The sequence below is a fragment of the Abrus precatorius genome, unplaced genomic scaffold (assembly GCF_003935025.1).
Source record: "Abrus precatorius isolate BTA unplaced genomic scaffold, Abrus_2018 Scaffold3, whole genome shotgun sequence".
NCBI classification, from domain to species: domain Eukaryota; kingdom Viridiplantae; phylum Streptophyta; class Magnoliopsida; order Fabales; family Fabaceae; genus Abrus; species Abrus precatorius.
The window spans coordinates 12,162,764-12,223,711 of record NW_020874373.1 but is presented as its reverse complement, the minus strand read 5'-3'; the positions used below and the strand labels follow the sequence as shown (position 1 = coordinate 12,223,711).

Sequence of the window (60,948 nt, the reverse complement as noted above, 5' to 3'; positions counted from 1 at the left end):
GAGGTGATGGAAGAACTGCTTCGTTAAAATTCAGAGGATTGGAATAATTTTTTTTTTTTTATTTCTATTTTAAGTTGATTAGGTTGTGTGATTCTTTAAATATTAAGTTCAAAAATTATGATATTCAATAAATCCTATTATAAATATTATTTTGAAGTATTTGTAATATGGGTAATTAATTATTTTAAGACAACATTATATATAATTTAAACTTATAGGTATATAATATAAATTAATAGATTATTCGGAATAAAATTTTTATTTTACTCCAATTATAAATTTAAAATTTAAAACTATTTATGCGAAAGATTTGAAATATAACTTTCATCGTTTCATTATTTTTTAAATCTATAATTTTTTAAGAAAAATATTTCTTTTATTTTCTGCTTCTCATTGTTAATCACTATACAATTTAACAAACAATAAAGATGTTACAATTACTACTAATTGTTAGGAGGGATACAATCAGACTTAAGAAGCAAAGGGGAAAGGATGAACAAGGAAAGATACCACCATGCATTTTGAAAAATTATTATAACAAGTATACTGAGTCATTTATGAAGGAGACTATTTTATATTATTCTTTGATTATTTAAAATTAATGTTAATTTAAATGTTGTAGGTGTTTTTAATTTTTTTTAAAGATTTAAAGACTGTTTTATGTTTTATTAGTTTGTCATTAATGAAGATTACTATATTTCTTAATTAGATAACTTTACGTTTTTGTTTTGAGATTACGTTAAAAAATTAAGTCTAATTTTAATGCACTATTGAAGTTAAAAAAAATATTATTAATTAATTCATTAAAATACATGGTAAGTATAATTTTTAAATTAATTATTAAAAAATTGATATTTTTTATTAAAATTATAATGTATTATTGAATGTTAATGTAAATTGATACATTCTAATTTATTTTTGTCTGTTGACGTTTTTCATTTCCAGGACTCTTCCTCAAAGTGCATGCTTGATACTTTTATCGTTGAAATATTTGGTTTTCATTAGTTTTGTTCTTATTTTATAAATTATGAGATAAATTTTTTTATATATACTTTAGAAGATGATATTTTTGAATTATAAATTTAAATTTAAAAATATGACAGTTTATTGAAAATATGAAAATTGATATTGATATTTTTTTAATTTTACCATATGTCTATTATAGTTTGATTACAGATGCAGTGACGTGCATAGGAGAGAAATCCTTGAACAGAGAGAATAGAGTACGAAACAAGTGATGGCATTCCCATGTTGTGCTGCATTTGTCAGTTTTTGCATGGCATAGAGTTGGGCTTGATTATGACCCAACAGAGAAAAGAGGCTTCCATGAGCGTTACATTTTCACGTCTTCCGCACGAAAAGCTTTTACATTCCGCAATTTAGCAATTCGTCAGAACTCGGAAGAAATGCCTTATATTCCGGCTTTTATCGCATTCTACAAATCTATCTATGGATCGGATCTCCACTCTCCATTATCTATTATCTATTATCTATTATCAAATTTCAATGCATCAATCAATGCTTCTTTGCTTCTGTCCATCACTCTAAGACGTCATGCTCATACATTATTCACACTCACCTTCAATTCCATACAACGTTGCTTTGCTTTTGCTAATTATTTTCTCTCCTTCTTTCTTCTCCATTCCCCATATTTTTCTCTCCAACGCCTCCGCGCTGTGTTATTCCATTTCAAAGTAACCTATCATTTTCTTAACTTTTCGTTTACTGTAATTATTATTATAAATCATGGCTCTTCACTTCATATCCCGCAATTTGAATTCTATCTTCCCATCTTAAGTGTAATCTCAACTTTTAATTTATAATTTAAATTGGAAATTATAGAAGAAATATGTTAATAATGTTTTAAATAAAACAAAGAAATTTCAAGGTTTGTTCAGTAACAATTGAGCTAATTCTTATAAAAAAAATCAATTAAAAAAAACTTAAAACAGAAGGTCAAAGTTTTTGTATAATATTATTCCCTATTTGAAATAGTACTTGTGAGTGAATTTATTTGTCGGTAAAAGAAGAGGCAAAAGAGTGTAACGTGTGAAGAGCAGAATTGAGAGGGTGTCTGGAGTGTGGGGGACAATGAAAGGGACAGGGCTGCGAGATGAGGGCATTTTGCGTGTGATGAAACCAAAACGAGACAATAACGCAGTCGTTTTGGAGTCGAAATGCAAATAGTAATTGCAATGCTCACACGACAAAGTTAAACAGCAGCGCCGCCTGTCACATACACTCTGCTGCACCGCTTAACAAGCCACCTAACCATTTGCAACTCAGTGGATGTGCTGTGCGCATAATTTTTTAAACCATTTTTTTAAACTGCATATATTACAAATTTATAAATAATAATTTTTTATTCAAGATTATAAATTTAATAATATTAATACATCAAATTATATTAAATTTAATATTATTTTTTAATAAAAACTTATTATATATAAATTTCTCATGCATAATATTGTATAAGTTAAAAAAATTTATAATTTATAATATTTGCATGAAATGCCTGCATATTTTTACATCTAATGTATATTTGAAATTTTATATTTAGTAAGTGGTTATGTTTTTTAATTTTATCATGTATACAAAATTTCAAGTTCAATATTAATTGCAAATTACGAGCGGAAAATAGTGCTAAACCCCTTCACTTTGGAGATATTTTATGGTCTCTACCTTTCAATTAAAAAATCTATATTCTTAAATATGAATAGTTTATTTGGTTTAAAGTTAGAGAAGTTATTTTTCTTTTTAATTAATAATATATTGTAATAAACAAATTATATTTAAATTATTTTAATTATATTTAATAATTTAAATTTTTTGTTTGACTTTAAATTTACAAACACTAAATTCTTATTTGTTTTAATATTTAAAACTAATCAACGAATATTTTAATAAAAATATATAATTGTGTTCTAATTATGATAAGAGTAATTAATACGCTATAGTGCCAAATTAAATGTGTTTTTGAGCGAATTTTTATAAACTGAAGTTTGAATAGATTTAATTTTGTAAAATTAATTTTATTTAAAAATAAAATTTCTGTTTAAATTTTTTTGTAATTATATATATATATATATATATATATATATTAATTCAAGACAAAATCTACAAATTATGACATTAGCTTAATCTCAAGTTCAAGGTAAAATCAATTATATTCGAGAGCAACCAAACATTAATTTTTTTGAAAAATCACATTACACTCAAAGGAAATATGATTACGTGATAATTTGATGTGAAACTAAACTCATCGTAAAACTTTATTAGTTAACTTAATACATAACTGATGGATATTCATATTAAAAACTATTTTCTTTACTTGTTTAATTTGTTAGAGTTTAAATTTAAACATTTTTTAAGAATTAATTTTAAATGGAACCATCTTTGCAGAAAATTTATATAATCGTCTATTTAATTTTTTTATAATTATGTGATGATTAATATAAAAGTATGGGCTTTTTTATTTAAATAATGTAAACTTAAAAACAAATTCTTAATATATAGTTTTTTTAAAACAATTTTCCTGTCTGGAGTGTGTCAGTCCACGTGACATTAGTTTCGCCAATGCGATTGACGAAAATATTAAATTTTTATTGTTTTAAAAATAAATTTTGCCACAAAAAATGCAAAGTAACCAGATTGTAACATGTGTCAACATTTGTAAAATTTCGCAATATGATTGGCCAAATTAAATATCAGTTTCACCACACAGAGTGCGAAACTCTCAGATTGTGACACGTGTCATGATTTGAGTGAGTTTTGCTATAAAAATTGCACAACTTGCAAGAATCTGACACATGACACAATTTTAAGTTATTACGCAAATTTATCTTTATTAATTTTAATAACATAATCAAACTAAATCTGATTTAAATTTAGATACAAATCATTACCACATTTAAAATAAAAATCAAATTACTAACATTCCACTAGAAATTTTTTTATTTATTTATATATAAATTCAAATTACATATTAATTAAATAAATTTAAATTACTAACATAATTAAAATTATTACATTATATAATAAAAACTAGTATTATAGTTTTATAAATGTTACCGATCTCATATAATAATAATATATTTATAAAATATTATGATTATATTATAATATAACAACATTGATTTTTTATATTAAATGAGGATGTTTGTAGAAGTATTTTTGAATAAGGGTAATTTTAAGCATTGATTTTTTATTATCATGTTAAATATTTTTTGCACATGAAATATTTTTGTATTTTATATTGATTTTAATCTTATATTTTATAATTTAATTAATATAATAAAATATTTATGGTTAATAATTGTAATATTTTTTAAAAAAATTTCTAAAATATATTAAATTTAAAAATAAATATGTAATATATTTTTATTATTGATTTAAAATAATTTAATTTAATTTAAAAATATTAATGTAATATACAAAAAATTTAATAGTAATTTGTATGTAAATATAAAAAATATTTTCTTCTATTATGTTACTATTTTTTTAAAATTTTAATGTAATCATAATTGGTATCTAAGTATAAAAATTTTAATTATGTTAGTGATTTAAATTTATTTAATTAAGATATAATTTGAATTTATATATAAATAAAAAAAATATTTTCTCATGAAATGTTAGTAATTTGATTTTTATTTTAAATGTGGTAATAATTTGCATCTAAATCTAAATCAGATTTAGTTTGATTATGTTATTAAAATTAATAAAGGTAAATTTGCGTAATAGCTTAAAATTGTGCCACGTGTCAGATTCTTGCAAGTTGTGTAATTTTTATGGTGAAACTCACTCGGACCATGACACGTGTCACAATCTGAGAGTTTCGCACTCTATTTGGCAAAACTGGTATTTAATTTCGCCAATCATATTACAAAATTTTATAAATGTTGACACATGTCACAATCTAGTTATTTCGCATTTTTTGTGGTAAAATTTATTTTAAAAAAATAAAAATTTAATATTTTCGCCAGCTGCATTAGCAAAACTAATGTCACGTCGACTGACACACCTCAGACAAAAAATTTGTTTCAAAAATATTATACATTAAGAATTTATTTTTAAGTTTACATTATTTAAATAAAAAAGCCAAAAGTACGTGTTAATATCCCGATCATTAAAATGAAACTTGTTCAACCAGTTCAACATTTAATAAATATCTTTTTCTTCTTTCTCCTTGCTTTTCCTCTTCCTGTTTATTCTCCTCCAACTCATCCTTTTGTGGTGGCATGGTTAATTGAGCAATGAGCGGCAATGGTCGTAGTTGGGAGAGACAGTGACAATCTAACATTAATATTTATTGTTGGGTTGAAGCAAGAGTGGTTACATAATACAGAGCAATGACTTAGGTGCTAATACTACTATGCATGATGGTTCTAGATGCTCTATTTGGGAATTTGATAATCTCTACTGATGTTTTTCTACTGGCTCTTAGTTGATGGTGATTGGTGACTAGTGTCACAGTTGCTGGGTCTAAGAGGAATATGATGGTGATGAAGTAGAATAGGAAGAAGAATGGCACAAAGAGTATTAACCCAAAAACTTTAGCATTTTAAAAAAATGACTTGTAGGATCCATAATTGACGATGATTTATGTACTATAGGGGTATCAATTTTACGCTCCCTTTTCCCGTCATTCATCCCACATATCTGTCAAGTTGGTAGATTATCTCAAGACTCCAATCGATTATTTTCAGCGTCAACCAATTATTTCACATCATTAATTTAGGTGTTAATGGATTATCATAGCATTCATGTGACCAGACCCACTTCGTTTATAGGAATAGCCGTGAGTCATTATTTTTGTCTTGCGAAGATGGGCATGATACCCTAACATTAACACGGGAATCAAATGGCCATGACTTCACCTTTTTCAATATTGCCCCTCCAATTATCTGTCCTTTCTATAGAGGTCAGTATTATTCCTACTATGAATCAAATGGCACATATAATGATATCATGGACATGGCAAAACCTCATTGCATTAATGAAGAAACTGCAATAATATTATTGTAGTAAGCAAATAATTAAGCATAGTTTTCCATGTGGTTTGATCGATTATTATTAAAAGTTGATCGATTGTGTTTTATTTGTATCAAGCATAATCCCATATCTATCGTAGCTCAAGTTAATCTATTAATTATGGTTATATTTAATTGATTATGATTAATTTGTTTCAGTATTCAAGTTGATCGATTAACTTTTCTATAAAATTTTATCATCATCACGTACGTTAAAGATTATTGGTAATCAATTATCAATTATCCTTATTAAAGTTGATAAAAACCTGTAATCAATTAAGAAAAAATATCTTACATAATATTTTATTTATTTATTTTTGTTGATTATTCCATTCATTTAAGTAAATAATTTTTTTTTGTATTTTCTGTCCTTTTTCTATCCTTAAACCCATAACCTTTTCATTTTTCTTAACTAAGGAAATATATAATTCCTTGTATTTTTTAAGCATTATAACAAGTTTTCATCATATTTTATAACTAACCTCATGTTCTAATCAAAATTTAGAATTTCCATTATAAACAACATTTTTGAAGATTTAATTATGAACTGAGACTTATTTAACAAGTAAAAACCTCAATGTTATGTAGTGCATCTCCGTTAAATGATAAAATGGAATAATAGGAAACAATTTTAAATTTAGAATTAAAAAATTAGATAAGATATCTACGGTTTAAAAAAAAATAGAAGGTTAAAAGTATAATTTTGTATTTCTATATAAGATTTTTTGTCTGCACCCTTACTTTTTATTTTTAAAAATTGTCATACATACAATACGTACATGCCCATTTTTATCATATACCAATTAGGGATGGAAACAAGTCAGACCACCTGATAGAGACTATAACTTAACTTAGTTTAGGTCTGATCTCTTTAATAAATAAATAAGGCTTAAACTTTTTTTAAGGTCTGTTTAAGTAAATAAGTCAGGCCTGAGCTGTTTTAAAAACCTGTTAAGCCTAACATACCCGCCTAATTGTTAATATACATTCAAAATTCAATGATTTATAAATATTTAAAAAAATATAAATAAAAAATTAAATTATTAATTAATTTATCAATTTATAATATATATATATTAATGTATTGTATCAGTAATATTTTTTATATTATATTAATGTTATAGTATAGTGAATTTTATGTATATTTATTAATTTAAAATAAAATAAATAAAATTAAATATTTTGTAATTATTTTTTAATTTAATAATTAGTATTATTGTCATTATATATATATATATATTAAGTTTTATTATATATTTTTTTATTAAGATAAAAGTTTAGAAATATAAGTTATTTTAATTTAAATATAAATTTTATTAATTCTTACTATGCACATATGTTATTTTTCTACATCATTAAACTTTATAATATAAATATTTTTTATCTATAATTTTTACAATGATTATTTATTTACTTTTTTAAATATAATAATTTATTTTAGCTAATTCAACAAATTTTGTGAGTGTTATTTTTTGTTATCAATTTATGTGTTTACTTTATGATTTTATTTGTTGAATATAAGATGTCTTTACATAAACAAAATATAATTATCATAAAAAATAATTAAAATTTTTAATACTTTAATTATAGTTATTAACATATATTTGAAATTCAATAATTTGTAAATATTCACATAAATAAAAAAATTAAATTATTAGATAATTTATCAATTTATATTTTATATATAAGTATATATTTTAATTTATTGTATCAGTAATATTTTTTTATATAACATTAATGTTATAGTGCTGTTAATTTTACGTGTATTTGTTAATTTAAAATAATAAATTAATGAAAAAAATAAAATTAAATATTTTTTAATTATTTTATTTTTTGTTTAATTTAATAGTTATTATTATTGTCATTATATATATATATTATATTGAATTTAAATTTATTTAATTTTTAAAATATAATAATTTTCTTTCAACTGATTTAACAAATTATGTGAATGTTATTTTTTGTGGTCAATTTTATGTTTTTACTATGATTTTATTTATTAAATATAAGATGTCTTTAAACAAATAAAATATGGTCCTAAAAAAATTAAAATCTTTAATACTTTAATAATTTTTAAAAATAAATCAAGAAAAATAAAAAAAAAATTTATTTAATATGAAACATGTATAATTAGCTTGCTCAAATAATATTTTAAAAATTATTTATAAAATTATATCAAAATTATTATAATTATTTAATAATTATCAATAACACAAAGGAAAAGTAGAAAAATATGTAAACTAATTTGATAATAAAATATTTATTATATTCTCATTAATATTAAAATATTTTTTTTGTAGCAGACCTTGTTAATAAGTTTCAGGTTAGGCCATGCCACCTAAACAGGCCAGATTAGACTGAAAATAAAGCCTTTAACAGGTAACATATCAAACTCAGGCCTAATAATTATGTTACAGGCCTAATTTGTTTAAAGTAAATCCTGGCCTAATCTGATATTTTTCCATCCCTAATACCAATGTCAATAGATACTTGCCTACCGTAATCATGCGTTTTTTTAATTATTTTGTTTATAATATACTAAAATATGAGATTTTGAAAAAAAATTACAAAAATATAAAAACTCAAAAATTGTTAACAGGTGCAAAAATTTAGAGATAAAATGTCTAAAAATTATAAAAAAATTTAAAATATAAAAAATGACAATTTTTTAAAAAATTATAAAAAAATTAAAATACCAAAAATTGCTATTAGCAATGTTTCAAAATTTTTCATGTTTTCGTAATCTTTCCTAATATCTCATATTGGTATTTTAATTCTTTTCATATAAAAAAAGAGTTTAATATGCAACTTATATATTAGTGATGAGTAGGGGTATTTGCGATTTGGTTGAGTTTGATTTTTACTTAAAAAATATTTAAATCACATAAAAATAACATGCAGTTCAATTGAGTTTGGTTTGAATATAATTTAAAAATTGAAACAAATTGAATTGTAAAATATCAGTTTATTTTGGATTGGTTTTATTATTATTATCAAATTACTTTTTCTTAAAATTTTTAAATTTAGAGTAAGAAGTAGTTTAAAAATTAAAATGAGTTTATTGAAAAATAAAAATAGAGAAAAAATAATAATTAAAAGGATAAAATTATTGATAAAAAATAAAAAAGTATTCAATTGAGAAAAATGAGAATCTAAAATAAATAAAAGTGATGTACTATATATTTATATAATGTTATGAAAAAATTGAGTAAAAAATAATAATTTTAAATTTATTATAAATGCAATTTAGTTCAATTTTAAGAATGAGATCTAAAAATAAACTAAACTGCAATATAAAATGTAATTTTTTAAATTTTAATTTGATCAATTTTTAATTTTTTTAATCAGTTTAGCTATTTAAAACAGCTTGGTTCGATTTTTAACGCCCCTGATGAGAAGTATCAAGAATATATTATTTAATATACTATTTATTATTAGTTAAAATTATAAAAATATGAATGAGAATAAATCATTTAATTAAGAATAAAAAACGACAAAATTTTAATAAATTTTAGTAATTAACTATCCAATGTGTTTTAACATTCCTCTTATGGATTAAGTAGCAAATTAAGGAGCCTTTGACTGTGAGATTCTCATTGGGATGCTGCATGCATTTCATAATTGAATCCACCGTTTGAGGGCTAGCTTGGTGTTGCAGCGCTATTTGACATGTTTGGGAGTGATTTGTACGTGCTTTTCAATATGGTCCTTCCTTCTTGCAGACACAAATATATAGAATTGTCTTTTTCATTGGATTCTTCCCACTCACTCGTTCCCATTGTCTCCTATCCTACTTATATTCTTCTTCTTTGTTTCTTTCCCTGTGTTCTCTCATTTTCCTATAACACATTTTATTATTTAATTGCTTATCAATTATTTTCAAGCACTTGTCTCTACATATGTTACCAACCTTGCTAGCTCCTGCATGCTATTTGATTATTTACAATCTTTTATATTTTGGACATGGTACGATATGGATGACGCAACATAAGCATTTATCATCTTTTATAATTTCAATAATTTAAACAGTGAATGTTACTGCATGGAATCTTACTTTCTCTTATTTTTGTAGAAATTCCAAACTGAACAGAGCTAGCCAGAGAGTCTTCGTTTTCTACCACTTTATGCCCCACTTCTCTTGTCTTGTTTGGAATAGCATATATATTTTCTGCTTTTGATTTGGTCTTTCTCACTTTTGTATCATGTTTCGCTACGTGACAACCAAGTATGAAAAATTAGTTGACCTACATTAATATTTGTAGCAAAACATTGACTAATTACCAAAAAAGTTACATTAGTTAATCATCATCGTCAATAATCGAATGCATTGTACACATGATTTATGAGTGACTAATTTGAGGAAATAATTTTTAAGTTCTTTTAGAAATTTGAGAAAAAAAAAACAAGTGATTATTTTAAACCAGATATACATTATATGTTGTTAAGGAAAACCCTGCTTTACATTCACGGCGACTCTTGTGCATGAATTTGTTTACATAAATTATTTTTACTACTAAAATAGCTAGTTCAGAAAATAAGAATGAAATGAAAATAAATTACGTGGTTGCTTAATCGACAATGACTTACCATCATGACATACAGGCGTTAAATATTGTTTATTCTAATATATTTAGTAAATAAATTATGCTATTTTTTAAAATTTAATTGACTAAATTTTTTTTAGAATTAACTTATAATTTTTCTTTTTTAGAATTAAATGTGAAATTTCCTAATCTCTACATGATCAAAGGTACAGAGGTTTACCTCTATAAGTTCACTGATTATTGTATCATTAATAATTTTATATAAATTATATTTTATTGATCTAACTATTAAATTGTGAATTTACATTATCTTGATTGTTTATGTTAAAATTTATTAAAATTAAATATTTATATATTTTTGTATTATAAATATAAGTCCTTATGATTGAACAAGAATTATTTTAGGAGACATTTTTTTTTCTCAAGCCATGTGACTTATCCTGTATTTCTTTTTACATTGAATAGGATAATGCACCCAATGAATGATTACAAGATTAATCCAGTAAAAGCTATCCCATATGCATCTTCCAGGAGGATAGGAATAAGTAAGGGAGGAGGGACCTCTAGAAATTGACAAAGAAAAGGACTTGGGTGGCTTAGATCAGCTAAGAACTTCACACGTTTATTTGTTTCTCTACATGGTGCATCTAACAGTCTATTATGGATAGGAAATAAGTCTCCCAATCTTCCTAATGAGAAGCATGATGAAATTGAGAGACTATTTCTCTCACCATTCTGATAGCTACCTGCTAGCCAATCCCCACAACTAGATTTCTCTCATCTAAACATTTAGCCATTCTAAAGCTCCAAAGCAGTCCCCACAGGTCTGATCTAATCAAAGATAGGCCAAGTTTGCAATAAAAACCTTTAGGAAATGGCTTGAGGTGTCTCTAAGAAGGCCCTCATAGCTAACTAGAATTTTGTTTCCTTGATCCATTTATATTGAGCTTCACTGTCTGAGATAAAGGATTTGACCAAGTAACTAACATTTCAGTCTGCAAGATTATTTGCACTCTAAAAAATTACTCGTACTGATCTCTATATACCATATTAGGTCACAGCTTTGATCCCTATTCTTATACTTGTTGGTACGTTTATCCCCACAACCATACTCGTTATTCATAGTTTGTTATCTGACATATGATTTTTTAAAATTTCTTACGAACGAATATAGTACAAATATTGTTATTTTAGAGCAATTTTTAACATCTTTCTATTTTGGTCAGAAAACTACCATTCTTAACTTTCCATAGAAAGAAGTTGATCTGGTGTTATACAATCGACAGCGGTTAAATGACTAAAAGACCCACATGGGATCACAGATAACCCACCATGAGCTGCCTAAAGACCAATAACACTGAATTAGGTATGTCAAAGCAGGCTCTCCTAAGATTTTTCTTGTCAGTCAAACGTAATTCATGTGTCCAACCTTTGATTAACTAAGAGCTTAGGCGCACACTGTGTTAGTCCCATCAAATTACTTCTATCACATGCTATTAACCCGACAACTAACGTCAGTGTAGCAATGAAAAATCAAAACACGAGATAACCAATGCCTGTATAAAGGCAGATATACCAAAGCCTCAAGTAAGTTCATTGTAGCCTTCTAAAGAACTCCCTTTGAAAATCCCCACTAACTTAACTATTTGAATGTTTCTTGCAAGAATATTTTCCTCTTTCACTGCACCTTTCCTATAGCCAAAAGAACCCCCCAAATTCAGTCCTCATCCCTACCCAAGGTTAAGGGAATGCCTCTATTACATTTCTTTATTTTTATACTATAGAATGATTCAAATTATAATATAAATCTATTTACATTATCTTATTTTGTTTAATAAAAATATTTAAAAATGAGAATAAATTTAAAAATTATTATCCTAATTTTTAAGATAAATTATTTAAAATACATAAAAATTTACTGAATTTTTAAACTCCAAGAAAATATAAAAATTTATAAAATTTCAAATCAAAGCTGAGTAATTAAAGCTTTATTCACTTGTATTCAGTATATCACACATGACATGTTAATCTTCCCTGTAGGCATTGTTTTTTATAGCATAGTTAATAACTCTCAATAATCAGGTAGGAGAATTTTATGATTTTAAGTATTAGAACAAACTTTTTATTTTACTTGTGTAAGATTCTTTCCATTAACGTTTATGACAATTTGATCATTTCAGTGGTAACTATTTTCCTTGGAATATTTCTTCTAGTTTTAGTTTGTTAGTAAGCTTTAATACATTAATTTTACTAAGAAAAATATTAGTAGCATATTCTTTTAAATACATTATTTAATACACTTTTTATAATTGATCCATATTTAAAAATATTGAAGCAAATGCCTAATAAATTAATATTTTTTTAAAAAATTATTCCAATTTTTAAAATAAATCGATCACAAATATTTTTACTATTCAAAAATTAAAGTGAATTGAATCCTAAAAATTTACCGCCAAGAGAATCATTCTGAAATATTTTATAAAAAAGTATATTAAAAAATGTTATTAGCGATATTCATTTTGCAAACACATCCTCCACGTAAGTTATTCTTAACAAAACATATTTTATTATTAATTTTTTCATCCCATTATAAAAGTAAACAAGTTGAAGCATGTTAAAGTCGTGCTTTTTTTTGCTTTGATTGGTTGGTGTAGATGAGTTTTAAGTCTAAAAGCACCACCTAAACTTTGACTACCATGCAAAAGGGATAAGTGCGAATTTTCCTCTTCAAAATTATAGGTCGAAAACAAAAGAAGTTATCATGAATTCAAAAGATAAATTTAATAGAACGTTATTTTCTAGATACGTCAAATGAAAGGATTGTTCTCTACGTAAATGAAGACAAATAAATTTTAACCATTAATTTATAAAGAAAAATTCAAATAATAAATAAAGTTAAATTTAACACTTAAAATTCTACTTGTGAAATTGAATTTGTACCGGGAAAGAACTTTAAGCTTGAACAAAAAATATTTTTACAAAATAAAAAAAGAATTTGAGTGTGTGATACTTCTTTTAAAAGATGTAATAATTTGAATTTTCTTTCATGATTAAAATTATTTAAAGGTTAAATAACGACTTTATGAGATTATTTTTAAAAGAGAGTTGAGAATAATAAATTAAAAAATAATAAATAGTTTTTTACAAAAAATATGATATAATATATTAATATTAAACAATATTTTTTTAAAAGTAATTTAGCTTCTATCATTTATATCCGTTAATATTCTCCTTAGTGTTGATCATATATTATATATACATATTTTTTGCAAATAAAATTTCTCATTTTATTCTCCGAACAGGATTACTCTTCATCACTTAGCCTCTCTTTAGATACTAGAAAAATAAAGGAATGGAATAAAATAAAATAAAATAATATGATATTTGAATTGATGAAAATAATAAAAATGAAAGAAACTGGATAATTTTTTATGTGTAAATGAATTAAAAATAAAAATTAAGAGGGCACCTTGTTTTAAAAGACCATAATATCCGTTATTTTTTGAACAAGGGCAAAAGTGAAGCGACGATAATGACTCTCGATTTGTAATCTATTTCACGACAATGGAAAAAAAAAAAAAAAAAGGCAAACATGTAGAGTTCACAAGAATTAGACAAATTTATACATCGTTGAAGTGAGCTAAAATAAAAAGAATTTATTCTCTCAAATTTGAATCATCCCATTTTATGTCAAACAAACAAAGTGAATCGTTAAAAAGGAAAATTTCCTGTTTGATATCGAATGTTATTTCTACAGAAGTTTTATTAGGAAAAAATTATAATTTTTCTATTTTTAAAAAGCTTTAGAATTTTAAAAAATAGATCATTTTTAACTAATGAAAAATATTTTATTTATTAAGATTTTTTTTAAAAGTTTACTCAAAAGAGACGAACTAGCACAACTTATAAATACTAATTGAAGTATTTTTGAATTAAAATTTTGATTTCATTAATTTGTGCAATTAAAATTAAAATTCAATACAATAAAACAAATAAAATTAAAATGATCATAATTAAAAGAAAACTCAATTATATTTATATGATTTTAAAAAAGAGTGCATTCTGGATTCTGTTTGAAACTTGTTTTTCCCTCCCGACAGAGAAAAATAAAATGAATCGATTGAAGGACAGAAGAATTTTGTTTTCCTACCGTGGCTGTGGCTGGTTTATAATTTTGCATCTCATGTGCTATAAGATGACAGCATATAAACTGCAAAAAGGCATGAGAATCTTTAGAAGCTCTTCTGCGTCTTCCCTTTTTTCCACCTTTATCTGCGATGCTCCCCCCTCCTTTCCCTCTCATAAATATCGCTTTTCATTCCCACTCACCCCACACACTCTGTCACTCTCCCAACACTGACCTGAACTTTTTTTTAAATAAAAGAAATTTTCAATATTATATGCCATTCCTCATGTACTGTTAAATTATTTTTTTAAAATTTTTTATTTTATTTTAATAAAAAATTATATTTAATATTATCGTAAGTTTTTAATTTTAGTTAATAAACAATTCTAATAAATACCCATTTCCAAGTAACATTCTTAGTAACATACTTATGAGAAGGTTTTTTTGTGTCTTTTGCTGGAGCCGAAAAGACTTATAAAAGCTTGACAAATGAGCTCATCTTTCATTTGCTTGTCTGCCTTAAAAATGCCATAAGCCAAAACCCTTCTCTTCTCTCTCAATTCCCACTCTGCCTCTGAAAATTTTTCACCTACAAAACATAACAATGATAACATTGATAGACTTGTACCACGTTCTAACAGCGGTGGTGCCACTCTACGTGGCAATGATCCTGGCATATGGTTCAGTAAAATGGTGGAAAATCTTCACCCCAGATCAATGCTCGGGCATAAACCGTTTCGTGGCACTCTTCGCAGTCCCACTTCTCTCCTTTCACTTCATCTCCACCAACAACCCTTATGCAATGAACTTTAAGTTCATAGCTGCAGACTCACTCCAAAAAGCCATAGTCTTGTTGGTTCTTTTGGTGTGGTCAAGAACAAGCTCTAGAGGCTCTTTGGAATGGTCCATTACGCTCTTCTCTCTCTCCACACTCCCCAACACGCTCGTCATGGGAATCCCATTGCTGAAGGGCATGTATGGTGATGCCTCAGGGACTCTCATGGTTCAAATCGTGGTTCTGCAGTGCATCATTTGGTACACTCTTATGTTGTTCTTGTTTGAGTATAGGGGTGCGAGGCTTCTCATTGTGGAGCAGTTCCCTGACACTGCAGGTTCAATCATTTCCTTCAAGGTTGACTCTGATATCATCTCTTTGGATGGGAAAGAGCCTCTTCAGACTGAAGCTGAGGTTGGTGAAGATGGGAAGCTTCATGTTACTGTGAGGAAGAGTGCGAGTTCGCGTTCTGAGATATTCTCTCGACGTTCTCAGGGTCCAAACTCCGGGGTTTCGTTGACCCCTCGTCCTTCAAATTTGACCAATGCCGAGATTTATTCTCTTCAGTCTTCGAGGAATCCAACTCCAAGAGGGTCTAGTTTTAATCACACTGATTTTTACTCTATGGTGAACGGGAGGAACGTAAGTCCAAGACAGTCTAATTTTGGAGGTGGTTTTGATGAAGAGAGTGGAAGAGTTAATGGTGGTGGTGGAGCGTACCCTGCTCCTCCTAATGGTGGGTTGTTTTCTCCGGTGACAAAGAATAAGAAGGGGAATGGTGAAGGTGGAAAGGATCTTCACATGTTTGTGTGGAGTTCTAGTGCTTCTCCTGTTTCTGAAGGTGGAATCCATGTCTTCAGAGGTGGTGGGGATTTTGGAAATGACCAGCTTGGTGGGGTGCCTCACCATAAAGGTTTGCTTTTTTTCATTTCAAAAAACTATCTTTTATCTTCCCCTTTTGACCTTTTTTTTTGTTTTTGTTGACTAGTGATCTTTGTTCTAATGTGACTTTTATTTTCTACTTTACTTTCCTAGTTTTGTTGTTGCAAGTATGCATATGTTATTTTTGTCTCTTTTAAATGGTCGTTGGTGTCAAGGATGGAGTGGTGTTTGTTGGACTTTTTCCTTTGCGTTGTGTTGTCCTTAAATGGTTATGTCATTTTCTTGTGTTTTGATTTCTTTGATTTTCAGAATATGATGATTTTGGTCACGATGAGTTTAGCTTCGGAAACAGAACCGTTGCTAATGGGGTGGACAAGGAAGGGCCAGTACTTTCGAAGCTTGGTTCAAGCTCCACTGCTGAGCTTCATCCAAAAGGTGGGGCACAGGGTGATTCTAAACCCACGTCCATGCCACCTGCTAGTGTTATGACCAGACTCATTTTGATTATGGTGTGGAGAAAGCTTATTAGGAACCCCAACACTTACTCAAGCCTCATTGGTCTCACGTGGTCTTTAATCTCATTCAAGTATATAACTTTCTTACAAATTTAAATATTTCACTATTGGTTTGGTTGCTTATGTAATTTTAATGGTTTTGGTTAATGTTTTATGTTGTATTTCAGGTGGAATGTTGTTATGCCTGCAATTGTTGCTAAATCAATATCAATTTTGTCCGATGCTGGCCTAGGGATGGCAATGTTTAGCCTTGGTGTGTTTGCTACTAAGGATTGATTTGGCTTTGTTGTTATAGAATTGTTCTGGTCTTGTCTTAATATTTGAATTGATTGGTGGGTTGAAGGGTTATTCATGGCATTGCAACCAAGGATAATTGCATGTGGAAACTCGGTTGCTTCCTTTGCTATGGCTGTCCGTTTCCTCACTGGTCCTGCTGTCATGGCCGTTGCTTCAATCGTTGTGGGGCTCAGGGGAGTTCTGTTGCACATTGCTATTGTACAGGTAAAAAGGACTTGACCTTTTATTTAAGGAAAATGTTTACATTATTTTTTAGACTGATTTTAAAAATTAAAAATGATAAAGTTGGAAAAAAATTATTAATAAAAAAGTGTAATTAATGTTTTTAAGAATAAATTGTTAATATAATTATTGCTCTTTGTTTTGAGGTTTTACCAATTGATGTTTTTCATGTTCAATGTATGTGTTGCGTATTTTCAGGCTGCTTTGCCACAAGGGATTGTGCCCTTTGTGTTTGCTAAGGAGTACAACGTTCATCCAGACATACTAAGCACTGGGTTAGAATCCTCTATTGTTCATTATCTTTGTGTTTGTTCCCACTATTATTATTAAAACATTAAAAAACTCTTTTTGGTGCTTTGTTTTGATGCAGGGTTATATTTGGAATGCTAATTGCTCTTCCTATTACGCTGGTTTACTACATTTTGCTGGGGCTTTGAAGCAATGTTGAGGACAAGTACCGAACCAAGTGATGCAAAAAGAAAAGACTAATTGCAGTGGATGACACCCTTTTGTTATTATTATTATTATAGGTTAATTTTTTTTGCCATCCTCTAACAATGATGTAGAAATTCGGAAGTTATTAGTGAGAGGGAGGGGAGTGAAGTTGTTTTCTCCGAACACAATGGTGAGAGTTGTAAGACAAGTTGATATATTTTAGGGCTATATAGCTGCTTGGGAACTTTGTGTTGGCGTTATTAGCCTTTTACTGTGATCCCCACTCTTTTATATTTTGCTTCGTTTAATGAAAAGAGAAAGTGAAGCTTGTTTGTAGTTGTCGACACCTTTCTCTTTCTTTTCACATGTACTTCTACTTTTCTAGGCCAAAAGGAGCATGAAGCCGATTGGGAATCTCAATCTCTAATCCTATATGCAAGTAAAGAATATATCAACCAACAAGTGCTTTTCTTGGACAAAAAAAGTGGGAAACCAAACAGAAACTTTTGTTGGGTTGTCTCTTTGGTGCTCTTTTTAGCTTTTAACAACTTGTCCTCCAAAATTTATATTTTACCGAAAATTTATTTTGAGCATTGTTGGAAATTGAAGCTAGTGTAGGGCAATGGCTAAGGTAGCTAGTATGGTCCTGCTGTTGGCAACTATTGCTTAGGACTTAGCCTAGCTGCTCTTGGTTTTATTCACATAGCTTGAGTGCTAGGGCTAAGGTTGGTTTCTTTAGCACATCACATGACACATGGTGCTTCACCCTATTTTGAGTCTTTACCTGAAAAATGGATGGTGTGACCAGCTTGCGGAACCATTGGGTATTGTTGGATTGGCTTAAGCAGGTGAGAGGACAAGAGCACTTATTGCACTGCCGTTTAGTGTTCATTAATAAATGCTGAAAGATGGGTTTCTTTTGCCTTTTTTGAGACGCTATCAATTAATATTTCCCAAGGCTGGATCCAAAGCAATCTAATGACTACTGTAATACAGGCATTTTTTCTCTTCTCGGGTTTTACTATTTTAAGCAATCTTCTTACTACAATTAATTGGAACTATACTCAAGCAAAATATCAATGATATATGTTTAGCACATTATATCTTTATAATAATTACGTAGGTTACCATGTAATCTTTTAAAAATTTGGTTATTTAAAAGGTTCGCTTTGTTGTCATTTTAGTCTTTTAAGAATTATCATCAACTCAGCTTCTTTAAGATTTAATTTTTAATTAAATTAACTTTTTTATTACCATTTTAATCTTTTTATTATAAATCATTAAGGAACTTAATTGATGATAAGTTTTTTTTTCTAAAATAGAGCAGTAATGCTTTGAATTTTTAAAAGAATAATACAGTGACTAATTTTTTTTAATAGACTTGTACGATAATATTTTTAAGAGTAACTTTTGTTCGTTGGACAGTGCAATAAAGTATGGGTTCCTTTTGTAATAACCTCGAGTCCCCACAGTAGTTTCTTAAAGGTTGGCGTTCGCACGCTCAGTTGAAAAGCAACTTATCTATATAAATTAATCAATAAGCAATTAATGAGTTTAAACTTTATAAAGCTGAATTATTATTATTGATTTATTTTAAATATATGTTTAAATACAAACAATAAAAAATGAGTTTTGTTATAAGGAAGGCCCAAATGACACGGGATTTAGTTCTTAATATTTTAAAGAGTTTTGTTGATTCTCGATTAGGTCTAACGCGGAATACTTGATTCTTATTAACAATTTTTATTATAATTTAATTAAAATTTGTTGCTTATGTGTCATGTTAACTATCACATAAGAAATATTTTGTTATAATTTAATTAAAATTTATTATTTATGTGTTATGTCAACTACTACATAAGAAATTTGAGGTGACATATATAATGTCATATTATGAATATTCATTATAATTTTTTTTTACCTTTTTTGTTCTTCATAATATCTTGTTGTTTCTCATTTTAATAATTCACATTATTTTTTATCTCATGTCAAGCAACAATAGCTATTCTAACCATGGGAGTTCAGCATTTCATTCAACAAGTATGCAATATTGAGGCTCGGGGTATTAAGATTTGCCATGTGACTTGAGAGCAATTGTTAGTGTTAATAACGTCAACAAATTTAGATAAGCTATTTTTTGGTGTCCAAATTATAGGATAAGACGTTAAACTTATTTATTTATTACTATTATCCAAATGAAGGGGTTTACACTAATGCATGAATTGAAAGTTGTAAACAGGAAATCATTGCATGTATTTTTCCGTAAGTTGAGAATATGATCGGTGTAGAAGAGAATTTTAGTATTTAGAAAGTTAATTTTGTCATTGAAAGTGTAGTATCTAAATATAATTTAATATTTTGTTTGATGATTTTTGTGGTAGTTTATTTCCAAAGCTCAAGATATAAGCTACTCATCTAAGTGTGTTTAAATTAAGCATGTTGAACTTATAAACCTATATTACTTGCCTTTGGAAGTTTGTTGTATTAATGAAAGAAAGTTGGTAATTATAATTGTAGATTTATTTACATTTGTTTTATTTCAATTAAAATATCAATGATATATTTCTTTTAATTATATTTATTTACATATAGACACTTATTCCAAAATAAGTCTATTATAAGCAATATCTGCTCAACAATGTATACTCATGTCAAACAAAAATTGCACAGTTAAATGCATTAAGAAGAGTAATTCTTTAATTATAGTAGTTGAAAGAGAAGGAAAATAACAAAAGTAGATAAATGTCACAAAAAAAGTGGGTTTTGCTCAATTATAAAATAGAAATAAGTAAGTAAGAAGGGAAGCTTTACCCAATTACAACCAAATATTCATAAAAAAAATTACAATTACAACCAATAGATAATTTTGTAACTAAAGTCCTGAGACGGGCATAAATGTCATAGGTCCTTCAGGGATGTGTTGACATTCTTATGTGGTGAGGATGAAGGTAGATTATGAACGACACTTGGAGTAGGCTTTATAACATTCTTCTATGTCTTAATACTTAACTTAAGCTTGGTAAGGACATTTTTAATAGGTTGTGAACCATTTTCATCTAGTATGAGCTAGGACTAAGAGATGTCAATGTCTTCTAAGTTGGAATTTGCCAATTGGATTATAGTTGTAATATTGAGTTAGGTCACTCTCATTAGTGGTGGTGTGTTATGCATGAATGTTTCTAGTCTTTATTTCTTTGTAATTTGATAGCCTTATGTATAATGATTTAGTTCTCCACAAACTAAACATTTGAACTCAGACAATCTCCTTTTCAATTTATTTGAGTTATGTAGATTTACTTTCTCTTTTCCATCTCTTCTCCTTTGTTTCTTTTACCTACCAACAAATTTTTTGATTTTGGGTGGGATTGATCAAATTTGGTCCTTGTGCTCCCAAATTATTGTCCTTGAGCGGGTTGAATGTTATGTTCATATGTAGATCTATATGAAGTCATCCATGACAATAGTCTTATGGTTTTTCATTCTTATAGGCAATGTTAGCAATTTAATGCATACAAGGCATTCGTACTCAGGTTTGAAACATAAGAAAAGTTAGTTGCTAGTTGCCGAAATTTACAAATGTATCAATGTGTTTCTAAATTAGTAGACTTTGGATGGCCTACATTAGATCTCAAATTTGTGTCCATCATCATCACTTGTACCGTATACTGTGTACTGATATTAGAACAAGAAAATAATAGTAGAAACAACTATTGAAATGTTGCATTTTAAAGTATTTTTTACTTGATGTTTACTTTTGACTTTGAACTTTTTCCTTTTCCAACCTGCTTTGTTGTATTGGGGGCAGATAACTCATATAACCATCTAATTTTAATTTGTTGGTACATATTGTGGTCATGATATAGCACTTGACTTCTTCTCGTATTGTGATGATAGGTTTGCACACACAATTTTTGTATTAAAAACCTCAATATCATTGTTGCAAATATTATCCACCTTTAGGAACTCACTAAAGTAAGCAAGTATTGTGGTCATTGTTTACATTTGGATGGAAAAGTCCTAGAAGACTTTAGTATCAAGAAACAACGTTTCATCTGAAGATTGTTGGAACATTCTTGTGGTTGGCCCTCTTACGTTCAATTGATAAATCACTTGACTCTGGTTCCATGAAACAAGTGGTTTTTTTTGCTGCTTAGTCATGTGATGCTGTTATTAAGGAAGCAGACTGTCAAATTTTAAGGGCAGTAAAACCAAGAATAGTGAAGAAGTATAAGTTAAATGAAAGTTTAGCTGTAGTATGAAAGTTTTTGTACGGTGATGCACCAATTTTAGGGACTTTACGTTTCTGAAATTTGTCGTTTCAAATTTTTGTTACGTGTAGAAAGAGCATCATTTAAATAATTTTGGATTTTCAAGTACCTGCACATGAAAAAGCTCGTTAGCTACTTGCTAGCACTAGAAAAGTTCCGAAACCCCTTATGTCTTTTCATGTGCTTTTTGTGTCATCGGAAACCTGGTTCCTCTCTCGAGAGTACGAATCTCATCAAAACACGTTAAAGTAGCTCCCATCGATGCTTGTTTGCTGACTAATTCAATACTTCTAATACATCGTACTCTTCTAACTCAGTCAAAGCAGCTATGCCGGATGATTACGGGAAGACGCCGAGGTTAATAGTTGTGATACTCGAGAGTTACAATAACAAATCTTTAATTGGTGGTCACATTTTTGAGACCAATTTACGACCAAAATTTCAGTGATTGGTTTGATTGGCTGTGAATTTTTCTACAACACTTTGCCACAAAATTTTTTTACAACCAATTAAATTGATGACTAATCTCAAAATTTTGTAATCGAACAATATTTTGGTCATTAAATTTATTTGCAAACAGGGTAGATATATTCTTTCACCAAGTCTATTTATGATGATCGAATTTTCAATATTCTAGTGACTGATTTTGTCAGTTGCAAAATTACAGTTTTTTAGTTGTGTCCTTTTCAGTTATCATAATTCAGAATATAATGTGAATTGTATTAATAAAATTTTATATAAAATAAATTATAATTTTATATCTTACACATGATATTTTTTTAAAATAACTTCGAAATTATGAAAGCATTAAGGTTTTTTTCCCCCTTCTTGATACAAAATACAGTGTTGCACTCAATGAGAAATGTTAACTCTAGCCATTTTAGCTCCCGTACTGAACCCAAAGTTGGGTTTAAATGTTAGTTCAAACTTGAAATTAATGATTTAAAGTATATCATAATCACGAAGTTTATTTATTTTATCAATCCTGTTCTATTCCATACTTAACTCTCCCGTGGCTAATACTTACTCTACTTTTTTTTTTTTCGAGAGAAGAGAGGCTTCAATATTTTTAATCCCTTAACATGCACTTACTTGACAAAAAAGACATGCAACTTTAACATACATCAATATTCTTTATTTACTTAACTTCACAAGCTTTTAATATAATTTTATTATTTTATAATTTATAATTTTTTATTAAATAAAATTATAAATTCTTTTATCTATAGTTTTTAAATAAACAAAATTGTAAAATATGACACACAACTACTCAAGTTTATTGTATACTTAAAAAATTGTAACATGTAAACATAAAATAAAATTTCTTATTTATAATTTTTTTCACCTTTTATCTTTAAATTTGTCAACTCAACGTCTCTTCCCCTTCACCAAGTGGATGTACAGTGGACAAAGAAAGAAAGAAGCTTGTGAATAATAAGTATAATTTTATAGAATATTTTTCAAATATATTTTTCATATGTATCTTAAGCATAATTATTGGTTGAGTGAGTTGGATTCTCTTTTTTCTTGGAAACACAATGAGTACGGTGTTTTAAGCCTTTTTCTTGGGGGTCTAGGGACAAGGGTGTCGAGTTGAGGCTTTGGATGGCAGGTCCCAATCCTCGCCCTTTTCACAGCTGACTTTACACCAAAGCTATTTGACAGGGTTTGAAACCCTAAGACTGGGGTGGTCGTTAATTTCTTTGTTTTGCCTGTTCTATCTCTGATATGTTTTACTGTATCAAAAGAATGTTCAAAGTTTGCTTTTAGTTGAAAGGAGATCGAGTTTCAATCTTAGAAAACAGCTATTTTTTGTAATCCATATTGTTTAACTAATTTATCTTTCCATTTATGGTTTTATCAAAATTAGGAAAGATTAATGTAGTTAATTAAAATTTGACTCAACAGATCAGATTATAGGTTCAAGTTGTAAAATTGTGATATAACTTTTGGCTAATGATAACTGCATTTTAGGGTCTTACGTATGAGCACATGATCGCCGGTTGAAGATCTCTTTGGACCAAAAAAATTAAGAAAAGTGAAGGGTCTCTAAATTTATCCTAATTCAGTCGGGTTTTGCTTTTAATATTTCGTGCATGCAATTCAAAAATATTATTGGCGCTAATTGTTAGAAAATGTATTGTTTTTAAGGTGTTCCTCCCCCTCCCCTCTTTTTATACATGCACTAATTGTGTATATACATCAATAAATTAAATGCACCAATGACCAAAGTATTATCAATTGATTTAAATTAAAGTTTATTTAAAATATTATAACTTCTTTTCATTTTTTTTTTGCCTTTCTCCCTTAGCTTTATTTATGATCTATTGTTTTTAATCCACTTAGATTTTGATTAAGTTTAATTAATATTTTATGTTGAAAAACAATAGTAGTAGTTTTGAGGCAGGTTAGGTAACAACTATGATACTTAAAACTGACAAGGAAGTGTGGAAGTATGAAAACTTTAGTTTTACAAGTGAGTTGAAAACTTTAGAGGTAAGATGCTCCAAAGAAGCTCAAATCTTGAGATAGAAGATACAGTAGTTATTATAGAACCATGAATAAATTATATGACATTTGAATCAAGGAATGCTCAAAAGTTGGACTAAGGTTCCCCCTTGGGTTTGACTAAGTTAAAACAATATATAAAGTTTGTATCTTCAATCGTTCTTGTTTCACTTTTTCTATGACTTTGCACGGAAATAATTTTTCTTCTTAATGTTTTCAAACTACGCTTTTCTTATTTCACCAAAATGGAATGGAAACAACAAATAATTGAGGCAATGTGCAACACTAAAAGGTGAGTTGCACTTGTCTCCCACAATTTTGACTAATGAAAGCAATCAATCCTCTATTACTTGCACTATTTGATAAAACCTTTGACCCACGTTTTTTTTACTAGCCCAAAGAATACTCTCTTCTTCACCGTTTAATTTCTTTCTTTACCATATATAATTTCTCACTCTTCAAATCCATCTGAAACACTTCTTAATATAACCATTATAATGATATATCAAGACTCATGAGTAGATTCAAGGAAATTGATGATGATTATTAGCATCTAAAAAAAGTGTTAGTTTAAAATTATCATATAATTAATAACGAGACAATATGACATTTTCAAAATTGTAAAAAACTATAATAAAAATATTGGATAAAATTCCAGTTTTAAAATATCTTATGTGAGTTAATACATAATTTTAAAATTGAATTTAAACGTTTAAGTTTTGTTTGTAAACACATTCTAATCTTTATTATTTCGCAACAATGCCCTAACATGGTTATACATGTTGTAGAAGTTTTAACAAATAGACATTTAATGATTGAATTGTAGAAGTATGAAGCGTGTTAGAAATAAATCTTTTAACATACTTTCAAATTAATTATAAATTAAAATTTATTAAAAACTATAAAATGTAAATTAAAAAAAAATCTATATAATGTGTGTGATTTTAAAAATATGTTAGTCATTAGTAAAAATATTATTAAAATTTTTTTTACAAGTAAGTCCAAAAAACGTATATCACCCCTTAAATTGTGCATCTTTCCCTAGACAGACAAAAAAGTGGAGATGCGGGGTATCGATCCCCATACCTCTCGCATGCTAAGCGAGCGCTCTACCATCTGAGCTACATCCCCATTTGCAATGTTAAGATCATTATATTTTAATGAATATAGCTTAAAGTGGAAACTTTATTTGCACATAGTTAAAGGGCTTTTGCCACCAAAGTTCTGTGCTCTGTCCATTGTATAGCCCAAGGTTCAATTTTTTTTAGGAAAATGAATCCATTAAGCTTGAGTTAGATGGAGATTAAGGGCTAAAATGGTGTCCAGTGGCAAAGGAGTAGCGGATGTATATTGGAGATCTTTGATGCTCATATGTCATTGGCGTTCTCTGACGGAAATGATCTATAGAGATAAAGATGTTTGATCACATATAAATATTAGTATAACCTAAACTTCCACGCATTGTTTTAAATATACTATTTATCATTAGTTAAAATTTGTTGAATTTTATTAAATAATTTGTTTGAACTATTTAACGAATCTCTTTTATAATTTTTAATAAATTTTAATTGATAATAATATATTTAAAAGAAAGTATTAAAAATATATTTTTAGTGTTTGTCTTTTGCTCAATTTATCCCTCATCCCAAAAGACCATAACTTTTTTACTTTTATTTTCTTGAGCTAGTTGCACTGCTATTTGCCTGCATCTCAAATTCTATTATTCAGTCATACATAAAAAAAAATGATAATTTTTTTTAAACGTGAGTACTCAATTTTATATATTGAATTCATACAAAAACCAATAATAGAAAATAAAAGAATATGTATTTTATAATATATATATATATATATATATAAAGTGAAAGGAAGCATATATATGCATGTTTAATGAGAGTAGGAAAGCATGAGAAGCGTTAATTTAACTATATATTTGTTTGTGTAGCTATATTTTTATCTATGACTTTATTATGATTAAAACATTAAATTTACGAAAGTGAATCTAAGTGATGTTTGCTTTTTTTTTTTTTTAAGTAACGTCTCAAGCTGAAATTTTATGTTTAGAAAGAAATGTTTGTTAATTGTGCTGGTCTCATCACATTATAAATGTTCTAGACTCATGCAAGATTACTTTTTGTAAAAGTGAAAAAAATTATCAGGTTCTCGTGTGACACTTTAAATTGTCATAAGTTTTAAATAATTTTTAATTTTAATTACTGTTATGTGAAAAATTAATATGATAGCATCTATTTAACTTTGTTATATTTTTAGTTCTTATATACTTAATGTATGATTTTGGTCACTTTAATTTTAATTGATTATATTTAATTCTAATAATTTTTTATTGTTTTAATTAACTCTTTCATTTAAAAAAAATATTCAATATTTTAAACAATATAATAGAGCTATGATATTACATTTTAAATATATAAAAATTTTAAATAAGAAACAAATTTCGTTACATTTTAAATATTTGAAACAAAGATCAATTTAAATAATTTTAAAAATAAAAAATGACTCGTTTACTGAACTACGATGACAAAAAATGTACAGTAACAGATATGTTTTGATATATAGGATACACACGTATGGATTATAAGTGTTGATAAAGTGGGTCCCGTAGACACATGCAAACCAAATAAAGAGGAGGGAGTATAAATATAATGAAGGACATATTTAATTTAGAAAACAATTAATACGAAAGGGTATTCTATTTTGAGAAATAATAATTTATATTAAGAAAAAGAAATGGGCACCGAAAGGCAATAGGAATAGGAGAAGAGGGTTTGATTTGAATTTCCACAAGTAACAGTAGAATCGTTGGAGCGAGTCAAAAAGCGCAATCATAAGCATCACTTCACGTTCACCACCACAAAAACTCAAACTGTACCACACTCGCTCCTTCTCTTCTTATTACCCCACAAAACCACACCACACCCCGCCACACGCACTTCACTCTCTCTCTCTCTCTCTCTCTCTCTCTCTGCCTCATCTATCATGCACCACTTTGACATGGATAACTCTCACCTCTTCCAATTCCTTTCCCCCAACAACAACGCTTCCTTCTTCCACGCTTCTTCACCTCACATCATGCACCACACCTTCTCTACTAATTCCTCCAATAACTATTACCCCTTCCATGTGTCCGAAATTACCGAGCCACCCTCCCACCAAGATAGAGCCCTTGCTGCCATGAAGAACCACAAAGAAGCTGAAAAGAGAAGGAGGGAGAGAATCAATTCCCACCTCGACGAACTTCGCACTCTTCTGCCTTGTAATTCTAAGGTATATATACTATGCAATATTAATTCTTACTTTGGTTTTCAGTATTTGTCACCTTTTCCTGGCTTCCTGTTTTTCCAAGAGATTCCTTCTTTTGTTCTCAAAGGTTGCATACTTTTTTGACCAACAAATGCGTGTTGTGTGTTCTAGTTGACTGCACTTTGATTGCCGTGGAATATGAATGTGTGTATATAGTGAAGTGAATGAATGAATAGAAGTGTTAAACTCAAAATGAAGATCCTTAATTAATTTCTAGGAAACTCGTAAAATCCAAAGTTTCGATTTTGTCTTTTCATCCTCCCCATACGATTCTCATTCATGTCATGTATCAAAAAAGAAACCGCAGTTTGATTTGTAAGGACATTCTCACGCATAATTGAGTTTGGGAAAGTGAGTTTGCTTTTACACATTTAATTAATATATTAAATTCTTTAATTTAAAAATATTATATCTAAATTTTCAATATTTATCTTCAAATACATGTTAAGAAAGTGGGTATTGATATTACAAACTGGTTATAATTTATTTTTTGTTCAGACAGACAAGGCTTCGCTTCTGGCGAAGGTGGTTCAACGAGTGAAAGAGCTGAAGCAGCAAACCTCGGAAATCACTGAACTCGAAACGGTTCCATCGGAAACAGATGAGATCACCGTGCTATCCACCGGCGGCGAGTATTCCGGCGACGGAAGACTCATATTCAAAGCCTCTCTTTGCTGCGAGGACCGTTCCGACCTCATCCCTGATCTCATAGAAATCCTGAAATCTCTTCATCTCAAAACCCTGAAAGCGGAAATGGCAACGCTTGGAGGGAGAACGCGCAACGTTTTGGTGGTTGCTGCTGATAAAGAACACAGCATTGAATCCATTCACTTCCTTCAGAACTCGCTCAAGTCTTTGTTAGACCGATCCAATTCCAGTGACAGGTCAAAACGACGCCGTGGCTTAGACCGAAGGCTAATGCCTTAAATAATAGAGACTAATCTTTTCATGTATTCGACATGTCACGGTTATATTTTGTAACTATCTCTTTTTTCAATAAATGTTAACTTTTATTATTAAGAGAGAGATAGACACAACATCTTAACGTGACATTGTTGAAATAAAATTTAACATGAAAAGATCTATTTTAGTAATTATACATGCAAATGAAGTAGGTGAGAAAGAGCTCAGCATTTTTATTCCCTTACATCACTCTTAATGTGTTTGTTTAATTTGGAATAGGATGCGTTGTGGGATTTTGGGTTTTAGGGCCTCTGCATGGAAAGGGTAATTAAGGTAGCTAGGGTTTATGTGATGTTTGGAATGTTTGCATGTAAGTAGGAAAAAGAGGAGGGTAAGAATGTTAGTGATGGGTAATGAAGAAAGAAATGTAGTTATATTAAATTACGTGCTGTGCAAGTAGTGACTTGTGACAGTGAAGGATAGGAGTCTGTATGTTCTGTAAAAGCAATGCTTCTGTGAGTTTCCAAGCTGTAGAAAATGGCATATTCGTTTCTCTTTCATACCCTTTCTTTGATCCATGAGATGTGTTTTTGTTTTTCCTTTTCCTGAGCCTTACACTGATTCTAAAGAAAGAATTGGGGTGGAATGGTTGTTGGGAAGTGGGTTTGGGGTTGGATTCGAGTTGAGGTTTGATGCTGTAATGGGATGCTGAGGTTTTAGTTACAATGTGTGTGTGTGAGTGACAGTGAAATGACAAGGGGGTTTCAGTCCCCGGAACTGGAAGAATGTGTTGGGTTCCCAAATCTTGCTTTCGGAGGAGAAAAAGGGAAAAGCTGTAGTGATCGGTGGGAGAAAGAGACCTACCTCTTCACAAGAATCCGAAGGAATTTCTGCATAAATGTGACAAAATAATATTATTCCTACCACTTTTTTCTACAACTAAAGTTAAAAAGAGAATATTTGGTGCACATCTCTTGGAGTGTGTATACATAGAGATAGAAAAATAAATATGATAATTAAAAAATGAGACGTTAAATAGGTATTTCACACGGTTTAAGTATCTATGTTTATGTATGAAACTGCATGGATATATTGAAAACATGCGTTCATTTGAATAATAAAAATGAACAAATATGAATCCAATTTCTTTATACTCAGTTGATATATGTACACTTCAATAACATAGGTGTAGCGTCGCATCAAGGTACAAATTGGATGCTGGCCCAAACACAAATCAAAGTTGAAAATAAATTAAAAGAGAAGATAATCAACAAATAGAATAGACAATGTCATAAAAAGATTTTAAAAAATATATATTAAAAATTGTGTTAAAAAGTAATGTAGCTCAATATTTAAAAGTTTATTTGTTTTTGAAAGAGAGAGCTTTTCAAATCTCAATCCATAAAGGTGAAATATATTTATTCGGACGAGAAAAAACAAAAACCGGGCAAGGAAGTAGTCTTGCCCGTGGCTCCAGATGTCAGCGCAGAGATTGTACTGTGTCTTAACTTTGATACCAATCTTATTTACTGACACGTACAAATGCTCAATACGTGTATACCTGATTAATGTTTTTTCTTCTTTATAGTTGATAAGTTAGATGAATGTTTATAGTTTAAAATTTATACTTTTTAATTATTTTATTAAGTCATAGTTATTTTATTAAGTAATGTAAATGTGTTAAATGATTAAAAAGATATATAATAGTATCATTGATATAATATTATTTTGTATATAATAACTTAAGAATAAAATAAAAAGTTAGTTAAATACTATTTTAAATAATTTTTTATAAGTTAACCTTAAGAAATTAATTTTTTTTTATTTTGTGAATCAAACAGCTTTATTAGTTTATTTTAAAAAAACTACAAACTCTAATAAATAATTTAATTTGGTCAAGATTTGAGAAATTGAGAACGTCAAAGTGAAACAGAAAGGATTAAGTGGAGACTACTACTGTGTATCCGTAGGCTATACGTGTAAAAAATGAAAAAGAAAAAACTTAAAGATAATAATTATTATAAAATAATTTTTTATGTTAAATTATAAAATAATAATATTAAAACAAAAGCATATTTGAATTCATAGAAAATATTTCACTAACAAATTTTTAAATTCATTGGTCTTTCAAAATTTATACAGTTATTCCTTTTTAACCAAACACCAAAGAATATAAGGTCATACACACTTTAAACCATCCACCAGATCACAGAAAAACACACTGCATTTGCTGTAGTAGCTGAAATTACTGACATAGCTCCACATCTCATATTCTGCAGAAGCAAATTTAACCTAACCAAAAAATTGTATAGACCATATAGTTTGTATGCCAAATCTCTCTTGTTCCGTGACTTCCAAATGTTCCAAGACAAATATTATATCTTATTTGTCTCTAAGGAAGTGGTATTAGAAAATAATATATATAAAGAGTAATGATCAATAATTTTTTATTTATAGGAAAGTTCATTAATAAAATATAATAAGATTTATAGTATTTACACTTTATACCAATGAAATATCATAATTTTTAAAATATGTAAAATTTATAAATAATATACATAACCCTATAGATTAGAAAATATTTAATTTATTAAGGCTAATAAATATATTTTTAAAATTTTAAAAATAGTGCCTGGTATTAACCTGCTATTTGTTTTTACTTTTTCTTAGGTGCGAAGAAGGGATATACAAACACACGAGTATAAAGTTTTTATAGTAGACATTGGTATCATATATGATTCGGGTTTACATTGATTAAGGATCACCGTAGAAGAGAAAATTTATACTTTTTTTTTATTTGTACGTTCAGAGAGGACAAAAATATATAAATAAAAAATTTAATCATTCTATTTAATCTTTTTAGTAAATTATTTTAGGTTTAAATAATATTTTGGTCACTATATTTGACTTAGATTTGTAAGTTAGTCTCTACTCGTAAAATATTTATAAATTATTCCCTAAATGTATATTTATTTTCAATTTAGTTTCTGCCATTAAGTTTAAAATGAACGATGTTAAATGAGTAAAAAGACTAAATTGAAATAATTATACACGTGAAGACTGATTTACAAACTTTTATATATAGGAACTAATTTACAAATTTTGTACATATAGAGAATAACTTACCAATTTGAGTTAAAAGGTATTTTTGTAAATTTGTGAGACACTTTTGGTTTGTATCTTGATTTTGATAGTGTCGAGGGAATAGAAAAAAAATGTAGATGAATGAGTTGACGATTCTACTGCTACCAACACTAAAGGAGCGCATTCGAGGATGAAAAGAGTTCTGATGAAGAATTAAAATTTGGAGTGAGTGGGTGTGGGTGACGGTTAAGGTGAGGGTGAAAATAGTGAAATAGTTGAGAAGAGAAGGAAATTTAATAAAAATTGTTAAGAGTTGGTTGAGTTTCACTACTAAAAATATGCGAATTACAGACAAAAATTTCTATTTATAATACGGATAGATTTATAGACGAAAATTTATTAAATTAGATTTTTTTAATTTTTAGATAAATTCGTATGTATTATAGACAAATAATATTCGTCTATAAATATAAAGATATTTTTTTCTTTCAATATTATAGACGAATTTACAAAAAGAAAAATCTGTTTGTAATTTTACATATGAATTTATAGACCAAAAAAATCAATCTACAATTTTACAGATTATTTGTTTTGTTTCTATTACAAACGGATTTACAGACCAATTTTTTTGTTTGTAATTTAAAATAAGGTAGGAAATATTATGCGCAAATTACACACAGTAAAATTTATCTGTAACTGCATTAATGAAACACAGTAATTCATGAATGGAGTCTTAGACAAATTTTTCAATCTATAAGTCAATTAATAAAATGCTACGTTTAATTAATACACTTACAGATAAAAAAAAATCATTTATAATATGCCAAATAGAATAAAAATGTGTCTCCTCCTTCTTCTTCTTCATTTTTATATTTTCCTCTCTCTCTTTGATCTCTCTCTAGCATTTTCATTTCCTTGCGCATTGCTAGTGGTTTGAGCCTCCATTTTAGAAACAAATTGCACCATTGTATTTTTGTTATTATACCCTAACTTTTAGTCGATTTTATTTTTCTATTTTTGGTGTAGAATATAGACTTATTTGTTATAAATTATTTACTACAGATGGATTACACGAAAAGGTGTCTATTTTGAATGTCTTGCATTTCAAGAGGAGGTTGAAATATGCATTGGATTAGCAACAATGAAGGAGAGTGATTCATCATGAATGTATCAAATTAAAGAAAGATAGAGTTATGAAGGGACAATGATGTTGGAACTGAAGGGGACGAAGTGTTAGAGTGTGAGGGAAATAGAGTGTTTGAGAATGAGAAGTATTGTTTTAGAGAAGTGGTGAGTGAGATGAGAAAAGTGGTAGAAGAAGATGCTTTTGATGGGATGATATAAGAACTATAAACGAAATAATTGTTATAAATTAATTTATTATAGATAGAAAAATTTGTCTATAAATTTACAGACAGAAAAATTTATTTGTAAATTACAGATAGAATTAAAAATTTATTTGTATGAATTAGTGACACCAAAATTAGAAACGAGTTTTATTTGTTTATAAATATGTGTGTAACACTAAAATTTGTCTATAATCATTTAAAATTCATCAATAGATTTATCTATATAATATGAAATTCTGGTAGTGTTTTGGGAATAAGAAGCTAATAGAGGAAGAGACTCTAAACTTCATTGAAGTTTATGCAAGTAAAGAAGAAGAATGAAGAAAGTAAAATTGGAATTGGAGGCGAAGGGAGTGGTGTGGGTGAAAGTGAAAATGGTGAAGTAGTTGAGAAAAAAAGAAAATTTGATGAGACTTAGTTGGGTTTTGAAATAAGAGGTAAAGAGAGCAATAAATTCTAGCTTCTATTGAAGATTGAAGAGAGTGGGATTGAGAAGTGGAGAGGCCCAAAAATTAGAAAAGAAGAATAACAACATTATCATTTTATTTATTCGTCTTTATATTTGACTAAAATTTGTAAGTTAGTCCATATATGTAAAAAATAATTGTAAATTAGTTCTCACATATACATTTATTTCAATTTAGTTTTTTACTTATTTAACGTTATTTACTTTAAACTTAACGACAATGACTAAATCGAGAAAATATGTAGTCTAAAGATTAATTTATAAATTTTTTACATATAAGTATTAATTTATAAATTTAAGTCAAGTATAGAGACTAAAATATCATTTAAATCATTATTTTAACTGTCAATCATTTTGACCTTTGTGTTATCCAACTTACGTAAATATTTTATTTATTATACCTAAAATTTTATATGAATAAATGGATATTAGTAAAAATGTAACAATTAGTAATTTTTTTTCAAATTTTTATTTGAATAAATAAATAAAAACAAATTGTATCATCTCATAGATAAAAAAAATAGAGATAATATAAATTTGAAGGAACATTAATATGTTAATTTTAAGTAAATAAAATAGTAAATTATTTATTAAATTTAAAAGTATTTATTATATTAAGAATATAAATAGATAATAAATTTTATTTTTAATAAAAACTTTTAGATACTTAAAATTATCACTAAAGGTTAAAGTCAACAAAATCAATAATATTTTAAGCTTAAAGAAATAAAATATAATTAGTAAATATAAAAATAATTGTAAGACAAGATTAACTATTAATTCAATGTTTTACCTTTTACAATTTGTTTTTCATGATTTCTTTGTTACCAGGAACATAGGAATGAGAATAAATTATGTTGTCGAAGACTTAAGGGTTGGAAAGAGAAATTTTGGAGAAAATAAAAGAATTTATATTTTAAATAAATATAATTAAAAATAATATTTTATTTTTAAAATAATACATAAAATAATATATTAACATTAATATATTAATTATATATTTATTATAATAAATTATATAATTATTTTAATTTAAAATTAAAAATTATGTCTTCTTTTCTCTTTTTCTTCAAACAGATTTTTAGTGAATTACGTTAGATCATGTCAGTCTTTTCTATTAAAAATAATAATTTAAAAAAGTTTATTAATATTTTATTTAGTAAAGCTTATAATTTATTTTTCAGTTAAAAGTTTATTTATTTTTTAATAAATTAGTAGAGTTATTTTATCAATAAAAAAAATAGAGTTTACAACTTTTGAAAGAAAATTAACGACTTTTGAAAGTTAATTTATAAAAGAAAGTTTACATACACACAATTTATAAAGTTAGTTTATGGTTTTTTTAATTTTTTTGAATAATTTTCTTAATATATAAAATTAAAATAAATTATTTTAACTTTATGATGATAAATTTTATAATTAAATTTATAACCTATATTATTACATAAAAATAGTTTATTCAAATAAATATTTGATTAAAATATATATCTAAATACACCTTTAAATATAAACAGTTTTGCACATCTTATTCTTTAAAAAAAAAAAACTGTATATTGAATTCTGATTGCACGAAGTTTAATGTTACATTATACACTACATGATGTTTCAAATTTCTAATGGATATCTACGCTCTGTTAGTCAAGAAAATGCAAAAAATATAAAATTAAAGTGATGATTTTAAGAATAAAAATCATTTTTTGGTCATTTATTAGTGTTGTCGTTCAGGGAAAGAAAAGTGTTCATATTGAACCATTCTCTCTAGCAATGCCACGATTTTGGTTACCGGTTTTGGGTTGCGAGAGATCGAGTGTGGATTTTTTTTATTATACTGTTAAAGCTTTTTAAAATGACATGAAAATAAAAATTTTAAAAAATGAGAAAAAATCATATTAAAAGCTTTAAAACAATTTCTCATTATTTATAAAAATATTTTTTACACAATGCACTTAATTCTTTTCATTATCTTCTAATATCATTCAAATGACATATATTTTTTTCACTTATTTCTCTCGTATTTTTACCAATTTAAATATCATATTTTTCACTCTATTTTTATTTTATTTCTCACTCTTTTATTTCATTTTTTTTCCTATTTCATTCCATTATCCAGGCAAAAAGAGATGAACTGTAGTGGTAATTAATTATTAGCTATATAAATGCCGGATCAGCCTTTACACCCAAACAAGAAAAAAAGTAGACATGTCTATGCAAGATTGCTACTTTCTCTAGTTTTTATGTTTTGTTGTTTTGACTTTTTAATTTAATTTCAAAAGTTTTGTTATTTTAATTTTTAAGACTTATTGTTTTTACCCGTACCTTATTTAATTATGAAAAATTATAGAAAAATAAATTAAACAGTTAGAAGTATAAATGGAGGTATCGAAGTTAAAATATAATAATATACTATATTAATTAAAATTTTCTTAATTTATGGATAAAAATCTTAACAACAAAACATAAAGAAAGAAGAGCGTATTATTTGCTAATTTCAAACAAAACATATCACTAACTGTGTTGAAACAGTATACATCTTTTTTTTAAAATTGAAATTGCAAACAAGGATGGTCAAAATGGAATGATGATAAAAAAAATGCTTAAAATTATTTTTAAAGACTGAAGTTAGTAAAAGTAGACAATGTTATCTAAAAATAATAATAATAATAAAAAACAAAAAAGTTGTACCTTGCAAGCGATGTCTTCACCAATGATAAATGGGGTTTTCGTGAGTTGGGGGTGGGAAAAATGATGTATTGGTCCTCTAAAGTGCATGCAGAACCAATGTTTTTTGCTCCCTCTTTTTCACATGGTTCAACGGCAAAACTCAACAGAGATATATCAAAAAGAGAGAGAGCGTGACAAAGGGTCATACACATGTTGTAACTTTCCTCCTCTTGCAACGACATATGAGAGGGTTATTGCCCTAACTTTGAAGACCAAAGAGGAAATGGAGGACATGTCATGATCGAGTGATAGAAAATTGTATTTTTATTTTTTTTTTTACAAATTTTGAAATTCAAAGAAGAAAATTGTCACTTCATTGAAAAAGTTGTTTACCAATGATGTTTGTTAATTTGTCTAAGCAAAAACAAATGATCTACTGGATCTTTCAAACTTAATTCCTTTGAAATCCAACGCGAGATGTTTTATTGTTAGAATGTCATATCAATATAAAAAGAAAATCTTCCTTTTTATTATTCATGGGGTCCTATAATTATAATTTATAAATAAATAAATATCCACAGTGCTATTAAAAACTTTCTTCTTTAACAAATGTTTTGAACTATTTGTGCTTCTCCTGGAGATAGAATCATGTAAGATAGCTACCATGGTTTTGCAAGAAGGATACACGTAAAAGACATTCCAACATTTAAAACTATAATTTCTAAATTATTACCGCTATAAATGATAGGTCTATAAACTCACTACAAGAAAGGTTACTTTATTTAATTGCAGGAAAGCCAATGTTAGATGGAGTTTGGAAGAACAATTGAGGAAACAGTTAGCATTGCTTGTAGTTGTAACCAAGTAGATTTAGTTCCCGCCCCTGAGTGCATCGATAAAATTAACTTCATTTATAATAGTTAATAATAAATTATTATATTATCATTTGTAATATATTAATAGTATAAGTCATACCTATCTTATATTTTAATTAGTTAACTATGTAAAAAATGTTATATTAATAATACATTAAAAATACTAACATTCACTGCGCCAAAAATGAGTTTTTAAAGCGCTGACTTAGACAGCGATTATTAAAACTGTTTTGTAATTATATATTTAGAGAACGGTTCTCTATTAACCGCTCTCAGATCTCATTAAATTAATTTCATTTTTTATATATAATAAATAAATAATTAAGTTTCAATGGTCAACAAAATATGAAAAATATAATTTTTATCGTTAAATGACTCAAATGTTAAAATTACATCGTTTTGCGCTTTTGCTATTCTCTCTCTTTCTCTTCTTAGAATCACATACAACTAATGATGTTTTATGTTCCTAAAATTTTTACCACTTCTCTCTCTTTTCTTTTCCACGAAGCTATCCACTCACAGTGTTCGACACTCCTAAAACTCCCACCATTTCTCTCTTTATTCCTTTTCTCGAAGCTACATAATTGTAATTTAGCCCTTTCATGATGGTTTGAAGTTCTTTCCTACAACCTCCTCTCTCTCTCTTTTCCTATCATTCTTCTCTAACACCTTTATAAAACATAGGAACCTCATCTAACTGCTAAGAGCATCAAAGGCTAAAATTATTGCTCCTATCATCTTCCTCATCTCATCTATCATAAATTGAATGCACTTATTCACTAACACTACAAATGGAATATACACAAACTAAACATCAACCGTAGTGAGTATCCTTTTTCCTTAGACATGAACCCATGAACTAACCATTCAAGAAGAGAAAAGAGAGTTACAATACTAGCCCTAATATCATGATTTAGAGAGAAAGAGAGAGGGTGAAGGTATTGGCATCTTTGGGTAGAATAATGATATAGGAAGTGACATTGATGGAGGAGAAGGAGAATGAGGTGATGGGACAATTAGAAACGTTTAGAAAAAATAATAAAGATAAAAGCAACAACAATATGCGAAATTGGTCAGATTAGTCCCTTACTTAGTTAGAAACAATGTCATTTTAGCATATATGTGTCACATAATAATAGAAGTTAAAGTTTTTTAATCTTTAGTTATTATGACATACCTTGTTGCTTAATTACAGCTTATATGTGAAGGACTCTAAGACTATTTAAATAACTCTAAGACTATTTAAATAAATAAATGACTAATATGCATGATCATTACTATTTGATAGATTAATTTATGAATTTATTCAATTATTTCATATTTAATTTTTAAAAAAGTCATCAGATCAACCTTATAATATACAAATATCTATAAATGAAAGAAAATAGATTTAAAGTATTTAAAGAAGTATCTTCTTTCTTTCATAAAAAAATTAAATAAAAATTAATTAATATGTTTAAAAATATTTATTTTAGAAATTTTTTTAATAAAATCTTAAGAGTTTTATAATTTTTAAAATAAATTAATTATAATATATTTTAATTATTTTTGTCACAATAAATATATTTTACTATAAGTTATAATATTCTAGACATATATCATGTAATATTTTTTATTTTATCATGTTTTATTTTGATTACATACACATGATGATAATATTATGATCAAAATTTTGTATTAATTTTATAAATTTTAATTAGATTAAAAATTGCAATATGCATATATCATATTGATTGATTATAGAGAAATTTATAAAAATCTAAACCATAAAATTTTATAATATAAAATATAATGATTATAATAAATTAATATATATAATATTTTTTAATTATTAATTTAGTGAAATTTTTATACTGTAGTAAAAAAATTATTATATCATAAATAAATATTTGATTATTTATAATAATTGAAGAAAAAGATTATAATTGAAGAGAGAGAAAAAAATATGAAAAAAATAATAGTCAAAATTGAGATTCAATGTTAAAATTAAAAAATTGAGATTAAATCTTGCTTTCATATACACCATTCAAGCTTGTCATGAAACATAATAAATAATAATGTATCTACTTTATCCTGTCTCTTTATGATAAAGTTAAAATTTGCAAAATTGATAATGATGCATTTACCTTTTCTCTCGATATTTTTCTGTGTGTTATAAAACTAATGTAAAATTACAATGGACAAATAACAGAATTGAGAGAACAAAATTAGAGAAATAAAATAATCTCAATTTCTTTTTACAAACTCTCAATACAAATGTTGTTTTATTTATATGTTTTAATCTATATCTCAAGAGTATTATTCTTTTAAAAGTAAATTAAACAAATAGTCACAATTACTTATGTTTTAAATAACATGAAAAATAAAAAGACAGACATTCACTTTTAATAATTTACAAAAATTCTGCCTTTTCCCTTATTAAGATAATAAAGTCTACATTAGTGCATTATTAACAAATTAAATAATATATAGATATTTTAGACAAATATACCATTCAAGTTTATCATGTATCATATAAGCATTGTCATTTTTCAAAATAAACCTCTTGATTTTGATAAGGTTGTTGAGCGTAAAAAAAAAATAGATCTTGGTAATAGATTAAGTCAAGTTTTTTTCTTGGTTTTTTTTACCTCTAGTGAAGACTGCTTTACTCATCTTATAGCTTGTCTAGCTTATTTTAATTGATTTTCTTCCACCTATTTTTATAAGGTTGAATTATCGCTTATAACTTTTAGTATATATTTTTCTAGACTAAATATTTTTTATAAGAGATAATTATGTTCAAGTTGAATAAAATTAATATAAGCAGTAGAACTTTTCTTTCAATTATTTAATATAATTACATTCCCTAAAACTTGAACTCAAGATTATGTACTAAGGTAAAATGATTCCTTACCAAATGATTTAGGTGCTCGACAATAAATGATTAATAACATTTTAAAACAATAAAAACTTATTAAAAAACTAATCTAGTAAAATATTGCTAAGCACTTGTATTATTAGTTTTAAATCTAATATAATATCTCTATGTGTATGTTCTTTAATAAGTGCAATGTTATTAAATATAATATATTGTGATTTATATTCATAAAATTTAATATATAATACATAAATATAATTATTTTTGCAAGTTCTTTTGATATAATGGAGAAATATAAAATGTTAAATTTCATTATACAAGGAGCTAGGAAAATTATTCTTGAGTCAAATAATAAGATGTTAAAGTATAATTCACCCTCACTTAGCTTCTGTCCAATGTGAAGAATTATTTTCTTAAAAGACATTAAAATTTGTATCCAATAATAATAATAAAAAAAAATAAAGAACTATATTTAAAGAAGTCATCGCCATTAATTTTCAAGTTAATATTATTTTAAATAAATATAAAAATTACAAGATATTATTGACGTAGTTAGCCAAGCAATTGTGATTTTTTTTTGGTACTGGTACTGGTTATTTCCTTAGCCATTCTTTTAATCAATAGTTTGGATTATGTTAGCTCGACATGGAAGTGGTTACACTAATTATAAAAAAAAATATTAATAAAATGTCAATTTAACCCTTAGTGTGTGGTATAAATTAATTAACATTTTAATTAACAAATTATTATATAACCAAATGAATAACTCAATTTATGCATTAAGTAAATTAAAATTCAGAATTGATTTTATGTTTTGTTCACATTAGATCCATCATACATACAATATTTGTTTAATTGACATTACTTTCTGTTATTGATTTAGCTTATAAAATAAGTTAGAACTGACTCCATACTGCTAAAAGGTGGAAAGTATATTAAGAAAAACTGAAAGAAAAGCCTGCATCTTATATCATAAAGAATGAAGCCTTTAGATTCTTACAAACAAGCTTAGAAGCAATCTCTGAAATGAATGAACATGGCTGGTGGGAAATGAATGAAAAGGAATCACTAAACAGAAAAGTTAAATTGACAAGTGTGGAGTGCTTGAATGAAAAGTACACTTAGAGATATATATATTTCTGGAGGAAGAAAAATGTGTCACTATATATTAAGCGTGTGCCATATCAGCCTTGTAAATCATTATTGTTGGGTTTCACTTTTATATATCTTTTTAAAATACTATAACATATGTGACATAGATTCATTCAATGATACAAAACCAATAATAACTTTCTCCTGCTCTTGTAGTACCTAAGAATCCCTCTCAGATATAATATAAACACGAAAGAACACGCGAGGGAGAAGCGTGCATAAAGGAGGCTGACAAAAGGCAGCAGTAGTGGGGGTTGGAACACAGCAAATCATAGAAAGAGAAAGATATAGCTACAAGTATATATATGCGAAGTTTGATGGGGAAAGGAATCTTTAATTTAGTGGTTTCATTAGGATCAGCCCTCATTTAAGTAATTAAAATATTCCTTTTGTAAAAAATACACTTTTGTATTTTTAATATGATGAATATTTTATCACCTGGATAAAAAATATAGTAAATATATTTATTTCTTATGAGAATTTTTCATCTGTACTTTCTTAAAATCAGTCTTATAACTGATGTTAATCAAACCATAATTTAATTTGTGTTCATGTGGGGTCCATGAGAAAAGGGATTCATTTCTCATAATAATAATACTAATAATATCCAGTGGCTTAAACTTTAAATAACATGAACAGGTTTCACCCAAAGTGCAGACAAAATGCATTGTGCATCGGATGATTTGTCGGAGACGTGCTTAATTTGAATATACTTTCTCGATTGTCATTTGTCTCTGCCTGTGATCCCTTTTTACTTGCATGTAAATGAATTTAACAAAAAGTTACAATTAGTAACATTTTGAGTAACTGTGGATCTATGTTTGAATTAACATGAATCTAAACATGCGAAAATTATATATGTAACATGCCTCTGCACCTATATATATACCTATCTTTATATCTCTCATACACAAAGGCACACATGTATACTTGCAGTCCCAATAGACTATAGTAATGCAATCATTCCTGCACTATATTTGAACTCTTCCACCTTTCTACATAAAGTTGAATATGCAGATAAAGGTCTGGCCATTCAGTATCTGAAGCCTCTCCATTGTTTCCTTAGTTCATTTGGCTATAAAGGATACAATTCCTATATAACCCTCTTTGCAAATCGTTATACATTTAGAACACATACTTGAAACCTCTTGTGTCTCTACAATTTGATCTCAATTTCTCTAACAATTACCGTTAAGGGGGAAAGATGATGAGGGTCCTTCATCTCATTAGTATTCGAGTAGGACATCAATTTAGTGTTTGAAATTCGGCACGTTTTTTATGTTAACAAAAAGTAAAATCGTTTCTTGACTCAGACAATTACCAAACAATTTCATTTTTAATTTTATGTATCAAGGATTTTAAATCCTAGCATTAGGACCGAAATGGGTTAATCTTATTTTTATAAGTATATAATATAATTTGAGTTACAAAGCGCAAACATAGTAATTGTTGCAGTGTTGGAAAGCTAAGAAAGTTCAACATTCTTCGCAAACAGCCCCTACCTATATTCTGGCATTTAATCACAAATAGACAAGTACTTATACGCTCGGCTTGCTGTTAAATTTGCATGGTTGCGTAGTTGCAATGTTTCCACAAAATTAATTTAGATGCACAACTATCTCATATAAGTAGTATACACTGTCATGTATGCTAGACGATAAAAAGAATACTTTCTTTCAAAAAATATGGTACTAATTTTTAGTTCTACTGTAATAATGCACATCTCTTTTAAGAAATTAATCGTTTAATTTGGTCATACACATGTTTTTTATGCTCTATATCTATTAAACATATTTTTTTTCTTCATAATTATGATATAGTATTGTGTTATCTTTTGCAAGCATTTCTTTAAATAATTGAAGTAATTTAGTAAAAAAATTATTAATTTACCTATCATTTATCTTTTAGTTAATTAATTTTAACATTATTAACAACTATGTCAAATTAGTATACATTAAATATAAAAAATTGTTTATATTTTTGCATATATTATCATAAAAATGTATTCTCTCAAAATACTTTTTCTCCACGTATCATATTTTATAATTTATTGTTAATTTTTAAATTAACTTCATTTGTTTAAAAAATGTTAAACATATCTATTAATTCACCTTATCATGTTCATCTCATGTAACTCTTATAAAACTCATTACAAAATACATGTTCTCTTGTTTTCTTAACATTTAACTTTCTTTCATTCAAACAATTAACATTAGGATAATTAAACTTTCCTTCATTGTTAGGTCAATTTTTGTCACCAAATTTTAAAAATCTTTCTGCTTTATTCTTATACTAAACACTTATGTGTTTAATATTTATTCAATTATGATCCATAATTACATAAAAAGTGAGAATTGAACATTTTTTTCTTTAGGATACAATTCATAACTTTGATCTTTCTCTCATATGTTATGGCCTTATCCTATTTAGGAAAAAAAAAATTCTATCAAACACTACACTTGATGAAATTCTAACTACTTTTGTATTAGTCTTCGAGTACAGAATTTAAATATGGTAAGATGTAATAGGATCAACTATGCATTTAGAGACAATACAAAGTATAAAGAACCAAAATTTGATCAAATATATTATACAAGAATCATAAAATAATTAATAACTATTGGATGAAAAAGTTTATTCTCAAGTTATCAAACTTAAACAAATAAATACAACAAGGGCAATTGAATGACAAATTTTCTAAGTTGTAAAAAACACATACATGTATCTTGTTTATTTTTGTGTGAATCAATGACATTTATTTCATATTATGATTGGTATCCTATCATTTTGGCACAAACACATAACCTCTAATGTCTTAACCAAGATAAATGCAAACTTGTACCTTTAACGCAAGGATGTTGAAATCTAGATGCTCGCAGCAATATCAACAGTCTCCAAATACCAGTAGAGATGCCAAAAACTTTGAGTACAGTTCAGATATCAACGTCAAACAAGTACAGAAAAAGCAAACCACAATGAAATGTAGATAAACCAAAATGGCATGCAGAGAAAAAGCAAACTCGTACCATAACATGGCATTTAATCACAAATAGAAAAATACTTATAAGCCTGAGTTGCTGTTAAATTTGCATGGTTGTGTAGTTGCAATATTTTCACAAATTAATTGAACAAGAGATGCACCACCTTGTCATATACTCTAATTAAAATGAGTAAGTAATTAAGTGGTTTATGAAAGAGTTAGCGTGTAAATTGTTATATATATATATATTTTTTAAAAATTAATAATTTAGATTTTTTACTTTTACTTAATAATACCAGTTTTCATATATTTATAATTTAATTTTCTGTAAAAATTTGTAAAATTATTTATTGGACAATTAAAATTTGTTATTTTAAATTTTTATATGATTTTATTGATAACTATTTTTTTATTTTTTTCATGTAAATCTTGTTTATATTTCTATCTATATGGTGATTTTAAGAATTAAAACTTTTACATGCACCAATGTAATTTCAATTTATAGTAAAAAATAACTTTTAAATTAATGAAACGTTGATTGTTATTTTAGATTTTGAGTTTGGCAAATTTTCTATTTATGTAGTTCATGACTTTTAAAATTAAAATTTTTATAGTCTCAATTTATTATTAAAATAAACTTTTATATTGATAGATTGTTTAATATTATCTTAGATCTTTTCATGCTTTCCTTGGTACACTAGTCGTATCTACTTAGCATAATGTCTACAAAATCCATTTAAGTGAAAGTTATAGTAAAAAAAATTACTTATTGAATGAATATTGCTTAAACAGTAATGAATTAGCTTGAATGGGAATATTGTTAGCTTAAGAAAAATTTGCATGACTTAAGCAAATTATGTAGACACAAGAAACTTGCAAGTTCAACTTAAACAAAAAATAATCGCTTAAGCGAAAATTGATGAAATGTTGTAAGTTCATCATTATATAAACTTAATTTGAGTAAATATTGTATGACTTAAGTGAAATTTACAAAGAATGATTTTTCTGCAGTTTTTTAACATTCAACAATATTTCTTTAGTCATTACACTTATTTTAATTTAGTTAAGTTGTTCTAATTTAGCTAAGTTGTTCGTTGTTAAAAGAATTGGAATGAATATATATTGTTTTCAAATTTAATTGGTTTTGCCTACAAAGATCACAATTCAAAGTATGAAAATGTAAAAATAGTAAGGTTATTTAGGTTGTTAGATTTAGGAAACAAGTTTAAAAAATAAGGAGGAATTGAAGTAGGATAAGACAGATTGAACAAAGTTTCTACATACTGTTCCAATTGGAATTATCTTATTCTATTTGATCTCTTGCCTTAGATATTCCTTTCAGACTTTTAACCTTAAATTTCAATCGCAACCAAAAAATTTAATGAACTAACTGTTAGAAATATAAAGAAAATGCTTAAACTAACTTAAAAAATAAAGATAAAGGGAGTGAATTTGATAGAACAAGGTTAAATTTTATGTGAATAAAACAGAAACTTACCTTTGAAACTATTATAATTATGTTTTTGAAAGATATTTGCCTTAAAAAGATACTTTAAAAAGACCTATTTTAAATTTACGGTATTTTGATATTCTTAACATATAAAATTTATTAAGAATCAAAATATAAATACAATAACTTTTAAAACATGTTATAACATGTCATCTCACTAATTTATTTATGATTTATATAATACACTCAGTTGAGTTGACGTTAATCATCACCCTTATCGTATAAGTAATATACACGATAATGTATGCTAAATGATAAAAAGAATATCCTTTTTTAAAAAGATTAGCACTAATTTTTAGCTATGTTATAATAATGCACAACTATAATTCTCAAATAATTTTTTTTCTAGAATTTAACTCTTAAGTTAAAAATAAAAATTAACCAAACACTCGTTCACCATTTCTTTTTTAAAACTTAATAACCAATGATCAATAAGAAAAAAAAAGCATTTAAAATTATTAAGACAGAATATGTGAATCATAAAAATCAAGATGACAACAAAGGTGAGTTAGTGAATTATAATCCTAAATAGCAAAATGACTTACTATAACAAATTTTAAAAGTTATAATATTTATATTTTAATTCTTAATAATTTTGTAAGTTAAGGTTATCAAAATATTAGATATTGAAAATAGGTCCAAGTATTTTTTTTAAAGCATATATCTTTTAAAAATATAATTATAATAGTTTTGAAGGTAAGTTTCCTTTTTATTTATATAAAATTTAGCCCTATTTTGTATTCTCACTTCCTTTCATCTTTGTTTTTAAATCTAGTTCAAACATTTCTTTTGTGTTTGTAACAGCTAATTCGATACATTTAATAGTTGTGGTTTAAATTTAAGGTTAAAAGTATATAAGGGATATCCATTTAAAATAGTGTCACAAAAGTTTTGTTCAAGTCCTCTTTATTCTACTTCAATTCCTCTTTATTTCCTTTTTATTGCATGCAAATCTTTTTCTCAAATCTAACAACCTAGAATTATCTTTGTAAGTATAACCAATTAAATTTAAAAATATTATATATTCATCCCAATTCTTTTAACAGCAAACAATTTGACTAAATCAAAATAGAAATAATGATTTAACAGATATGATTGAATGCTAAACAATGTAGGAAAATGATTCTATGTAAATTTTGCTTAATTCATTCAATATTCGCTTAAACTAATTTTATATAGTGATGACTATACAAAATTTTAATAGTTTTTACTTGAGTCATTATTTTTCACTTAAGCTAAAATTGCAAGATTATTGTATAAATAATTTGCTTAAGTTAATAATATTTTTAAATGATATTTATCCAATAAACTATCTTTTTTCTTGTAACTTTCACTCAAAAGAAGTTAAAATGACTTAAGCAAATTTTGCAAATATTATGCTAAATAGATTCAACCGATGTGTAGGAATGTCATGAAAAAGATCTAAAACAATTTATCAATATAAAATTTTTTATAATGAATTGAGATTATAAGAATGAATGTGAAAATTTTAATTTTAAAAATCATAAACTACATGCATATAAGGATTTGCAAAAAATCTTAAAAAACTAAAATAACATTCAAAGTTTTGTTAATTTAAAATTTATTTTTTATTATATACTAAAATTACATTATTACATATATTTTAATTTTTAAAATCATCACCTAGATATGAGATACATGCAAGATTTAAAGAGTAATCAAAGAGTAATTTTATAAATTTTTACAAATGATTAAATCTTAATATATAAAATTATATTTTTAAATATAGATAAAAAATATAAATTGTTTATTTTTAATAAAATATATCTATTAGTTTAAACATACTGACCACTCATTCTTTACATAATTGTTATCCATTTTGGCTTGACACAAAAATCAAATCAAAATTTAAATAATTCATGACCCAATTAAAAAGTGTGACGTAACCATTCGTACATGACGGTTAGTCTAAAGGAGTTTTGAGGTTGGGCTTCTATTAAATTGTTTATCAATTTTAAGGTGGAAATAGACGAATGAGACAGAACCTTGCCAAATCTTATTTTATAGTTTAGTTATTTTTATGATAACATTGTCTTTTGTTGATCTTGATGGTTCCACTAAGTAACTTCGCTGAGCTGTTAGTTTTTTTTTTTTTTTTTTTTCACATTTCTCATTTATAGATGAGGGGGATTGGAAATTTTGCAAACTGTTTAAGAATTGAAGGTATTTAACAAAAGAAAAAGGAAAAAAAAAACTGTTCCATTAGTGTTGCATAAAACTGGAATCGAAAGCAATAGAATCCTCAACAAAAAAGTGATACTCCAGTGCATTTGGTGACTGCCAAAGTATGTTATTCTTGTGTAAATAAACCAAAAAACGTTAGCTAGATGAAGGTCCAATGTGATCAACTACATTGAATCATAGTTTTACCCACAGCGCACGGAGTAATAGATTCTTATCCTCTTTTTGTCTCAGTAATGCGAATACTTATTACACTTAAATACTTCGAACCCTGGCAACTGAACTAAATCGAGCTATTCAGTCAAGGAAAATTAGCTTTTTTCCTTTTAATGCCGCAACATTAGATGCAAACTTGGAATGCTCAAACATGTATTTAGTGCTTGGTGACCATGCGGAGGTAATTCAATGCCTTGATTGTACATCTAGCTGCAATGAAAGCCTAATTGATCCCATTATGCTTTTGATTGTCTTTAAATATAAGTTCAGTTTGAGAGTCCAGATCTTTTGCCATCCCCCCACTAAACATTTGACACAAGATTAAATTTATGTTTAACTTTAAAATGAAATATGGGCAGTCAGACATATAACGCCAAATAGAAAAAAAAAATCTCTAAAACGAGTTATATTCTAAAGTAGGCAAATAACTATATATGAACACTTAAATTTTAGCAGATTAGACTATGATGCACTTTAAATTAAATAAGTTCATACACCCTGCTCACTGACGCCTAGTGTACGCATTATACAATAATTTCTCCCTCTTATTTGGAGTTATTTTACCAGTCACTGCAACATTTGAGATGTAGTTGAAAATAAATGCTTGAAGTGCTTATTCAATAAACCCTTGTAACATTTAAGCTTATGACATAAATTTATCATGAAACCTATAAAAATAAATAAATAAATAAAGGGTTTTGAAAAAAAAACAAACACCTATTACATCGAAAATATACAAGTGTAATAAATGTTTCTCTTTTCAATAAAATTTTATTATTATAAATTGCTTAAACCCAACCTTAATGACTAAAGTTAACATTTTTTAAATAAACAAGCGTATAAAAATCATAAACCTACTATCATAAGCTCAAATAAGCTTCATTCATAAAAACTCTTTCAAACACCTCCAAATGAGAATGTATAACTTTATTGGGATATCAAATATTCTGCTCAAACTTTGTTTCCTACTACAAATGTTTTCCATGAAAATATTTTACACAACAAATTTTCCATGATCATACTGCAGTAATGAAATATGTTAGCTGAAGTTACAAGTTCACAACAGTGATTGCTAGAGGCAAAACAAACGTAAATATTTCACACAAACTTAGAAATGGTAACTTAATGATCAAAATTTATCTGCTATCAAGAATGTTGGCGTCAGCCCATCGATTTGAAAAAAAAAAAAAAAAAACTTCAATGGAGACATCTTACATGTGCCTTAATTCCCAGCAAAAGAACAAAAAAAGGAAAAGGATCAGAAGTTGTTGATTTAGAACAAGTGAAAAAATCTCACCCTTGTATAAATAATATCACTTATCTGGGCTGCAAAGCATTTACTGTTCAAGGGCCTGCTGCATCAAGGGCCAGCTGCATCAAGGGCCAAATCATCGAAATCAATGAGCAGATGATAATGTTGGTCAGTCACTTAGCACCGGAACTTGTTCATAAGTCCAGTGGGCGGATGCAATATAAAAATAAATGGGATACAAAGCCGAACACCATTTGGATGGCAATTCAAGTCACATGCAGAAAGTTGGCAATCATTGGGAAGCAGTTACAGACTTAGAATGCCTGAAACTCTCGCAGCCTGGGCAATTATGTAAGCTTTCATGAATGTAGATGTCGCAATCAAGGCAGAATTGTTGTTTGCATTTTGGACAAATAACAGAAAGTCCAGGTTTGTTTCCTGTGTCACAGCCAGTCATTAAAGGGGGTTTTAGGAAGACCGAGCAAGAACATATTATATACGCAATACTGTTTGGAAGAAAAGAGAAATGACAAGGGGTTTTACAGTATTAACTGTACAACATAAGATCTTAAGCACTGGCTAATGCAGGTAAAAGTCAATCAACATCACAAAGCATAAACACCCGTAACCAAAATAAGTCAATAATTTCTGTCATACATTCATGAACAACAGCCACTTAAAATCATGTTCCTTACAAAAATTCAATTTTTTGGTAACTGTAATCAGCATGCTTAATGCATACACATTTTCAATAGAGTCCAACATTGTCCAGATGTTCCTTAAGCAGCCATAGTTTTCTTTCCTTCCAATTTGGGGTTTATTACATAATTTTATCATCAACTCTAGCTTGAAGCCATAGATTTGACGTCCTGATGACAAGAATGTTACGGTTTTTATGTTGGACAAAATTTATGCACATGATATCATAGTTGATGGTCATGCTAGATTAAGATGTATCAGAAGCAAAGTGCTGAACAAATAGTTGGACTGCCATTCAATAAACATAAGCCAACACAGTCTGAACTCTACAGGTCATAATATATTACAACTTACAATGCTCTAGAGGTGGTTAACATTGATGTTTATTAGAGATAGGTATCTTCTTCTTGTCTGCTTAAGCTGCACAGTGAAAATAGTATTGAATTTTCAAGACTTCAATATGTATTATTTATAGATTGAAAGCCAACCCTGTATCTCAAAAAGATCATCGCTAATCTGTTTTACTATTAATAGATCCTTCTAATATCAGATCTAATAAATAAAGAAACCAGATTATAAAGAAAGACACCAGAAACAACTTTCATTACCAATTTATGAGCTTTTATAAAAATCTGTAAGATAAAAAATCCAAGTGGATAACTTATGAAAATACAAGTCTATTCGCTATCTTCACCATTATTTCACCTTAAAGGAGCATGATGAATCTATATTTGACATGATGAATATGATAAAATTGTACAATGCCAAAATTGGAAATGTCAGCAGAAACTCAACCTTGACTACCTTTCTACAAAAACTTACCCTGACTAAGAAGACTTTGTTGACAACCAAAACAAGCATTGGGAAAACTGCGCCCTAGATCATTTTGAGATGATGGAGAGACCTCATCAAACATCACTATAGGAAATAAATGATGATATGACCTTGCCAAATGGGGTGAAGAAATAAGAGTCAATCCACAAATGCGACATTCAGTAGGAAGCTCACAGACACGAACTTTGCATCTAGGACAAGTGTATCTCCCTCCTGTCTTAGCCTCTTCATGACATGTACAAATTGCTACAGAACCCTCAGCTGCTCGTTGTGGGAAACCCATCTTAATTAAATTAGCAGTAGCATACTCTGCTATTGCTGGAGGTGGTGGTGCATGCTCTAGGATTAACTCTTTAAAGTGGAACTGCAGAGATGTTTATAAATATATGAATTTATATATATTCATGAATTAACAAATATTTAAAAAATGCATAGACATTCTAAGAAAATCAGCTATATTCCAAGTATTTGTTTAGACTAAGGCTGCTTGACTATAAAAACTCAAAATCACTTTTGTGGAAGAGGATTATTCGTATTTCTACAACATCTACATGGGTTCCATCAAAATCAACAGACTAACCTCATCTAGTGCAACAGAATAAGTTCCTCCAGTTACTTGGCAGAGATGTTTGCATACAAACATTTCAGCAGTAAGACCAATGACCGAGCACCTTATCTTTCTCTTTTTGCATTTCTGGATGGTTTCCATGATATCACTGGGATCATATGTACTGAGAGCCGAATATAAGATCAGAACATGATGGGATTTGATTTAGATATTCAAGAACAAGCTCTAGCGCATTTTGTAGGGACGCATCACCTGAGCATTCCAATTTACCCATCAAAGCTTTTATGTGAGACTCAGGGCTGCCACCAAGTTTCGTTAAACAATGAGCAACCCCATCTTTTATAGTCACCAGTCCAACATGGCTAAGTGGATTTTGATCAAAGAATTCCCCGATAAAAGCCTCAACCTGTTTTCCGATCATAGCCATCCTACTAGGTCGAAAGTCCGACTCTGAAGCTGCTTTCACATGATGAAGGAAATTGAGTTATACTAAGAGAAGATATTAAAAGTACATATATGTAACTGCAACATTCTACCATTTATTTCATCTTTTTGTTTTAGATTTTTATTACATATATTACCTATAGTTTTATATGTTTTTACTACTCAAATTACAGGAATAAGATAATCGTGGTACCATAAGCAATTTCATAATGTCTATTTAGACATAAGAACTGCTCAACATGGAAACATGAGTATAATTATGAACAATATAGTTAAATATCATTCAATTGTTGTTTATAATAATTCAAAACATAAAGGTATCTTAGGCCTACTTAAGGGCATTAAGATATCGAAAAAAAAGGCATACAAGAAAACTATGAAAATTCAACTCACACAACTTTATTGACAAAGCTCTGTATCATGAGCACCAAATCCTCCAAGTAAAATCCAATGTTCATGTAATCAAACAACTGAATCCGTGCAGTAGCTGCTGAAGAAGCAAGAGTTCGAAGGCGCCTACGATACTGAGCATGGTAAATAGCAGTGTTTTCTATCGGGCGAAGAAGTCCAGATTCATCCTCTTGCAAAGCTTCCCACGATCTATCTTATGCATAAGTTCTCTCCCAAGCTTCAAGGTCTCCACCATTAGCATCATCTTCTTCATCATCATCTAATTCTCTATTAAGTGGTCTTTCAGTAACATTATTCATAATTTCTACACCAAAAGATGCAACAATTAATTAATCAAGAGCAGCAATAGTAGCAATCAATGAAATTATGTATCTTATTTCATTCAACACATTCACAGAGAATTAGGAGTGTGCATAGATTGGATTTATAAAAAAACCAATCCAAATCCATATTAAATCCAATTATATAATCAGAGAATAATGCAATAGAGTGCTAATTTTTAACCCACTTCATTCATATCTAGTAATTAATGTATGTCAATGAAATCCTCTCGAAGAATAAAATTGATCTAATAAAAGATCATCATATGCTTCTAGATTCAAGAAATTAACTAATTCTTCAATCGATTCATGTTTGTTGAATTTGGACTTTAAGCTTAACTTAACCCAAAAGCTAGCTCGTAAAGTGAGAATTGCTTTAGCCTTTATAAACTATTATTTAGTCATATCTATAGTCAACATGAGAATTCAACACTTTACAAAAACTAGCATCAATATCTAAAACCTCTTTGACAGCTTATTACAGCAGCTCGAATAAACATCATGGCCACATGATATGACAGCAATCTCATATGCTTAGTCCAAAAGAGTGCTAATTTTTTGACAACTTTGTTGTCTATTCTTTATATAAAACTGCATGTAGATTGTAGATAATACAACATAATGAAAGTTTAACGCCCATGAGATACACAATATATAAAACTATATCCTAACAGGAGCTTAATGCTGTGTCATATTGGCATTCAACTTGGACAGAACAGAAGAAAGAGGAAAAGTGTGTTCAATTAGGAATTGCATAATATTACAATTTTCTACTAAGGGATAAGAAAGGATATTTTGTAGATCAACAATATAATAAACAAACTTCAACATTTTTAGTCAAACCAACATAATTTGGTAATCCATTATTAGCAATAGACTGTCAAGTAGAAGATATCATTTAGAAGGCTTCTTATTCACGGTAAAATCTTAAAATGTAAAAAGCTTCAACAAAAGCTCAATACCTTAATAAATCACCACTTCGAAATTTGAACTGCAAATCCTAAAACCTTGACAAGCTAGAACCTTATACAGAAACCAAAATAAAACAAAATCACAAGAATAGTATAAAAAATTTAAATCTCGATGAATAAGAGACACTTCAACATTTCAAGGAATTTAAAATACATGGAATTTGAATTGCTCACATTTAAATTCCTTTCATTTTCAAAATAATTTGGAAAAAGCAGTCCAAATTTCATGTATTAAAATTCTTTGTTTGCATAGAACAATTCAAATTTTTGAAATTTCAATTATTTTGTATTTTAAATTCTTTGATTGGATAAATAGTTTCAATTTCCATTGTATTCAAAACTTTATCTTAAATATTTATTAAAAAATGAAATTTCAACATAATATTTGCCAAAAATAAGGGTGAATCCATGGTAGTTAGAATTGAACCATTCGCCATTCGATACATGCGATTCAATGTGATTCCGTACCTGAAAGATACAAATCGCAGGGAGTATATGGAACCAGAATCGCAGCTTGAATCGCACGAATGCAAAATCTGGATTCTCGTCCGCTATGCACGATTCTGCCGCAGATCGGGTTGCGCATGACCCAGTTCAGTTGTGTTGCTTTCTCTACTGGATTTTCTTTGTCTTGGTTGGTAGTTGCTCCTGGGTGTTGGTGCCTGTGCCTGTGAGTTCTCCTTGAAGGTTTGAAACAGACTCTCGGTTCTCACTCTATTTTTTTATTCTTTTTTCTAATTGCATGTTTGTAGTCTGTTTTTGGGATCAGCCTTTGTCTTGTTGGGCCATCTGAATAGCTTAAACATGGTAAGGTGTAGACTGGCCATCTGAATAGATTAGACATAAACACCGTAAAAAATGCTCTTTTTTTTTTTTATATATAAAAATTTATATTATTTAAATAAATAAATAAAATTATATTTTTTATAGTTATAATTTTTATAGATTATGATATATATTTTTAATTAAATTTTATTAAATACTATTTAAAATTTTAAGATTACTTTATTTATTTATTTATTTAAATATAATTTTATATTTTAAGTAAGATTTTATGTTTATGTTATGATCCTCCAATTTATAGATGATTTATATAATTATAAATTTTTTTTAAGTGTCATTTTAGTTGATGTGATTTAAATTTTGATACTATGTTTTATTTTATTAATTATATAATAAAATACTGGACTATAAAATATTAATATATGGATGAATTTATTTTTTTATATTAATTTTTTTTAATTATATTTTTTCTAATCATCTCATGTGAATAATTTAAAAATGATATATATATATATATATATATATATATATATTTGAATTCTTTTCTAAAAGATGATAACAATATCTGGATGACGTAAAAGTTTAAGATATTTTTTTCTCATGAAAAAAGATAAAAGTAGCTCTAGAGTTCTAAACTATGAGTATCATTTTAGTTAGTTTACACATAAAATTTATATATAAAGACAACAAAAACTACATTGGACTTCATCCCTCTCTAACACTAACAATATAAATATATTTCTGGAGGTTCTGAACTTGACATGTAGAATTTACTTGGTATAATTAAATTTAGAGAGATAATGGATGAATTATGCAAATAGTAAGCATTTGTTATCAGTGACTTTCTAATATTAAATGAAACAAGGAGAGGGTACTAAAATAATCCATTACAATAGTCTGAATATACCGTTAAAAATCATAATAGCAGACAACCAAATCTATTGGAATTAGGGACTGAACTACATTCCAGTAAACTCTCAACAACACCTTGTAATTCAAGTACTTTAGAGGTTAAAATTAGCACTAGATTACTCAATTTTAATAAGTATTTTAAGCATCCAAACTTCCTGTATCAAACTACTATAAATCATTTCTTTTATGATAAAAGCCAAACCAAACTATTTCAAAGCACAATCTACTACTTGACAAGAGTGAAAGAAATACTTATCCTATATCATTAGTCTAACAATACTTGATTCTGAACTTCACAGAAAATTCCAAAAGCAACCAAATGATGGTGACAAAATAGTTTCTAGATATGCTGTCACAATTTGATGCTTTGAAGGTATATCCCTAAAATTTTTCTAAGAATAAACCCATAATGTTGGATTGGCAAATTGAGTCTACACTATCAATTGAACAATAAACAAATAAATGTAAAAAGGCCATAAATATGATGGGAATCATCACAAACTTTCATAACTAGTAAAGGAGTAGCCATTCACAACTTTCATTCCAGTAATAAAAAAAATTGAAACCTTAGCAAAGCGGCTAAGATACCTATTACATCTTCGTCTAAACTTTGTTTAATTTTTACACTTGTCAATTCTGATAATCTCATGAAGAGGGTGTTCGCAAAAAGCAGCTTAAAACCCCTATTACATCTAGATGCTTTAATGCGGACCAAGAGATATAAGTCACCTCTGTGAGTTCTGTACATGGTACTCTATTATAGCTACCTATCTATGTATAGAAAGGTTCTCTTTGCTCTTTAGAAATCACCAATCCCAAGTTTTGAGTTTGCCATCAGGGTCCTATCATAATTATAATTATTACCTACCATTTTAGAGAACAAGTAGTGACTAATCCAGATCACTATGCCTAAACCTCCAAAGAGAGTGGACTTCCACAAAGGCATACGCTTTAATATGGTTTCTTGCTTCTTGGAACTGTGTTTAAAAGTTAACAATCACAATCACATATAAAAGTTTAACTTTCATATGAGTTCTATGCCAAAAAGATAACACAGACTGGTAAGCAGCATTATAAGCACATACTATGAATCATATCCATAGTTTCACCTCTAATCCTCCTTCATAATTTCACCTATAGTTTTTTCCTAGCGATAAACCTATCCTTTATCTAATCTATCCTTCACACTAGTCCAAACCAGTCACCTAAGACTTGTAACCTAAAAAAAATAGAGAAAAATAGTAAAGAGCTCAATATAAAATACTAAAATATAAAATATTGTCAAACTTATAAGTTCTTAAATTAAGAAAATAAAACAAGCTTAGGCTAAAAATTGAAGTCAAGTTTCAAGTGAAGTAAGCTAGCCTAATTAGATTTAAGAGAGTGTTAGAAAATAACATTTCACATTAGTGAAAAATAAGAGAAATACAAAGAATATAAACTGAGTAATACAGATTCTTTTGTCTTTAAGCATTTTAAATAAAGTTGTAACCTTAAGCCTAATTTCATCAACTAGATAATCTATCATTTTCTTCGTGTAGGACTTAAATTAGACTTGTTACTAATAACTAACATAACTTAACATGGATTAGACAAAAATTGTAGTATATATTAGGTTTAGACTTAATGCATGATTTATCTACATTATGGACAAGTATCTTTAACTTTCTTTTTTTTTTTGTCATCGGTGAAAATGAGATTCATCTCAACTTTTATAAATGTTTATTTATCTTAATTTGTTTGACAAATAGAAATTAAGTATATTTTAAATTATGACAATTTGTATATTATAAATAATGTACTCATTCATTTTCAATTGTCAATGATTTTTTTTTCCACTTCTTTGTGTCAATTTCTATAGCTATTCATTAAGCCACAATCAATTACTTTTGTGCCAATCTCTTCTATTATTTTATCTTTTTTTTTTATAAATTTTTTTTCATTCATGGAGAATTATTTGAATTCTTTATTTCTCTATTATTCTAATAGTCTTGGGTTGATTCTCATTTCTTGTCTTCTCAAAGGCTTTAATTATAATGATAGAATAGGGTAAAATTTGTTGTCTTATTTAGGAAGAATAAAGTAAACTTTGTTAATTGATTTATTTTTGAACTCATGGAGATAAATTCTTAAATGTGTTGCTTCGGTTTGTAACAACAACATAGTCATATGTTGGATCTTTGATTTTGTACCAAAGATATTCTTGGTAGTGTCATATACTAACTTCAAAATTTTGACAATACCTAAAAGAGTATTCTAAGAAAAGAATCACATGAAAATGTTTTTACTTTGAAAATAATTAATGAATTTAACTTGATATAATAGTTCTATCACTTAAGATTGTACCAAGCACAATATCCTTTAGGATGAACTCTTTACGTATAGGTTATAATATACTTGTTAATGTGGTATAATGTGTCTAATTCTTTACTCTCCTGAGACTATATATGTAATAGCCTTCCAAATGAGATTGAATGGTTGATTTTTTAAGTACACGAACAACTTTTTATAATTAGAATATATTTCTTTTATTAATAAAGATTTTTCTTTGGTTATTGAAGAGGAAAAATGAAAAGAGATTAGTGTCACAATATCATCCAATGAACACCAACTTAGTTTAGTTGTTAATAGTTTATCAAACTCAAACAAAATGCTCCTCAAGTAAAGAATCAAAGAAAAGATAGATTAGTTTGTTCCAATTGTAATGTCATGAGACATTTTTTAACAAGTACTTCAAATTATATATATTTTTCCTTCCAACTATAATCAAAATCTTGTCATAGTTTCCTCTCTTAGTCTTCATTTACCTAATATATTATTTTAATTATTATTAACCTTTCATAAACTCAATTCTTCTTAATTTATTAATTTTAAAACAATATCATATATTTGTCACACATTAGTTTAACTCTTTTATCATTCTTTTAAATTGTGTTAAAATTTATATTAAAAATATTGATAATATTCACCTATCATTTGATATTATATTAAACAATTATTTTATATTTCATTCTTTAAAATTAATTTTACTTTTTTAACTTCTCTTTTATTCTTTAATAATTATGTTACATTAAGAGTTATCACTCTACCTCTAACTCTGATGATATTTTTATATAACTTATCTTTTATTAATAAAAATATTCTCAAAATATGATAAATGGAGATTCATTTAATATATAATAAAAAATTAATTATAATATTATAAAAATATAATATTACTTAACAATTCAATAATTAACATAAGGATGGAACAAATATATACTTGGTTAAATTGGATAAAAAAGGACACATACTTTTTTTATATATATTTTTGAGATCCGTAAACTTTTTTTATCTATGAAGATGATGACATAAATGTGAAATTATTATTTATTTTAATTTTTATTATTTATACCATTTTATTATTTTGATAATTTAAATTTTAATTATGTTTAGTATATTTAATAAATAAAAATTTAAAAATTATTTATAAATCATTTTTAAAATTTTTTTTAAACAATAAATTTTAAAATATTAAACTTTAAAATGTATAAAAGTGATTTATAAATTAATTTTAAATTATATTAAATATATTTTAACAAATAAAAAAATTAAGAAATAAAAAATGTAACTCAAGACTTTATTTTTTCAACACTCTTAAGACTATATGATGTAAAATTTAATCTAAGAAGAGAAAATGAGGCCCAAAACAATGAGCCAAAGCAATTGTGTTTTTGATTAATTAAACAAGAACTACTATTGCTTGTCGCCTTGTTGGCTCTGGCAAAGACTATAGTCAAATCCTCTCCCAATACCAAAGGCCTCTTTAATCTTCCTTTTACCTATTTTACATTTCTTCTTTTGTTATTCACTTCCTTTATCTTTAAATTATTCTACCAATTCTCTTATTCACAATGATTCAGTTAGTCTCTGTGAATGGGTTAAATTAAATAAGATACATAATTTCATTGATTCCTACTATTGCTGCTCTTAGTTAATTAACTATTGGGTCTTTTGGTGTATAAATTATGAATAATGTTGCTAAAAGATCACTTAATGGAGAACTAGATGATGCTAATGACAGAGACCTTGGAGCTTGGGAGAGAACTTATGTAGAAGATAGATCGTGGGAAGCTTTGCAAGACAATGAATCTGGGCTTCTTTGCCCCATAGATAACATTGCTATTTACCATGTTTAGTATCGTAGGTGCCTTTGAACTTTCACTTCTTCAGCAGCTACTGCACGGATTTAGAAGGGTCTTATACGATATCTATACCTTGTTGTTGACCTATCTAAGGTATTTTCTTACAACTTCGGTATTTTGAGCTGTTTGGTTTGGACTAGTTCTTTGATTACTTGAAAATTGAATTTTACTTGGAGGATGTGGTGCTTATGATACAGAGATTTGTCAATAAAGTTGTATAAGTTAAATTTTCATAGTTTTCTTATATGCCTTTTCTTTTGATATCTTAATGCTCTTGACGTAAGCCTGTGATACTTTTATGTTTTGAATTATTATAAATGACATTTAACTATATTGTTCGTAATCATACTCATGTTTCCATGTTGAGTAGTTCATATGCATGAATAGAGATTATGACATTGCTTATGGTGCCACGAGTATCTTATTAAGCCTATGTAATTTGGGTAGTGAAAATATATAAAACTATGGGTAATATATGTAATAAAAATCTAAAACAAAAAGATGAAATAAATGGTAGAATGTCGCAGTTATATATATGTACTTTTAATATCTTCTCTTAGTATAACTCAATTTCCTTCATCATGTGAAGGCAGCTTCAGACATGGACTTTTGACCTAGTAGGATGGCTGTGATCGGAAAACAGGTTGAGACTTTTATTAGGAAACTTTTTGATCAAAATCCACTTAGCCATGTTGGACTGGTGACTATAAAAGATGGGGTTGCTCATTGCTTAACAAAACTTGGTGGCAGCCCTGAGTCTCACATAAAAGTTTTGATGGGTAAATTGGAATGCTCAAGTGATGCGTCATATCATCATGATTGACTCTTATTTCTTCACCCTATTTGGCAACGTTATATCATCATCTATTTCCTATAGTAATGTTTGATGAGGTCTCTCCATCATCTCAAAATGATCCAGGTCACAATTTTTCCAATTCTTTTTTTGGTTGTCAACAAAGTCTTCTTAGTCAAGGTAAGTTTCTATAGAAAGGTAGTCAAGGTTCAGTTTCTTCTTACATTTTCAATTTTGGCATTGTATAGCTTTATCATGTTCACCATGTTATGTCAAATATAGACTCATTATGCTCCTTTAAGTAGAAATAATGGTGAAGATAGTGAAAAGATTTGTATTTTCGTAAGTTATCCACTGAGATTTTTATCTTACAAATTTTTGTTAAAATTCATGAATTGGTAATGAATGTTGTTTCATGTGTTTTTTTGTGTAACCTGGTTTCTTTATTTATTAGATCTAATATTAAAAGGATCTAACCCTAGTAAAACAAATTAATGATAAGCTTTTTGAGAGACGGGGTTGGCTTTCAATCTATAAGTAATACATATTTAAGTTTTGAAAATTCAATTCTACTTGCATTGTGCAAATTAGTAGACA

General features: G+C 27.5%; 2 protein-coding genes, 1 non-coding gene and 2 pseudogenes across 3 annotated transcripts; 3 read left to right on the top strand and 2 right to left on the bottom strand.

Moving 5' to 3' along the window:
• The first annotated feature begins 15,303 nt into the window (after nucleotides 1–15,303).
• LOC113861298 (probable auxin efflux carrier component 1b) lies at nucleotides 15,304–17,868 on the top strand. The gene is made up of 6 exons (XM_027494029.1): nucleotides 15,304–16,387; nucleotides 16,666–16,942; nucleotides 17,039–17,124; nucleotides 17,215–17,372; nucleotides 17,589–17,665; nucleotides 17,761–17,868. Exons 1-6 carry the CDS (start codon nucleotides 15,304–15,306, stop codon nucleotides 17,825–17,827), a joined length of 1,749 nt encoding a protein of 582 aa, XP_027349830.1. The 3' UTR covers nucleotides 17,828–17,868.
• A 7,791-nt stretch (nucleotides 17,869–25,659) lies between these two features.
• TRNAA-AGC lies at nucleotides 25,660–25,732 on the bottom strand. The gene has a single exon. It is a non-coding gene; the product is annotated as a tRNA-Ala (tRNA).
• Nucleotides 25,733–27,652: 1,920 nt separating this feature from the next.
• Nucleotides 27,653–28,852, top strand: LOC113863694 (transcription factor bHLH106-like). The gene is made up of 2 exons (XM_027497350.1): nucleotides 27,653–27,886; nucleotides 28,421–28,852. Exons 1-2 carry the CDS (start codon nucleotides 27,692–27,694, stop codon nucleotides 28,847–28,849), a joined length of 624 nt encoding a protein of 207 aa, XP_027353151.1. The 5' UTR covers nucleotides 27,653–27,691; the 3' UTR covers nucleotides 28,850–28,852.
• Nucleotides 28,853–49,482: 20,630 nt separating this feature from the next.
• On the bottom strand, nucleotides 49,483–52,687 carry LOC113863089 (annotated as a pseudogene).
• Nucleotides 52,688–59,381: 6,694 nt separating this feature from the next.
• LOC113862186 lies at nucleotides 59,382–60,381 on the top strand (annotated as a pseudogene).
• Nucleotides 60,382–60,948: the final 567 nt, after the last annotated feature.

Coding starts and splice junctions, on each gene's coding strand:
- LOC113861298 (XM_027494029.1), top strand. CDS start 15,304: ATGATAACATTGATAGACTTGTACCACGTTCTAACAGCGGTGGTGCCA. Junction 16,388..16,665: donor TGGGGTGCCTCACCATAAAG/GTTTGCTTTTTT, acceptor TTTGATTTTCAG/AATATGATGATTTTGGTCAC. Junction 16,943..17,038: donor TGGTCTTTAATCTCATTCAA/GTATATAACTTT, acceptor GTTGTATTTCAG/GTGGAATGTTGTTATGCCTG.
- LOC113863694 (XM_027497350.1), top strand. CDS start 27,692: ATGCACCACACCTTCTCTACTAATTCCTCCAATAACTATTACCCCTTC. Junction 27,887..28,420: donor TTCTGCCTTGTAATTCTAAG/GTATATATACTA, acceptor TTTTTTGTTCAG/ACAGACAAGGCTTCGCTTCT.